At 38.5% G+C, this 72,089-nt stretch overlaps 3 protein-coding genes across 3 annotated transcripts; 1 reads left to right on the top strand and 2 right to left on the bottom strand.

Moving 5' to 3' along the window:
* The first annotated feature begins 39,430 nt into the window (after positions 1 to 39,430).
* On the top strand, positions 39,431 to 48,344 carry LOC138875913 (uncharacterized). Its single transcript, XM_070154792.1, has 4 exons — positions 39,431 to 40,052; positions 40,245 to 40,303; positions 47,889 to 47,957; positions 48,075 to 48,344. Exons 1-4 carry the CDS (start codon positions 39,431 to 39,433, stop codon positions 48,342 to 48,344), a joined length of 1,020 nt encoding a protein of 339 aa, XP_070010893.1.
* Positions 48,345 to 55,561: 7,217 nt separating this feature from the next.
* LOC104249666 (aquaporin TIP4-1) lies at positions 55,562 to 59,076 on the bottom strand. The gene is made up of 3 exons (XM_009806139.2): positions 58,798 to 59,076; positions 56,622 to 56,863; positions 55,562 to 56,095 (listed from the first exon to the last, which is right to left on the bottom strand). The coding sequence occupies exons 1-3, from the start codon at positions 58,922 to 58,924 to the stop codon at positions 55,721 to 55,723; spliced, it is 744 nt and encodes a 247-aa protein (XP_009804441.1). The 5' UTR covers positions 58,925 to 59,076; the 3' UTR covers positions 55,562 to 55,720.
* Positions 59,077 to 67,269: 8,193 nt separating this feature from the next.
* LOC104249665 (uncharacterized) lies at positions 67,270 to 70,185 on the bottom strand. Its single transcript, XM_070153331.1, has 6 exons — positions 69,382 to 70,185; positions 68,713 to 69,306; positions 68,507 to 68,631; positions 68,153 to 68,430; positions 67,945 to 68,064; positions 67,270 to 67,864 (listed from the first exon to the last, which is right to left on the bottom strand). The coding sequence occupies exons 4-6, from the start codon at positions 68,246 to 68,248 to the stop codon at positions 67,658 to 67,660; spliced, it is 423 nt and encodes a 140-aa protein (XP_070009432.1). The 5' UTR covers positions 68,249 to 68,430; positions 68,507 to 68,631; positions 68,713 to 69,306; positions 69,382 to 70,185; the 3' UTR covers positions 67,270 to 67,657.
* Between the last annotated feature and the right edge of the window lie 1,904 nt (positions 70,186 to 72,089).

Below are 72,089 nucleotides of genomic sequence, written 5' to 3'. Positions count from 1 at the left end.
ACACAGTTCCGACTATGGTCCAAATCTTAAGACTTAAGCCTCCGTTTAAGGACTAAGTGACCCAAAATACTCCAAAAACCAAAACGAAACCTCCCGACAAGTCACAATAGCAAAAATAGATACGGGGAAAACAATTAATAGGGAATCAGGACTATAACTCTCAAAACGACCTGCCGGGTCATTACAACCAAGACTCAAGCATGTGCGGATGCAAAGAGATTACCAAACAATTTTTTTCGTCTCCGTTAAAAATTTTGAACCCTGATCTCATATGATTTTCATTTGCTAATATAGGTTAATATCAATTCCTCGATGTGATCTTATTTGTAGCTGCCAGACCATGTGTACTATAAGGAGATTGGTTGTTATACTGATCCAATGCTAATAAATTAGACATACTCGCATTTGTGCATGTTGTACCCACTAGAAAACTACTCCACTAGGTCGACTTCCTTTTCAATATGTAATAAACAACTGTGCATATATAATGAAGTTAATTGTAAAGCTAGTACATTTCAGGAAGGTCCTCAAATTAATTCTCATTTATTCGCTCACCATATACAATAATATAAGTGGGTCCCTACTCCCCTGACTTTGGAAAAATTAGCTTTCTTTGTCCCACCAGTATTAAAGGAAAAAACTACTAGGAGACGCAAAAAGAGGTATAGCTAGAGTGTGCTTCTTATTAATTAATTAAGCATCAAGATCCTTAGTGGGAAAAAGATTTAATTTGAAGAGAAGAGCCAGGTCTTGTACCTTGCTTAGCTATGGACCAATATATACATTGCCTGGTCCAGGTGTTGAGAACAAATGTAGAGGAAAAATAATTAAGTCAACCTTCTTTTTCTACTCTCTATCAGTGGTGGTAAATGGATATAAAATTGAACATAAATTTATCACCCTGACACCCATCCGTGCACACGATATTGTACTATTACTGGTCCAAGACCATGACCACGTCTGCGATTTCATTATCATAATTTAAATGGGAGTTCCCATTTCACCATAATTTAGTGCTAAATCTGCACTGTTCATGGTTTGGAAGACTCGGAAATTTCAAGATCCTTCTTTTTAGATTCATTACAGGATTGAGCGACCATTTGGTAGATCAGTTGTCCTACATTGTTTGTTTATATGGTGAAATTAAAATTACTTGAAAAGGTTAGTTGAATGATCTTATTATGAAATAAATGAGCTAATAAAAATGTTTCTATATTTATATCCTGTATATAATAACCTATAGGATTCGATATATGCCTATCCTCTCTTAAGGATATGTTGTTTACTCTCTCTAGATGTACTTGCTTGGCAAATGTGTAATTCAGTGAAACACCATTTTCTGGGATGTGATGTTACGTTGCTCCCTTTTTTTTTGTGTGTTGATATGTTCCATGTTTTTAATAGTACATGTTTTCTTCCTTAATTGCTGAATAGATACAGAGAAACATAACGTAAATTCAGTCCTTAATACTAAGGACCACTCAATTCATAACTAAATGAGCCGGACAAGTTGTTGGCATAATTTTAGGTTCTAAACTACAAAAGATAAACTTTCCACAATTTGTACAACAAATTGATTGGGGAAGCTGATGGCAACTCCTAATGGTATTCTCTGTCAGCCACATCTCCTAAAGTTAGTTCTTCCAACCATTTGTAGGGGAAAAAACAAAGCAAATGCAGAAAAAAACTTACCAATATTGGGTTTTACATCAGTCCAATGAATGCATAACACGTGTCCTCAGGTACACTATTATCAGTAAACTATATGTTTTTATTTCAAGTTATCACACGTTGTGATATGCTTCCAACTCAGAGCACTCCAAAGGGTGAAGTAAACAGAGTACCAATATTCTAAGTAAGCTTTACAAAATGTTTTTGGAAAGGCAAAATGGATCGTAGAAATCCTAAACCAGTGTTGTAAAGGGCGAAGCTATGTTGGCCCAAGGATGGTCAGCTAACTACCCTTCGCTGAAAAATTATATTATGTATAAGGTAAAATATTGGAGAACTTGTTATTAATTAAAAATAGATTTTGAACACCCTTGCATAGCTCACTAACAAAGAGCGTTTAATATTTGAATACCCTTATTGAATTTTCTGGCTTCGCCACTGAGTGTTGTCTCCTTGTTCCCTCTGGTCCACAATTTTTTAGTGATGAAGCTTTTTTAGTCATGTATATACATTTATTGAATTAATAAGATGAAGTTGTTATAATCAAAGACATGGACCATTTCAATGCTCATTGAAATTTTCTCAATATTCTAAATATTTGTTTTAAACAGGTTACTAGTATTGATCTTAATTGATTAGATTTATGCGGTTTGCAAATATATATATTGGTCTCATGTAGCAGCTTTGTAATTGATTTTGGTCCTTATAGTAGGTAGGGCAGATGCAGCCCTTTGTAACTATTTCACCGAAAAATATAATCCTTGGTTCAAATAATTAAATTTATATGATAAGGAATTAAACCTAGTTAACAATAATATTTCTAGATGCGAGTTCGGAAAATGTGATTAACGTTGGACAAATTTGGTAGTTGTATGATAATGGTATGCAATAATCAATCCAAGTAATATCAACAATAATAGAGCATTTAATAGCAGTAAATAGCAATAAATGACATTTAAGTAAATAGAAGACGTGATTCACCCAATAAAGGATGAACTATGTGGTTATCCCTCCTGACAATGATGAGCGAAAGACAAATTCTTGAATGTTTGAATTATTCTCGGATCTGATGGACACTGGGGAATAATTTAGACAAGAGTCTTGATGAAAGTTCTTTGTATCTTAGTAAGAGAGAGAATCTTTAACCAAAAGTTTGTTCTTATAGATGAATCTCCCGTCCCCCACATTAATGGCCCCTCATTCTATATATATGAGACATATTTCTAACAAGCCCTAATAGTACAAACTGTAGAGAATGTTCGCTAGAATATTTTCTTTAATATCTTATTTCGAAAACTAGCCGTTACAACTTCATCAGTGATGCTAGACCTTGACCTTGTTGACATCTCGTCCACGACTCCTGTTGACTCTTCGGCTATGAGTATTTCTGCTTCCTGGCCTACCTTGGCTAATGATGGCTCGAGAATTCTTTCTTCTGGGTAATCTTATTTCGAATATTATCTGGCATATTTCGACACATACAGTTAGTCCATCCGCTTATTGAGGCCGGCCTTAGGCGGGTTTGATGAGAGGATTCTATTCATCGTGGTCGAGAAGATTGGACAAGTGGGTCGGGTCGTGATGTTTGAGGCGAGCTGGAAACGTGGCCTTTCATGAGCCGCAACTTTTAGGGTTATATTGTTCTTGGATCAAGGTGACATCATACGTCATTATGATGCATTTTCCCAATGTGTTGCATCGTTTCGCGTGTGTCTATTGGTTGGATTTGCTGCTTTGATAGTGGTGCCAAGTAATGATGACCTAATTTCTCGGTTCTGACGCCCAAGCTCTTTCAAATAAGGATGTGAACACACACTCAAGTTTTATAGATTTCCCATATCGAAACCTTGTGTCTTCTTCTTCTTATTCTATTGTTGTGCATCTTTTTTCCCTGCCCTAGCAATCCCAGTTGTTTTTAACTCCCCGTTGCTTTGAATACCCTCTCTTTCGTTGGAACTATGTCTAATGTATCTTTTGGTCCCAACGAGGAAAGTTATCCGGTTCCCTTAGCGATAGTTATCCCTCCTCACGCGGAGGGCATCTCCGTTTCCGTTGAGGACGAGAACTTTTCTACGGTGGAGGAGATAATTCCTCGTAGTGAGAATGTCAGGTCTGATTTTACAAAGGCACCAAAAGCTGAGCACGAAATCTCTGAGTCGGCGATGAAGGAGGCCAATTTATTAGAGTTTAGGGATAGTCATTCCCGCTCGTATCGAGGGTGTGCCTGTCGGGCGGGACGTGGTACAAGTTGATTGCCCTGGGTAATGTGCGCTCTACGCTTATCCCTTTCATGTCTGCTACACTCTTCCCCTTCTTCCACTGGTAGAGGAGTTTTGTCGTTTTATGGCGTTTGCGTGGCTCAACTCGCACCGTATATCTATAAGCTCATAAGGATGCTTACTAAGTTTGCGGAGTTAGCCGAGGTTGAGATCACACTTCGGCATTTCATGTATCTCTTCGCCCCTAGTTTCTATAGGGGACGATGTTAAACCTTCGCCACCAAGGGGGCAAGTTCCTAGTGGTGAAGATGGATGACAAGGCTAACCGCCAGTTCTGGCATAATTTTTTCTTCGTTAGAACTGAGGACGTAATGGCCAACTCAGACGGCTTCCCTAAACTTGGAAATATACTTGGAACTCAGACGACGTAATTAGTCATGGGTTCTGATCTCTTGCTCCTTTCTTATGCAGCCATGACTTCGCCCCCTCCTTTGGTCGGGGAAATTTTTGATTGGGTCGGCCGACTCTTTCCTCACATCACAGGAATTCGTGATGGCCGGGCTTTTTAAGAAGTTTGTGCCTGCTTCTTCTTTAACCGGTGAGTTTCTTTGTTTTGGTCTCTTAGTCGCTTTATTTTTGTAGTTTATTCTAGTTGACTTTTTTTCTTTTGAAATTCTCTTAACTCTAGCCCGAGGGTCTTCGAGGAGGCTGAAAGCTCCCCCACCTGCATTCCGTAAGAGGGAAGCTACTGCCTCTTTGGATTCTGCCCCTTCTGCGACCGCGGCTGATTCTGCTCACTCCTCGATCCCACCTACTGCTTCAGCATCAATTCCTCCTTTAACTGCAGATACTTAGGTAGTGGAACCTTCGTCTTCCCTTTTGTACCGTCTTATGGATGAAGAGGAGGAATCACTGCCAGGTGATGGAGACCTGATGCCCCGTAAGAAGAGATCAGTGGATGTTGGTGACAGGTTTGCCCGGGCCATGGACTTTGTGATGGATGATTGTGAACACGTGATTTTTTCCCGGATAATAATACTTCTATAAATTTGCAAAATAGATTTTTTCCAATTATTTTAATTTCTATAGCATTTTTAGGAATATCTTGTTAATTGTTGTTTGTATTTTTGCTGCATGACTAACATTTAAAATTATGAAAAATACCCTAAAAATGTTTAAAATTTCATACATTGCATTTTAGGTTGTTATTTGCATCTTTAAGGTTAAGTCGCTAATTAATTGCATTATTAAACAAAAATCACAAAAAAATATGGATTGTTCTACATTTTAGCTTTAGTTTTAGAATTAGTACCTTTCTTTCATTAGTTTTAAATTCAATTAATTATTTTAGTATTATAAATAGATAATTTATTTAATTCTACATTGCTAGGTTTTATTTAGGACTTAATTTAGGGTTTTAGTTAATTTTATAGGATTTAAAAAAAATTAATTATTATTAAGACTAGAAAGAAAAAAGCTTAGTTGAGTCCAAATTGGGCCTAAATCGTTGACCCAATTCCCTCTTCTCCAGCCAGCCCAAGTCCAACCCCCCAGTACCGGTCCAAACCTCTAACATCCCAAACGACGTCGTCTTGTCCTATTGAATCCCAACCGTTGATCTTCAATGATCCAACTACTGGGAACTAACCCCCATCTCCCTTATAATTGTGCAAAGGACCTCCCCCGCAAAACCCTAGACACTCTCACAGACCTTGTCTCTCACCCTTCTCTTGGCCACCACCGTTCGCCGCCGCCGGAAATCGCTCACGGCGGTGGCACGTCGACAAATATCCCTAAATTCACACACTACACTCCCCTAACACCCCTAAGCCTCAATTCCATATTAATTTCCCAAAAATCCCCACCCGTCTTCTCCAATTCTAGATCTAGAAATCAAAACCCTAGATCTTTTTTCTTCATTTTCAAATTTTCTGGCTAAGACAGAGGTACCGTGAATTTTACATTAATTGTTTGGCTCGTTCAAGACCTTTTTGTTTGATGCTAACCTATGCTGGCCGGAATCTTTTCACCGGAGTTCTTCCTATATGTCAAACCTGTTGAACCTCAGCGAGCTTTGCTCAATGAAATACTTATCGAATGTCAAGAGTTCAAATAAGTGTTCATCGGACAGAGGTTGCTGTCGTTCAATCTTGAAACTCCGGCATTGATTGGAATCTTGGGTTTTGTCACTAGTCATTTTGATTGGTAACTCGTATATCTAGCTCTTCATTTCTTTCTAGTTTAATTGCTGCTAGTCAGATTTTTAGTTAGTTTTCTTGTTAGTTAATAAATTGCATAATGACATTTGGTCAATTACATATTCTGATTTGTTGGATGATGTTCGTTGATGTCAGCGGAACATAAATTTCTTTTTCTTTCTTTCTTTTATCTGTGTGTTTAATTTGAAAAGGGATGCACTGTGTGAGAAAGAGGCCCATTGGATTTGAAATTGGGGGATGGATTTCCTTCTGCTTTGTTTGTGGGTTTAGCTTAGTTTAGGTATTCAAGTGCAAGGCCAGGTTTTTTTAGTCCTAAGTGATAAATACAAGGTCTTAGGGGTAATAAATATAGTTTAAATGGGGTCAATTGGGAAGTTAAAAAAAAGAGAAGCTTCTAGACTTGGACAGTTGTCGATTTCTAGTCTTCAAAAGATACTGAATTTGGATAGGAGGGGGAAGGGGGGACAACTGTAAAATTTGTTAGGAAAAGATTCCTTTTCCCCTGAAAATTAGGGAAGACACATGGGAGAGGGGCTGAGTTTTTCCCTTATAAAAGCATGCTTATCTCACAAAATAGCCACAAATATTTTACACAAGAAATCTTTAAACAATACATAGACTGATTCTCTTGAGTGCATTTTCTGATTTTCCTCTCTTTAAGTTCAAAGCTAGGGAAATAGAAATAAAAAACAAAAAGGCTTGTTCTGTTCATTTGTTGTATCCATGTACCTCTCTTGAATCTTTGGATTACATTTGGATATGAAATATGCTTGTATGGAAGAGATATGTGTATTATGGAGCTAGAGAAAGCAGTCATGTGCAATTGTTCATTCATATGCTCTTTCAAGTTGCTTTCGTTTCTTCTTTGTTTGGTATTCTGTTAGGATTAATGAAACTCGAGTTATCTATACATAAGTCCATTTGTATCTAAAAGTGATGTCCCTCTTACTGTTGTATTTAATTCTGTATGAGTTTTAATTTTAAGCACAAATGTTCAGCAGTTCCTTGTCTCATCTTACTAATCTAGTAAAAAACAATGTTATTGCTCTAAAAAAAAAATTCTAAAACCATTTGGGTAAATGTCCTGTTAACCTACTCATGCGTTTGTTAATCATTATTTATCCAGAATTTCCCCCCTATATTGTTTATGTCTAAATCTGTGTCTAAATATGTGTATATAAGAGATTAATTGTGAGCATTGATTCTAGAATGTTGTTTTAATTCTTTAATTACTTAGCTTGACCAATGTTTGGTCATCAGATATGAATGTTTGGATTTTGGAGATCCTCTTAGTACAAAAGGATTTTGGCTTTAGCTAATAAAAAGTAAGAGGGCTTTAGGCCTTAGTGTTTTGCTCTTTCAATATCTTTTGGGGTTATGAGTTTTGGTTGAAAGTCACTGAGTTGGCCCACTTTTACAAAATAGATGATTGTTTAAAATAACTCCAACGATTTTTCCTAAATTCACGATCCTCTCAGTAGGCATGAAACATATAAAAATGATTATGTATACGTTAGGATTCTTTAGGCGTGCTCTAATTAAATCATTGTGGTTGTGTACACATTCGCGTGACATAATTATAATCCTAAAAACCAAATCGGGGTATGCGTTCGCGCAACTTCGACCAAACTTTCTTAATAATAATAAAGCGTTATTAATTGTGGACACGTATGCATGACATGATTCTTGATGCGCCAAATGAAATGAGTACACGTACGCGTGACTCGTTTTATGATAATTCCAAATTTACGATTAATTGAGTAATTAAATGCGGTTAAGGGGGTAGATGCACATAGGTTTAAAAATAAGTAATTAGACAATTTAATAAGCCAGGTATGATTAAAGCGACCATGCTAAAACTACAGAACACGGGAATGCCTAACACCTTCTCCCGGGTTAACAAAATTCCTTACCCGAATTTCTGTGTTTTCGCAAACTGTAAAACAGAGTCAAACTTCCTTGATTCGGGATTTTAAACCAGTGACTTGGGACACCATAAATTATCTCAAGTGGCGACTCTAAATTTGATATAAATAATCTCGTTTCGATTATTGTCACTTTAATTGGAAAAACTCCCTATACCCTTCTGGGTAGAAAAAAGAGGTGTGACAGCTCTGGCGACTCTGCTGGGGACAAGAACCCAGAACTTCTTGTTCAGCGTAATGTAATACTGTAGGGTGAAACATTGTTGTAACTTAATATTGCGAAGCATAACATCATCGTAATGTAATTTTGCAGGGCGCAACATTGTCCTAATATAATACTGCAGGACGTAACATCATCGTAATGTTGCGGGGTGTAACATCATTCCCCCCTTTGGAACATTCGTCCTCGAATGTTGACTGATGCTCTTATCATTTTCATAACTTATAGATCTTGGGAATACCTTAATACTCTCCTTGCTACTTAAGCAGTTGCTCTGTGAATAAATCCAAAGTCTAGGGTATTTTCCCCTTTAGTCTTTTTCCTCATATCATGACTTGTGGTCGAAATCTTTCTAATCTTGCAACTGCTGCTACCTCCTGTCATGCAGCTTGTAAGACCTTAGCTTTATAAGTGCGTTTATGCGATTCATCTTTCTTTTTTCCTTTTAGCTTTTAGTCAATATTTAGGCCTTATTTTGTACACATATACAAGGCTTAATAGGATGCCTCTCTGGGAATCTATAGGTGTACTGAAGTTCTCTGCTCGATACTTTGTAGAATTTGCGAATATGGCCATATCTTATTTCATAGATCTGGTTATCCATTTGTATGACTTTACTGCATTTACATGGGTTATACCATAATTTTTTTACTTCAATTTATTGTTACTGAGGTATGCTTACCAAGCTCCCAGTTACTTTTGTTGCCTATCCTTTAGGTATAAATCTCAGTCCTTTAATGCTCCTTCATTATCGTTCGTCTTAAGAATCATGGCCTAATCTCATGTCATACTTTATAACTTGTATCTGTCCATTATTGATTCACCTCAATGTTGATCTACCACCCTCCACTTGAAGAATTGAAACTTCATACGTAATACATTGCCGCTAGGGCTTATGTTGCATTGAGGAATATTTGAAGTATTTTCCATAATTGTATTTCATAGTGTCTCAATGTGATTCACCTCGTGCTGTCAGTGAAATCTTTTCTCCTTCGCTTCTTCAAATCATTATTCAAACGAAGGCCCAACGTCATCCTTTATCTGTCACCATTACACCCTCATTTTATTACCAGGTAGCATTTCATTCTTTCTAAATGCTATTAATCTTAGACTCCTTTGAGTTCATTCAGGCTATACTGAACTTTCAATAACTTAGAGAAATCATTATCTCTCTTATTTTCTTGGACTTAAACCCGAGGACTTATCCATTCTCGTCACCTTTTCACTTCCTTTCCTCACCCTTACTCATGTTTTCTTAAAACTTTGTCGTTTTACCATACTTTAGCTTGCGACCTATACATATCCATTTATGCTACTCACAACTTTCCTTCAACTTGCTTGCACAATAGATTTCCTTATGTTATTCTAGAACATCAAGCGAGACATCACATCGTCTCCAACTCTTCTCTCTCTCTTAACTAGATCTCTCAATATTTAAAAACTATAGGCTGGAAGATACGCCGCTAATGATGCCGCTATCATTTCCAGTTATTGGATCCCCGTGCTTATAGCCTTTTATCCGAAATGGACTATTCATAACTTTCTGCATTTGAGTATCTCGTACGTTGTTCATCTTTACCTTACTTACTTAAAATCTCGTATCATATCTTCTATCTTTTTCATAATCGCCGTTCCACATAGGTATGATTCACACCACAACTTGAAGCTTTATTATCATACTTGCACCTCTGGTGTATACATAATCCGATGAGAGCTTCATACTGACTTTTTATGAGGCTGGTATTCTTCTGATGCCCTTATAGAATATGACTACTGTACTATCTCTCTTGTACCTCTGATATTAAGAGTGATTCTGCTACGTTCTCAATCATGATTCCTATAACTAATAATCGGATTCCTGATTTACTTCGTTGATGTAACTATTTAGTTTCCTCCTTCTTCTGATCGGCCTTTATGTTGGCTTAAGTTATCCTCCAATCTTCGGCTCATGGTATTAGTTATTACTTTAGCCTTCCATGGGCGCTATGGAATATCCATGATACAATCTTCTAACAATTCATTCCTTTGTCTATGACCTGGACTCAATTCTTTCTTTTAACTTATACCAGAATGTTTTACGGCCGTATAATTGTGAACATATATGCTGCATGGATAATACTCCGAACTCTTAAGTGCATTCATAACGTAACCAACTCTGGATCATTGATGGAATGATTCTTTCGTTCCTTCTCAGTTTTCTTTAAACATAAGCCATTATATTTCCTGGTCTTTCTTCCCCCTTGTTGCGTGCATACTTAGCTTATCTTATCTCTCACGTATGCCGGAAATTTCGTACAACTCATATGATCTTCGAATATTGCTTTTGATTTTACTTCCCATTCATTAGTCACGGTAGGTGCCACTTTCTTTTGGAGTGCTTATAATGTTGTGTGTGAGACTGTTGTTACATGACCATTTCCTCTTTAGGTCGTTGTGCTTAAGTTGAAGCTTTCTTCCTTATTTTCTTAGCTAGTTTTTCGTTGTAGTACTTAGGGAGAATCCTTGACCCTCGTAAAGCTGTGAGCCTATTACAGACCTTTTGACGTCCTTCCTTGCCTATAATTATCCGTAGTTGCTTACCACCATGCCCTTATGAATGTAGGGTTACTTTTGAATTGACATTTTGATTGCCTTCCCAGTGGCACTTCTTTTATCCCCATAACACTCATACGATACCTTTAACTACCATGACTCCTATTTGAATATATCTCAAGTATTATAGCGATATTACTGAATTCTCCATGTTAGGGTTTACTACATTCATCTTGCATGATCTGTTGATTTGTCTGCAACTTCTTGTCTAGTCATGACTAGGCTCTTCCTGAATCAACTACTAATTACTCGTTGGACCATTCTCATATCCATATTCTACGTAATCTTTCTTGGGTTGTTTCCTTGTCTTAACTTACCTTACGTATTGGCTCTTTATCTTCCAATAACATCCCGTGCAGGAGCCCTTACTTCCCTTTTCTTGGCGTTATGCTTTCATAATGTTCTGTAATCATAGCATATTTGTAACATTTGAACAAGTGCAATCTCATCCTTTTTTTTCGCATTCTTCCTCTATCATTCCATATTCCCCCCTTTAGGGGAGTACTAAGACTTGAAGCTATGATGACCTGGCTATAGATGTTTTTCCTCTTCATATTTGGCATCCTTTGACATTATTAAGGACCCTTACTCGCCTTGCAGTAATCCTTCTTTACCAAGGATAACAAAATCCCTCGCTCGCGATGGTGACACTTGGTGTAACTGGCACATACAGTCTCTTAAGCTTAACTTTGCTCACATTACTTGCTTTAGGGGAGCGACTCCCTGAATGGCCATTCTCTAAATTCATCATGGATCTTCTTCTGTTGTCTATTCTATTATTGCCGGAATGCAATATGAAATTCTCATGATGTTGACTATTATCAAATCACTCAGTTCCTTATTCATGTTTAGTTTATCTTATTCACCAGTCCATACTGATTTCTATTACTCTAGGGTCTAACTTTTCCTTCTGTTAATCACGTTAGAGTCGTGAACTTATTTCTTGAAATGAGGATGTGACCGTATGGCCTATACTCTTTTGTTTTCTTAAGGCCCATCACTTTTTGTCTCTTTCTTTATTTGACTATAGGTTCTGTAATACTCTACCGTTGTTATCCATGTATCACACCTTATTCATAATGCTTCCTTATCTCTCTCCTCGTTACTCAGCTAATATTTCTACATATCCCCTTTCTTGTGAAAACTTTAACACAACATTCTTTTACTTTTATATCTCCTTGCTTCATTCATCGGATCCCCGGGTTGCTCAACATCCTCGCTATACTAGGGACGAGAGTCACACTAAGGTAATATTTATCCTTTCTAGGCTTTCAGTGCCTATCATCTGAAATTTTTTTGGTCATGCTAGTATTCACATCTAATTGTGATATTCTAGAGTGCACCATCTGGGTGTATCACAATAAGGTCTATTAGCACATTTGCAATATCCTTCGAAAATGTCAACTAACGTAAGAAATTCATTTACCAATTTGGGTTACCCTAACCCCATCCGGATCTTGATATCCTGTCCTTCTGTTAACTATACCTGTTAGCTCCCACAGGGCATAGCTGAAATGGGTGTAACCAATTGTACATACCTCTGTTACTGGTGAATATAACTCAAAAGGCTTATGTTCCTCTGCCTGAAGTATAAACACGGTTAACCTTCATTAACTGGGCGTCTCGTACCCTTCTTCATCTTGCTTATTTTGCTTATTGAAACTTGTATTTATCTTCTAAATCTCTCATTGTCTTTTACCATAAAGGTGGATAGGCATTCTTGCCTTAAGGCTTCTTATCAAGAAGCTTACACCTTTCAGTACACCCATTATCTGCTAAAGATCTCACATTTACTTATCGTAGGCAAATTACAAAAATCCAATTCCTCTAACTCAGATCTTCCACAACTATCACTCTTTCCAACCTTCTTTCCGGATGTAGGTATTGTCTTATTACGAATAAAATAGAATTTCGCAATTTGGATTCTTATAAGTGAACTCTACCACACAATCTAGAGTAAGAAGAAAGAGTGACAATCCTAAATGCCCTGTAGCCTCCGCTTATAAGTGTGGTGCACGACACACCTATAAACAAGACTCTACTAGACACGGCTTGTAGGCTCCCTAGGATAGAACTGCTCTGATACTACTTTTTTCATGACCCAGACCGATGGGCCGCGACGGGCACCCGGTACCTTATTCAACTGAGTACCAAAACATCGTATCTTTTCATGTCATACTATCATAAATAACTAAGCTGGAGAGGCTGCCGTTAAATAGGTAGAATACAACAGGTAATGCCAACGTTTACATAAGACATATAAGCCTTTAAGACCAAAATAACCACTTGAACACTGAATATAGGCCGACAAGGCCATACAATCTTTTACGTACATGATATCTGTCTACAAACCTCTAAGAATACATAATGTTCATAAAGGTCGGGACAGAGTCCCGCCATACCAAATAATACGCATCTCAACCTAACAAGCAACTCCTAAGCAAATGGAGCATACCAACATCTTCCGCTGAGCTGATAGCCTACTTGGAGGGCTCTCGACCTGTCTATTTGGACCTGCGGGCATGAAACGCAGCATCCCTAGGCAATAAAGAACGTCAGTACGAATAATATACTGAGTATGTAAGGTACATAAGTAAGCACATAACAGACATGGGGGAAATATGAGTAAATGACTCTACCTGTAAGTCTAAAAACTTTGTAAATCATGAAATAATTATAGTATCATGCATATGCGTATGAATGTCATGTCGTGCATAAGTACATGTTTCATAACATCATCAGCCTCTGAGGGCATCCCATCATATCATCTATGCCACTATGGGCAAAATCATCAACGTATACCAGCTGATCAGGTGGTGGTGCGTATATAACGCCATAACCTTTCCCATATCCCATATACATATATATATACATACATACTATACATATATATATATATATATATATATATATATATATATATATATATATATATATATATATATATATATATAACGCCATCTGTTCATGGATCAATGTACATGAATGCAATGCATGAAAAGTACGTTAATAAAATCTTTCGGAATGTCATAAGAGCATTTTGCCTTTGAGTAATATCATAAAGTAAACTCTTTTCAACTTTCGTATTCTTCTGAGACCCATGAAAAAATGATAGAATATTATGACACATAGAAAGTCAAACATAGATATCTCTAATACTTCTATGAATAGAGTCATTTATGGAATTGTTGTATTTGTTCATTTCATTTGTGTCGTATAAATCATGCCAAAAAGAAAGGAGGGATAGCCTTAACATACCTGAGTCGTTTCTCTTGACAATCCTTCCAACGCACGTCAATTGCGACAAACATGTAATGGCGGATCAAAGTAGGGAAAAATCCATGTGATATTCTTGACAAAGATTGCACCGTACTCCTTTAGAATCGCAAAATCTCGTTACTAATATTCTAAGAATTCTTGTATGAACTGAAGTAACTTACGTTACTATCATGAATGACCTTGGAGGAAACTTTCTTGCTGAAGCTTTTCATTAATTTTGTAGAGACACAAAATGAATTGAAATGGTTTTTAAGTCTTTAGGTGTGGGCCCCACACTTTTGATGACTAATCCACAAATCTTTCTTCATTTGCCACCTTATAATATGGACTTTAAGAGTCATAAGTAGTCTTCCACATTAAGGATTATCCAAAGCCTTAATTAATCACTTACTAATTCTTAATTAACTTGTTAATCCCCCATTAATCAATAATTACCCAATTATCCACATAATTAGGAATTATCTCAAATTACTTAAAATACTACTCACTTTTTAACACACGTTGTACACCTTACTATTATGGTCATGTGGTACCTTAAATGGCACTAGTCCATAAATATCGGGTATTATAGCTCGGATCATATTTTATCCCAAAATGCCAAACTTCGGCGAAACTCATTTTTTCGATTTGCTTACCCTCTCACCTTCACGAATTTACTTATCCCTTATTTGAAATAGCATAATCCTTATAATCTCTAAATAATCTTTTTTCTTGGACTGATGTCAATTATCTTATGACAAATTCAACGTACAATTCTACAGGGTGCAACATCATCGTAACTTATTACTGCGAAGCATAATATCACCGTAATATAATACTGGAAGGTGCAACATTATCGTAACTTAATACTGCGAAGCATAACATCATCGTAATGTAATACTGCAGGGCAAAACATTGTCGTAATATAATACTGCAGGACGTAACATCATTGTAATATTGCGGGGTGTAACAAATGGGGAGCCCAAGAAGCTTTCAAAGTCTATTATGATGATCCGTTCCAGTGAAAGTAAGCCAGTCAAAACTCCAATTGTTACAAAGGCAACATCTTCGATAGCCGAAGGGCTGATAGACAAGCTGAGCACGCCCAATAATAAGCCGCCTGTGGTAGACGCGAAAGGGTTCTCAGATGATGTTAAAACAAAGCAAGCAAAACCGAAAGTGGTCGTGCCGGGGGTAGCAAGTAAGCCTGTCATTATCGTGGAAGGGGCTTGCATTGCCCCTGTTATTATTAAACATGTGACCCAGCTGCCGATACATGACACCAAGGCTGTTCCATGGAATTACAAGCGAGTGATAGTAACTTATACAGGGAAAGAAGTGGAAGAGGAAGTTAATGAAAACCAGGGGTTGACTTGTTCGAGCAGATGCTTTTCACCAAAGGAATTAATGAAAGCCAAGCCACTCAAAGATAATCCAATCCCGGTGAAGAAACTAGTCATCAAGGAGGAAGCGGAAGAATTCTTGAGAAAAATGAAGGTGCAGGATTACTCCATCGTGTAATAGTTGAGGAAGACAACCGCTCAGATTTCCCTCCTGTCATTGTTGATACACTTAGACGAGCACTGTCGGGCCCTCATGAAGATTTTGAATGAGGCTCATGTCCCTGATAAGATCACAGCGAACCATTTGGAGAAGATTGCCAATAATATATTCGAGGCGAACATGATCACCTTCTCGGATGATTAGTTGCCTTTGGAGGGTATAGAACACAATCGGGCTCTCTATCTCACAGTGAAATGCGAAGATTCTGTGGTCATGAGGGTGCTGGTTGACAATGGTTCCAGTGCAAACATTTGCCCTTTCTCCACTCTGCACAAGTTGAAAATTGATGTTGAGAGGATCCACAAGAAAAGTATATGTGTCCGAGGTTTTGACAGAGGGGAAAAAGATTCTGTTGGCGATATTATGCTCGAACTGACAATAGGACCAATTGAACTTACCATGGAGTTCCAGGTACTAGACGTGGCAATCTCTTACAATTTGCTATTGGGTAGGCCTTGGATACTTGTTGCCAAAGCAGTCTCGTCTTTTTTACACTAGATGGTAAAGTTCGAGTGGGACAGACAGGAAATCGTGGTGCATGGTGATGAGAACTTATGTGCTTAGAATGATACATCCGTCTTGTTTATTGAGGCCAAAGACGATAAGGGGCCTTGGATTTACCATATTTCCGAAGCAATGTCAGTTGAAAAGGTTACGGAAGGGGAATGTATTCCAGGTCCAAAGCTAGCTTCTGCAACCGTCATGGTAGCCAATAAAATGTTGAAGAATTGTTTTGTGCCGGGCAGGGGTCTGGGCGCATCTTTGCAAGGTATCATGCAACCAATGTCTTTACGTGAAAATCTGGGTACATTTGGTCTGGGGTTCGAACCCACAGGGGATGATGTGAAGAAGACTAAAAAGTTGAAAAAGAAGGCATGGTCGCTCTCTAAGCCTATCCCACGCTTCTCTAGGTCCTTCGTCAAGCCATGGGTCGTGAAACGCTCGGTGTCAGCAATCCCAAAGCCCGTGATTGATTTTGATGAAGAATTGATTAAAAGGTTCCAGAGTCTGTTTGATGAGGTGAACATGGTAGAAGTTGGGAAAGGTTCTAGCAAAACAAATGTGCAGTTTATCGGGCCAAAAGTGAAGCTTAACAATTGGGAGGCTACTCCTCTCCCTACTCAGAAGGAGTTTTGGTAGTTTTCCTTTTTTTTTTCCTTCATGTTATCTGGATTATTACCGGGTTGTAATCCAGATTTTTAATTTTTTTGCTTGTTTTGATGTACAAACCTTTCTATTCTTTATTTTCAATGAAATGCAATTTTCCTTTTCCATTACTCCTGATAGTGTCATTTTTGTCTTTCTTTGTACAATTATTTTTATGCTGGTTTCAATGACATGACATCCATGAGGAATCTTTGGCCAAGTCTTAAAAGCCAATCTTACTCTGAAATAATAATCCAAGAAATAGAGTGTGATGATGAAACAGAATATGATGAAGAGGAGGCATTCGACGAAATTAGTAAAGAACTAAATCATTTTGAAGAGAAACCCAGGCCTAATTTGAATGAAACTAAAGCAATCAATTTAGGAGATCCAGATAATATCAGGGAAACTAAGATAAGTGTACATTTGGAACCACAAATCAAAGAAGAAATAATCAAAGCACTGTTTGAATATAACATATTTTTGCATGGTCATATGATGACATGCTGGGTTTGAGTACTGACTTGGCAGTTCACAAATTGCCAACTGATCCGGCATGCCCTCCCGTCAAACAGAAGTTAAGGAAGTTCAAGACTGACATGAGTGTGAAGATCAAGGAAAAAATCATAAAACAATTGGATGCAAAGGTCATTCGAGTCACGCGATACCCCACTTGGTTAGCTAATGTTGTGCCAGTACCAAAGAAGGATGGTAAGACCAGGGTGTGCGTTGATTACCACGATCTCAACAAAGCAAGTCCAAAGGATAATTTTCAATTGCCAAATATCCACATTTTGATTGACAAATGTGCCAAGCATGAGATCGGATGTTTTTTGGATTACTATGTGGGGTACCACCAGATCTTGGTGGATGAGGAAGATGCAGAAAAGACAGCGTTCATCACGCCGTGGGGAACATATTGCTACCGGGTAATACCATTTGGTTTGAAAAATGCTGGGGCAACATACATGAGGGCAATGACTACCGTATTTCATGACATGATACACAAGAAAATTGAGGTTGATGTAGATGATGTGATCATAAAGTCAAATAAATAGTCCGACCACGTTGGGAACATGAGAAAGTTTTTCCCGAGGCTCCGCAGGTACAACCTAAAGCTCAACCCTGCAAAATATGCATTTGGTGTCCCGTTTGGAAAAATGTTGGGGTTTATAGTCAGTCAGCTGTTGATACCCAATTTTTCCCTATGTATTTCTATACAAAATACTTTCAAAATAGCATGTACATGTATATATAAGCATGCCCCAAGAGTTTTGGTATTTTTCCTAATTCTTAAAGATTTTTAAAATCAATTTATTGTCTATTTTAGCAGTACAAAATCTATAATTATTTCCAAAATCATCAATTTTGGTGAATAATTTATTTTATTCCCATATTTATACCAAAATATAATTAAGGTGATTTTTGCATATTTTTACAAATTTATTTGATATTTTTAAGCTAAATTGCATATAATTGCAATTTTAGCCTGCTTTATGATTTAATAGTATTTTATAATTATGAAACTGGTTCCAATATTTTTTAATTAATATTTATATACTATTAACGGATCCAGTGCTTTTAATTTGCTTTCAAAATCATTTTTTACTATTTTTATAAAATAAAAAGGGAAAACTGGCTATTTAAATTTTGGCCTCAGTTCGTTTCAATTGTAGCCCCATTACATTTCGATTTTAGCCTAAAATTGACCCAATTTCAAACTCAAATTTGGACCAGCCCAAATACCACTCTAACCCGACCCAACACCTATTCAACCGACCTGACCCATAACCCCTTTTAATCCCGACCGTTGATCATTTAGATCAACAGCCACCGTTGCTTCTTACCTTTTTTAATACAAATGACCTTAAACCCTACCTCATTCTTTCAGATACGCCGCCTTTGAATCCCTTCTTCCTCTCAACTCACCTCAAACCCTAACTGCCGCCTCTCACTGAAACCCTAATCCATGGCTTCCAATGCTCATCGTAGGCCTATACCAGCCTCTCATGGCTTCTACGTGCTCGTTTCTGAGGTCCTATGACCAGATCTTGAAAGGTTTTGACCAAGCCTTTGCTTGATGATTGTTCTTCGGTCGTCTTCAACCTTTGTCCGGCTAGCCATGGCTATTCGAGTTCGACCTTCGACTCTCCTGCTTAGATCGATGGTTTTCAAAGCCTTCCTCATCACCTGGGTTTCTTACAAAACCCTAATCTCTAAGGTTCCTCCGATTTTATTTCAGATCTTCTCCGGATCTATGTGTGTTTTGAACTTGCTAAGCATTTTTTCTCGAAGTTTCTTTAATTTTGCTTTCAAAACTCTTTATTCTTCAACTAGGGTTTCATGTTAAGTTATTTCGAATCTCTTCTCTGATTCTCAACATGTTTTGCTGTGTTTTGCTTGTGTTGTTTTTCTATTTGAGTTAGCATGTTGAAAACTCTAATTTTGGAATTTTGTTTGAGTTTCTTAGTCTGTTTGTTTGTATTAGTTTGATTTACCTTGTTTATACCTGATTAGCGTTGAAAACCCTAATTTTTGGGGTTTATTTGGGATTCTGAATTCGCTTGTTTGTTTCACTTGTTTATCGCCTCTAAACTCGACTAATTTTCGAAAACCCTAGTTCTTTGGGGCCTATTCGAGTCCCTTGAGTTTATTCGTGCAATTCGTCTGTCTGAAGCTGCTTAGCCTGATTCTTTTTGTTTCAGCATCTCTCTTCCTTATGTGATTCCTTTTTGTTCTGAGTTTCGACTATCTGTCAAATTCGACTGTGTTTTCAGAAAGGTTTTTTACTTGATTCTTCGCATGCTTCTGATCTTTCCTCTACTACTAAATCACTGAAACCTGACCTACGTGACTATCATGCTATGAATGCTTACTCTATGCTATTACTGTATGCTATTCCTTCTCGCCATAGCTTGGCCTCACATGCTTATTACTTGTGTACTTCATTTATATACTGAGTCCCTTCTGTGATTGATTTTCAAACTCGTGATTAATTTTCAAAACTTTTCCTTATGAAATTTTGATTTTTTACTCGCCCGTTAAGGGTTAATTGATTATCTCTTTGTTTGGCCTTACCAGATCCTTTCCAAAATAAGTACATTCCTGTATTTAGACTTAATACCTTACTATATGGTTTTACTGCTCCTTTAATGGTAACAATCATTCTGCTTACAAATTGATCTTCTTTCCTTATATTAATCCTGTTAGTGTCCGTTTGAGCAGTAATCCCTTGATTAAATGGGAATACCTGTGTTAATTGATTCCGACTGTGTTTATTTCCATGTTTGTGTTGAAACCTTATTTGTTACCTTATTCTCTACTCATTTTCAAAACTATAAATACCTGTACCTCTTCTCTTTCAAAAAACAAGTTCGAATACACAACATAAGTCACCCCTTCTTCTCTCAAATACACTTAGGTTTTCTATAAAAGCATTCGAGTTATCTCTGAACTCATAAGCTCTCTTCTCTGACTATGTTTTGGCTGCAAGTATCCTGCTTTTCTTTGTGCTTACTTTTCTGCAACTGGTATGTCTCTTCTTGTTTAGCTTCTGCCCCCTCTCTTATGTGTTTATGCTTCAGTCTTTTCTTTGTTTATTTTACTGCTTTCTGCAAGCTTGTTATTCCTGCTCCTATATGAATCCCCATCCTTGAACCCTTTGTCTGCTGAGTTATGGTTCAGAAAACATGACAACCCTTGACATTGTTGTTCATGTATATGGACTGGACTCCCTGAGTCCTAAACTCTTTCAATTCCCATTCCTTTTCCCCCTTATATATATTCTGAGCTTGAGACCTTGGTCTGGCAGTGTCCTAATCACTGCCCAGACCATATTCTCACCTTCAATAGGTCTGTGCTCTTATTTGTTGGCTGAACAGGCTTGGTCAGGGGTGTGCCAGCCTACCTTGTGGCTAGGCATGACCACCAGCCTGCCATGGCATTCCCCAACCCCCTCTCTTGCACTTACACTCATTCTTAGAACCTAAGTTCTGCCCCTCTCTTGTGATCCTTTCTTTGGGATCCATGAGCTCCCTCTGAACTTGGACACGTGAGGGCTCGGTCTTCCACACTACACTGTAACTCTTTCTAATTAACATCTTGGGTGTAAGCACTGCCTGGAGTTCCTGAAACTCTTTGGATCTCTGTAACACCCTAGATAAGAGAAGGCTTTGGAAATCTGGATCTCGGAAGTGGTTAAATCTCATATTGTTAGATACTAAGTCTGAATTAGGCTGCTCGGATGTAGCTATAATTTTTGATGTATTTTTATTTCTGTCTTATTTTTTACTGGTCTGTAATAATTTGTATAAACTCATGGGATTTTAGTAGAAAGGGGAGGGGGTTACTTTTCATGCACAAAAGGGTAGAAATCATGTCTATAGGTTTAATTTCTACACTGCGCAATTTCACACGTAGAGACCATTCCTATAGGATTTAACTTCTAAAACTTTCTACCACTATGCATATAGATATCGTGCTCATAGGGGTTTACATTTCTGCACATAATGATACCATTAGGCAAACTGTAGGCTTAATTATAAAGTTTCATATAGATACCATGTTTGTAAAACTCCTGTTAAAAAAGTGTTAAAATCAGTTAACGTATAGAAAGCATGCCTATAGGGACTTCGAGTCGGAACTGTCTCATTTGTTCAAAACAGCACCAACTGTTTAAATTAATATATACTTTGGTAAAACTGGCGTCTTCTGTGATTTTCCGAACCTCGTAAGTTAACAAACATTTTCTAAACCAAACTGCCATTTTCTGAAACTCACTTTTTTCTGATAAGGTTCGTGAAACTCTTTTTTCCAACTAGTCTACATGTCTTCTGAAGCTCCTTTCTTTTCTTTTAAATCTTTTTCAAAACAGTACATTCTTTTTCTGAAACTCGTTTCACTCTGATAAAAAACTGGTAACTCTTCATAACCAGTTCGCTTTTCGAAATCGTTAGTTCTATCCAACACATAGCTGAAAGTAGATTAGTCCTTAAGAACTGCATTCAAGCGAGCCTAATGCGGACTTCCTTTCTAAAAGTATGTGTTGAACCAGTCCACTTATCGCTTTAATTTTAAAGACCAAACCTGTATATGCAAGACATGCTAAACTCTATGGCTTGTCTGACTTAAGGAGGTTTACTTGAGCCTTACTTGCTTATCTGCTTCCCCTTTTACTTGAATTATGTATTTTGATTGACGCCTAGTGTTTTGTCCTTTGAAAGCTCTCAAGAGGCCCCAAATCCCTTTCCCTTTAGGATTAGTAGTCTTAAATGCCTCCGGGGCTGAGAGGATTGGGACGGGTACTAGCATGCAATAAGTAACGAAACTTTCCGCGCTTTAATACCTTAACAGGGTGGGATGGGTAGAATATGGATATGATGACCGGTGCACTAATATCATGTGCGACCCATCTTCTGAGGAGTGATTTCTGGATATTGCATTGATGTGATCCATATTATTTGTAAACCTAGGACCCCTCTCCCCTTTACTTGTTAATTTTTAAGTTTTCTTTTAAATTAATTTTCCAAACTCTCTACTCCTTCAACTCTTAAACTTGTTTGCAAAACTATGTGAAAAATCCTTTTCTTTTCTACTTGTCTGCTTAAAGTCACAATTGTAGCATGGCCGGGAACCACACCAGTAGATCTTGAGGGGTGCCTAGCACCTTCCCCTCGAGATAATTTCTAGCCCTTACCCAACCTCTGGTTCTTCATCTCAATTCTTTCTTAAAGTGTCCTAATGCACTATAATCATTAGGTGGCGACTCTTCAACTTATAAACCCAATTCTCGAAAGGGAATAGAGTTGTCCTCCCAAATGTCGTATACCCGATTTCGACTCTTAAAAAAAGGGGGCGTCGACAGCATGACGACTCTGCTGGGGATTCTTTAGGCTTTTACCACTGCATGCTGCTTGTGACTCTATTATCTCATTAATTGCTTTATTTACTGTCTTTTATTCTTTCACTACGAAACTGACTTGGCTCTTCATGTCTTTTCTTTCCATTAACTGCTTTCCTTTACTGCTATATTTCGATACTGTTGTAATTACTGCAATTATTGTAATCATTTATTTTATGAACGTGGAAATACATGTCAATTTGTTTCATTCTTGTAAACTGCATCTTCAACATCATATTCCACTCGTGCCAAACAAATACCATAGCGACGCTTATAATGAGTGGTTGCGCTCTTCCAATATTATCACCCTTTAAATTTGGCAAAGGCGTATTTGTAGTAAAACCAATTGATCATCGGTGCAGTCGACGGTTCCGTGCCTTTCCTTCTTGAGTTGTCCGCTCAAGGGTACCTGTCTAATACCCCAATAGAAACCTTACTCTGTTTAACTGTGCGTGCATCATGGTCAAACCTAGCCGAGTCAGTTATGTTGTCCACATAATGACTCATTAAGATAGCCTTGTCCGAAGTCCACTAGGTTTCCTTGAAACCCAAACGGACACCACCATATTCTGTACATTTATTTGGAGAACTAAATGCTTTTTATGCTGATTATTGGTATTAAATAGTCGAGTCCGGTGGGGGTAAGGTCTTAACCCTTTTGTTTTGCAGAAAATGAATGACAAAGTTCCTGACTTCAGTATGGTAAACATACCTTCACTCTTGCAGACTTGGTGGAGAAACCTCCCATCGAGCAACCAAACCAACGAATGGAAAGAGAGAGTCACCAAGGCTAGTGAGAAGCTAGAATACCTGGAGTACAACTTGCTGGAATTGGAAGGGAAAGTGAGGAAAAGAGTCATCGACTGTCAAAATGCTGAGGAAGGCAAAGGAGAACGTCTGGCGATAGCATTTTTACTGGAAAATCTGTGCGAGCTGGAGGACTTGATCAACGAGAACATTCAACCTGAAGAAGTTCCTTTTAGGACCAAGTAGTTAGGAGTCTTTCTTTTCGCTTTTAATGTAATAAGGCCAATGGCCATTAGTGACATTTTTACTTTCCGCTATTTTAGTGTCGTTTTGGAATTCGTCTTATTTTTGTCAATAAAATGAGGCATTTAGCATTATAAGTTCTCCAAATTAACTTGTCGCTAAGCCTACCTAGGGCACAACGAGGCACCCAAATTAGGACACAATTTATATTCTTGCACAATATGTTTAAATATTGCAACATTTTTTCCTCATAATCCGCACTAACTTGTTACCTTTTTTGTTTTTCTTTTATTATTCCCCTCCCCAAAGGTTAGTTCGTGCATTCTGGCACCATCATCATACAGTACGAGATACAAGGGCCCCTCCACCTCCTCCTCCTCCGAGTCCTATCCGGAATAAGAACAAAGGTTGAATGGGAGATTCAAGCGCCAGAAAGGAAATTTAAAGAATTGAGATTCCTCAGGGTACCCCGATTTCTAAGGAAACTGCTGCCCAACTTGAGCAGAAATTATTGAAGTTCCGAGAAGAACTGGATCAAGTTCGAAATTTGGCAAATTTATCATTCTCTCTCACCGCTCCTGATGCTAACTTTCCAAATGCTCAAAATCTCGCACCTCCATAAAACACCTCACAACCACAGATGCAACCCACTCATGCTCATCACCACAAACGACCACCTCCACAATACTCCCATCTACGTAGATACCGTACCCCACTACACTCAACCAATGTCAAGTGCACCTGAGTCTGATGACAAGGACTCTCTTATCAGAAACTTGGCAGCAAAACTCAAGAAGTTGACCAGCCGAGTCTAGGGCGTGGAAGGCAACAAAGGTATAGATGGGCTTAATTATGAGGACCTCTGCAGTTAGCCAGATGTTGAACTTCCAGAGGGGTACAAACCTCCCAAGTTCGAAATGTTCGATGGCACGAGAGATCCTAGAGTCCATTTGAGGATATATTGTGATAAGCTGGCCGGAGTCGGAAGGGATGAGAAAATCCGTATGAAACTCTTCATGAGAAGTCTGAAAGAGGATGCTTTATCCTGGTACATCAGCCAGCACCCTAAGAGATGGACAAGCTGGGTAGGTATGACATCAAATTTCATGGATATGTTCCGATTCAATACAGAGAATGCACCGGATGTATTCTACATCCAGAATTTGAATAAGAAGCCTACCGAGACATTCCGCGAGTATGCTACTCGTTGGAGATCAGAGGCTGCTAAGGTCAGGCCAGCCTTAGAAGAGGAACAGATTCTTCGTCCGGGCTCAGGATCCACAATATTATGAGCGGTTGATCGAGGGCCAGAAATTCTCCGATATCATCAAGCTGGGAGAAAGAATTGAGGAAGGCATTAAGAATGGTATGGTTACTAATCTTGAAGCATTGCAAGCCACCAACAAGGCTTTACAGTCTGGTGGCACCTCCAAGAAGAAGGATGTGAGTGCCGTGATAGTCGCACAGGGAGCCAAATCACCACTAAAATACCACACTTACATATCATCCTATCCCGAATTACCAAGCACCTGCACCCTCTTACTAAAATCCACCACCCGTTTACCAATCATCTCCACCTCCCACATATAAACCCACTTCACCAAGATACTCTCAACCTGCACCTGTTTACCAAGCTTATAATGCCCAACCCTCTCACTACCAATCACCTCCCACTCGCCAAAATTTCCCTAGACCCAGACCAAATTTTGACCGTACACCTCCCAAACAATATACGGACATCGCTGAGCCAATGGACCAGCTGTATGAGAGACTTAAAGGTGCTGGTTTCATTTCCCCTATCCCTGCCATAACTCCAGAAAATCTTTCCCAGTGGGTCAACCCTAATAAGACCTGTGCGTACCACTCCGGCATGAAGGGACATACCATTGACGAGTGCCGCTTGTTGAAGGACAAGATTAAAACTCTGATCGACAATAAGGTTATCGTAGCAAAGGAGCCTGCTCCTAATGTCCGTAACAACCCTCTGCCTGATCACAAAGGCGGAGATATTCACATGATCGAGATCGAAGATCACTGGGACCCTAAGGGGTCGATAGGATTGATTGCTGAGGGTGATAAGCCAAAGAAACTGTCGGTCACGCTTAACCCAATTGTTGTGCAGAATCAGCCCTCCCAGGGCAATGAAGTAAATATGTCTATACCTCTCAAATTTGAAGCACCTTCTTCTGCCAAGGCGCTGGACCAATTAAAGTTGAGTTTGGAGTACCGAAGGCACCGACACCTTTCGAAGTTGTTGTGTTACCACCAAGGGTACCCATTCCTGTAGCAATGTCAGACATAACACCGTTCTACTCAAATGCCATACCATAGGATTACATAGCTGAAGCTAGGAGGAAAGGGAAGACCAAGACGGGAGAAGCAATTGATGCACAGGATATGACCAGAACAGGCAGGGTTTACACTCCAGAGCACCTAGCCCAGTCCAGTAAGAAAGCCTCTGGATGGACTATTGAAACTGGGCCCTATGATCTTTGGAAGAAAATACAAGCTAAGGAGTATTCGGTCGTTGAGCAGTTTAACAAAACACCAGCGAAGATCTCCATCCTAGATCTTCTGCAGAGCTCTGACGCACACAAAAATGCCTTGATGAAGTTATTGAGCGAAGCTTATGTGCCCAGTAACATAACTGGAGGCGAAATGGCAAATATGGTAGGGAAAATACTAGAAAGCCACAAAATCACCTTCCACAAAGATGAGCTACCACCGGAAGGACTGAGTCACAACAAGGCCCTGTATATCACCGTGCAGTGCGAGGATTACTTCATCACTAGAGTCCTGATCGACGGAGGATCCAGCCTCAACATCTGTCCACTGATCACTCTCAAAACATTGGGAAAGAGTCTGCACAAGATCAAAGATGGAGCCATCAATGTCAAAGCCTTCGATGGGTCCCAAAGGTCTACTATTGGAGAGATTAGCCTATGCCTGCAAATGGGACCAACTTGGTTCGACGTTGACTTTCAAGTGATAGATGTCCCAGCATCCTACAACTTGCTATTGGGACGACCATGAATCCACGCCGCTGGAGCTGTAGCATCGACCCTGCATCAGGCAGTGAAGTTCGAATGGAATCACCAAGAGGTGATTATTCATGGCGATGGTAGCAACCCCATATATAGTCGCCAGACCATCCCGATGATTGGAGGCAGAAGGAGAATAGGCGGAGAAACATACCACCACATTGAAAGGGTCAACACTGTAGACGAGGATAAATGGTGGGATAACAAGATTGAAAGTATCTTGAATTGGTGTGGGTACGAACCTGGAAAGGGACTCGGCAAAAATCTCCAGGGAATCGCCAAATCCATCAAGCTGAAGAAACATGGTACTACATTTGGTTTGGGGTATGAGTACACTTTGGAGGAGTTCAATCACTGGTTGCTACCATGGTGCGGTCCCTACTACCCATTGGAGCATCCGATACCTCACCTGGAGCAGACTTTCCAGCCTGCATATACTATATATGGTTCGGAAGAAGATGAAGCATTAGCAGCCGTGAAGAATCTGTTCCTGGAGGATGATGATATGGACTGCTGTGTTATTTTCGAGGAGGAAGGGGAGGAAGGCCCTTCTATACAAGTTGTGAACTGAGGAGAGCACTTCAGCAATTGGTCAATCAGAACTACCAAGGCCCGGAAAGCTTCGGGGTAGCAAGGCTAAACAAAAGCACCATGTATCACATTTTTACCTTTTACTAGATGATTTTATTTCCGCATTGTCTTTTAATTTTGAAAAGAACTCTGATATTCAAAACAATTATGAATTCAATCGAAGCATTTCAGTTTATTATATATCTTTTTTTTTCTATCATTCACTTTATTTTACACAGCATTACTATTACTTGCCTTGACGATGAACCAACGATTGTGACTTGCAACGAGACAACGCAACAAACGGATACGGATTCAGAAGAGGATGATATACCAGAAGAGGTCGTCAGAGGGGTTGAGAATTTTGAAAATAGGCCTAAGTCTAACTTGGACAAAACTGAGGTCGTTAATCTGGGAGATACAGAGAATGTCAAAGAAACGCGCATCAGTATTCACCTGTCACCATCAGAAAAGAAAGAGTACACGGAGTTCCTAAAGGAATATGAAGACATATTCACTTGGTCATATGATGATATGACTGGTCTCAGCACATCCATTGTAGCTCACAAACTGCCAACAGATCCAACATATCCGCCGGTAAAGTAGAAGCTCAGGAAATTCAAACCCAACATGAGTTTGAAAATCAAAGAAGAGGTTACCAAGCAAGTCAAAGCCAAGGTTCTCAGGGTAGTAGAGTATCCGACATGGTTAGCCAACATCGTGACAGTGCCAAAAAGGATGGGAAAGTTAGAGTTTGTGTTGACTACCGGGATCTTAACCGGGCCAGTCCTAAAGATGACTTCCCCTTGCCGAACATACACATTCTAATTGACAACTACGCCAAGCATGAGTTACAGTCTTTCGTTGATTGTTTCGCAGGGTATCATCAGATATGGATGGACGAGGAAGATGCAGAGAAAATGGCCTTCATCATGCCATGGGGAATGTACTGTTATAAAATGATGCCATTCGGTTTGAAGAATGCTGGTGCCACCTACATGAGAGCCATGACTACCATCTTTCATGACATGATACACAAGGAGATCGAGGTATATGTGGATAACGTCGTCATCAAATCCAAGAAATCCAGGGATCACATGGAAGACCTAAGAAAGTTCTTCAACAGACTGAGGAGGTACAATCTGAAATTGAATCCCGTCAATTGTGCATTCGGGGTTCCTGCTGGTAAATTATTGGGTTTCATCGTGAGTCGTCGAGGAATAGAATTGGATCCGTCAAAGGTCAAAGCTATCAAAGAATTGCCACTGCCAAAGAACAAGAAAGACGTGATGAGTTTCCTGGGGAGACTCAACTATATCAGCCGGTTCATAGCTCAGTCCACGGTCATTTGTGAACCTATCTTTAAAATGTTGAAAAAGGACGTTGCCACCAAGTGGATCAATGATTGTCAGAAAGCTTTTGACAGAATTAAGGAATACCTGTCAACGCCGCCGGTCTTGGTTCCGCCTGAGCTAGGAAGACCCCTATTGCTTTACCTTGCGGTATTGGATGGAGCATTCAGTTGTGTTCTGGGACAACATGATGAAACAAGGATAAAGGAGCAAGCCATCTACTATCTCAGTAAGAAGTTCACATCGTACGAGGCCCGATATTCTCTTTTAGAACGCACTTGTTGTGCTCTGACTTGGGTCGCGCAGAAGTTGAGGCATTACTTCTATGATTACACTACTTATCTCATATCCAGAATGGACCCTTTGAAGTATATCTTCCAGAAACCCATGCCCACTGGCAAGGTCGCCAAGTGGAAAATCCTGCTAAGTGAATTCGACATTGTTTATGTGATTCAAGAAGAAATCAAAGGGCAAGCTTTGGCGGATCATCTCGCCGAGAATCCCGTGGACGGAGAATACGAGCCCCTAAAACGTATTTTCCCGATGAAGATGTATCTTTCATAGGAGAAAATATTGCAGAATCCTATGATGGTTGGAGATTGCTTTTTGACGGAGCTGCAAATTTCAAAGGAGTTGGCATAGGAGTAGTCCTAGTATCAGAAACCGGCCAGCACTACCCGGTATCTGCCAAGCTCAGGTTCCTTTGCACCAATAATATAGCCGAATATGAAGCCTGCATCTTGGGGCTCAAAATGGCCATTGACATGAACGTTTAGGAGTTGCTAGTGATCGGGGATTCAGACTTGCTCATACATCTGGTTCGAGAAGAGTGGGCAACCAAGAACTCTAAGATACTTCCCTACTTGCATCACATACAGGAGTTGAGGAAAAAGTTCACAAAGACAGAATTTCAGCACGTTCCCAGAGTCCAGAACGAGTTTGCTGATGCATTAGCTACTTTATCGTCCATGATCCAGCATCCAGATACAAATTTCATTGATCCCATCCCAGTAAAGATTCATGATCAGCCAGCTTATTGCACTCATGTTGAGGAAGAAGCGGATGGAAAACCATGGTTCCATGACATCAAGGAGTACCTGACAACAGGGGAATATCCAGAACTTGCCAACACTACTCAGAAACGCACACTTTGTAGGTTATCCAGCAACTTCTTTCACAGTGGAGGAATCCTGTACAGGAGGACTCCCGATTTGGGTTTACTAAGGTGTATCGAAGCAAAAGAAGCATCCAGGTTATTAGACGAAGTGCATGCAGGGACTTGCGGGTCGCACATGAATGGTTTTGTCTAGCAAAGAAGATACTCCGAGCAGGGTATTTTTGGATGACTATGGAAATAGACTATATCCAGTATGTTCGCAAATGCCATCGATGTCAGATACATGTAGATATGATAAAGGTGCCTCCAAACGAGCTTACTGCAACAAACTCACCATGGCCATTCGCCGCTTGGGGAATGCATGTTATCGGACCTATCGAGCCTGCCGCATCAAATGGGCATAGGTTCATCTTAGTGGCAATCGATTATTTTACCAAATGGGTTGAAGCAACATCATACAAGGCGGTCACTAAGAAGGTTGTGGCGGATTTCGTCCGCTACCGCATTGTTTGTCGGTTCGGAATTCCAGAATCAATCATCACCGATAATGGTTCCAATCTCAACAGCGACTTGATGAAAGCAATGTGTGAAACATTCAAGATCAAACACAAGAACTCTACAGCCTACAGGCCTCAGATGAATGGAGCTGTGGAGGCAGCCAACAAGAATATCAAGAAGATACTAAGGAAGATGGTCGAAAGGCACAAACAATGGCATGAGAAATTATCATTTGCCTTATTGGGATACCGCACCACAGTCCGCACATCGATCGGAGCAACTCCCTACATGCTGGTTTATGGTACAGAGGCGGTCATCCCTGCCGAGGTAGAAAATTCCCTCCTTAAGGATCATACAAGAAGCAGAGTTGGATGATGCGGAATGGTTAAAAGGTCGCTACGAGCAGTTAGCCCTTATAGATGGGAAAAAGATGAATGCAGTTTGCCACGGTCAGTTGTATTAGAACAGAATGTCCAGAGCCTTCAACAAAAGAGTTAAGCCAAGGAAGTTTACACCGGGGCAGCTGGTGTTGAAGAAAATATTCCCACATCAAGATGAAGCTAAGGGGAAGTTCTCTCCCAATTGGCAGGGTCCGTACATGGTTCACTGGGTTCTAACTGGAGGAGCCCTTATTCTTGCAGATATGGACGGAGAAGTCTTTCCAAAGCCGATCAATTCAGATGCAGTAAAACGATAACATGTGTAACCACTTATGATTCCCTCTATGATGTAATTTGAACTACGCCTGACCTGATTCCCGTTTAAGAGGGGATACGTAGGCAGCCCTATGGGTTCAGTCACAATTCAATAAAAAATTCCATTCCCCCCTCGTTATTAGAACTGGGGCAGAATTTTGAGGAGGACCCTCAACATTCCAAAGTTGATTTTAGTCCATGCATCGCCAGAAGCGCCAGCTCAGTAAACTGGGGCAGAATTTTGAGAAGGACCCTCAAAATTCCGAAGATGATTTTTTTAGTCATTCAGCACAGCCGTCAGAAATGTCTGCTCAACAAACTGGGGCAGAATTTTGAGAAGGACCCTCAAAATTCTGGAGCGAAAGAGGTTGCAATGTTTGGAACCACGTCGCAGTCATTGGTTCATCTAATGAAAACTATTTTCGATTATATACTTACGTTATATTTACTAAATCATGCATAACTATTATCCGTATTGCTGTTGTTTAGCGACGCTACCCCAATGACACACAACGTCAAGAGCCCGGGGAAGACGAACTAACCTTTTCCCCTTACAGAACTCACAATTTTTCTTTGGATGCTGGCACTCAATTCGCAATATCTTTAGATATATTTATGCACTCACACTTTCCCAAGAATGCAACTCTTCAAAACCATCACGTGCCCGCAATTGCTATCCGTGCACAATCTCCCCAGCAGTCATATTGTCATAATCGACTATCAGCTAAGATATCTTACTACTAATCATCCTTTTACATTCTTGCACTGCATAAGGCTACTTTTCTACCTTCCGAGGTTAAGCTCTACCTCCATCTGCATATCTTTGCATTTCATAAGGCTACTTTTCTGCCTTCCGAGGTTAAGCTCTACCTCCATCATCATTTGCATAAGGCTACCTTTCTGCCTTCCGAGACTAAGCATTGTCTCCATCCTGCATTTCTCTGCATTGCATAAGGCTACATTTCTGCCTTCCGAGACTAAGCATTGTCTCCATCCTGCATTTCTCATCATTTGTATAAGGCTACCTTTCTGCCTTCCGAGACTAAGCATTGTCTCCATCCTGCATTTCTCTGCATTGCATAAGGCTACCTTTCTGCCTTCCGAGACTAAGCATTGTCTCCATCTTGCATTTCTCTGCATTGCATAAGGCTACCTTTCTGCCTTCCGAGACTAAGCATTGTCTCCATCTTGCATTTCCTTGCATTGCATAAGGCTACCTTATCTGCCTTTCGAGACTAAGCCCTGTCTCCATCTACATTTTGCATAAGGCTACTATTCTACCTTCCGAGGTTAAGCTCTACCTCCATCATCATCTGCATAAGGCTACTTTTTGCCTTTCGAGACTAAGCTCTGTCTCCATCTGCATTTTTCATAAGGCTACCTTTATGCCTTCCGAGGTTAAGCTCTACTTCCACTTGCATTTCGTGCATTGCATAAGGCTACTTTTCTGCCTTCCGAGACTAAGCTCTGTCTCCATCCTGCATGGCTAAAATATCGCCACTTTATTTTCTTGCATCGGCTGAAAGATCGCCACCTTATCTCTCTCGCATGGCTGAAATATCGCCACCTTTTATTTATGTCTTGCATTGGCTGAAATATTGCCAAATCATACATTTCATGGGCTGAAAGATCGCCACCTTCTGCATTTCATGGGCTGAAAGATCGCCAAATTTTCCAAAGGCATCATTGTTTGGAGGCACGATTTGCATAGCTCGAGAACGCCATACCATGGCCTGAGGACCCCATTTTATCTTTTGCATATCGTTATTCAAAGGCATCATAGTTCGGAGGCATCTTTTACATGGCCCGAGAACATCATTTCATGGCGTGTGAATTTTTATTTACGCTCTTCATAGCCCGGGACGTCATCCTAACCGTCCAAAGACAACATTCATGGTCCAATGGGAATTTGCATCACGTTTAAATTTATGCACAATATATGTTCGTATAGATCATTTGCAGGTAAACCGGCTAGCAACGGCTGTCTCATCAGGAGCGATCTCGCTCCTGTTCCCGTAGCCTATCGATTTTCAGAAACCTCTCTCAATCTAAACACCGCGTTCGTCCGTTTCAAATCTCCATCGGTATATTTCGTCAATGGTTCCTGAACTACATATGGCCTGATTCCTGTAAGACCATGGATATGTAGGCGGCTCAGAGACCAGAGCTCGGTCAAAACTCCTTTCAAATCGCCACTTCCGGTCAAAATTGGTCATCATATCTTTACCCGACAACTCTTTCATCCTCCTCGGGTAAAGAGGGGCAGCTGTTGATACCCAATTTTTTCCTATGTATTTCTATACAAAATACTTTCAAAATAGCAAGTACATGCATATATAAACATGCCCCAAGAGTTTTGGTATTTTTCCTAATTCTTAAAGAATTTTAAAATCAATTTATTGTCTATTTTAGCAGTACAAAATCCATAATTATTTTCAAAATCATCAATTTTGATGAATAATTTATTTTATTCCCATATTTATACCAACATATAATTAAGGTAATATTTGCATATTTTTACAAATTTATTTGGTATTTTTAAGCTAAATTGCATATAATTGCAATTTTAGCCTGCTTTAAGATTTAATAGCATTTTATAATTATGAAACCAGTTCCAATATTTTTTAATTAATATTTATATACTATTAACGAATCCAGTGCTTTTAATTTGCTTTCAAAATAATTTTTTTACTATTTTTATAAAATAAAAAGGGAAAACTGGCTATTTAAATTTTGGCCTCAGTTCGTTTCAATTGTAGCCCCATTACATTTCGATTTTAGCCTAAAATTGACCCAATTTCAAACTCAAATTCGGACCAGCCCAATTACCACTCTAACCCGACCCAGCACATATTCAACCGACCCGGCCCATAACCCCTTTTAATCCCGGCCGTTGATCTATCTTACCTTTTTTAATCCAAACGACCCTAAACCCTACCTCATTCTTTCAGAGACGCCGCCTTTGAATCCCTTCTTTTTCTCAACTCTCTCTCAACTCACCTCAAACCCTAGCCGCCGCCTCTCACTAAAACCCTAATCCATGGCTTCCCAGGCTCATCGTAGGCCTATACCAGCCTCTCATAGCTTCTACGTGCTCGTTTCTGAGGTCCTATGACCAGATCTTGAAAGGTTTCGACCAAGCCTTTGCTTGATGACTGTTCTCCGGTCATCTTCAACCTTTGTCCGGCCAGCCATGGCTATCCGAGTTCGACCTTCGACTCTCCTGCATAGATCGATAGTTTTTAAAGCCTTCCTCATCACCTGGGTTTCTTACGAAACCCTAATCTCTAAGGTTCCTCTGATTTTATTTCATATCTGCTCCGAATCTATGTGTGTTTTGAACTTGCTAAGCATTTTTTCTCGAAGTTTCTTTAATTTTGCTTTCAAAACTCTTTATTCTTCAACTAGGGTTTCATGTTAAGTTATTTCGAATCTCTTCTCTGATTCTCGACATGTTTTGCTGTGTTTTGCTTGTGTTGTTTTTCTATTTGAGTTAGCATGTTGAAAACCCTAATTTTTGGAATTTTGTTTGAGTTTCTTAGTCTGTTTGTTTGTATTAGTTTGATTTACCTTGTTTACACCTGATTAGCATTGAAAACCCCAATTTTTGGGGTTTATTTGGGATTCTGAATTCGCTTGTTTGTTTCACTTGGTTATCGCCTCTAATCTCAACTAATTTTCAAAAACCCTAGTTCTTTGGGGCCTATTCGAGTCCCTTGAGTTTATTCGTGCAATTCGTCTGTCTGAAGCTGCTCAGCCTGATTCTTTTTGTTTCAGCATCTCTCTTCCTTATGTGATTCCTTTTTGTTCTGAGTTCCGACTATCTGTCAAACTCGACTGTGTTTTCAGAAAGGTTTTTTACTTGATTCTTCGCATGCTTCTGATCTTTTCCTCTACTACTAAATCACTGAAACTTGACCCTACATGACTATCATACTATGAATGCTTGCTTTATGCTATTACTGTATGCTGTTCCTTCTCGCCATAGCTTGGCCTCACATGATTATTACTTGTGCACTTCATTTATATACTGATTCCCTTCTATGATTGATTTTCAAACTCGTGATTGATTTTCAAAACTTTTCCTTATGAAATTCTGATTTTTTACTCGCCCGTTAAGGGTTAATTGATTCTCTCTCTTTGTTTGGCCTTACCAGATCCTTTCCAAAATAAGTACATTCCTGTATTTAGAATTAATCCAACTATATGGTTTTACTGCTCCTTTTATGGTAACAATCATTCTGCTTACAAATTGATCTTCTTTCCTTATATTAATCCTGTTAGTGTCCGTTTGAGCAGTAATCCCTTGATTAAAAGGGGAATACATATGTTAATTGATTCTGACTGTGTTTATTTCCATGTTTGTGTTGAAACCTTATTTGTTACCTTATTCTCTACTCGTTTTCAAAACTATAAATACTTGTACATCTTCTCTTTCAAAAAACAAGTTCGAACACACAACATAAGTCACCACTTCTTCTCTCAAATACACTTAGGTTTTCTAAAAAAAAGCATTCGAGTTTTCTCTGAACTCATAAGCTCTCTTCTCTGACTGTGTTTTGGATGCAAGTATCCTACTTTTCTTTGTGCTTACTTTTCTGCAACTGGTATGTCTCTTCTTGTTTAAATTCTGCCCCCTTTCTTATGTGTTTATGCTTCAGTCTTTTCTTTGTTTATTTTACTACTTTCTGCAAGCTTGTTATTCCTGCTCCTATATGAATCCCCATCCCTGAACCCTTTGTCTGCCGAGTTATGGTTCAGAAAATATGACAACCCTTGACATTGTTGTTCATGTATATGGACTGGACTCCCTGAGTCCTAAACTCTTTCAATTCCCATTCCTTTTCCCCCTTATATATATTCTGAGCTTGAGACCTTGGTCTGGCAGTGTCCTAATCACTGCCCAGACCATAGTCTGACCTTCAATAGGTCTGTGCTCTTATTTGTTGGCTGAACAGGCTTGGTCAGAGGTGTGCCAGCCTACCTTGTGGCTAGGCATGATCACCAGCCTGCCACGACATTCCCCAACCCCCTCTCTTGCACTTACACTCATTCTTAGAACCTAATTTCTGCCCCTCTCTTGTGAGCCTTGCTTTGGGATCCATGAGCTCCCTCTGAACTTGGACACATGAGGGCTAGCTCTTCCACACTGCACTGTAACTCTTTCTAATTAACATATTGGGTGTAAGCACTGCTCGGAGTTCCTGAAATTCCTTGGATCTCTGAAACACCCTAGATAAGAGAAGGCTTTGGAAATCTGGATCTTGGAAGTTTTTCAATCTCATATTGTTAGATACTAAGTCTAAATTAGGCTGCTCGGATATAGCTGTAATTTCTGATGTATTTTTTATTTATGTCTTATTTTTTACTGGTCTGTAATAATTTGTATAAACTCATGGGATTTTAGTGAAAAGGGGAGGGGGTTACTTTTCTGCACAAAAGGGTAGAAATCATGTCTATAGGTTTAATTTCTACACTGCGCAATTTCACACGTAGAGGCCATGCCTATAGAATTTAACTTCTAAAACTTTCTGCAACTATGCATATAGATACCGTGCTCATAGGGGTTTACATTTCTGCACATAATGATACCATTAGGCAAACTGTAGGCTTAATTATAAAGTTGCATATAGATACCATGTTTGTAAAACTCCTGTTAAAAAAGTGTTAAAATCAGTTAACGTATAGAAAGCATGCCTATAGGGACTTTGAGTCGGAACTGTCTCATTTGTTCAAAACAGCACCAACTGTTTAAATTAATATATACTTTGGTAAAACTGGCAGTCTTCTTTGATTTTCTGAACCTCGTAAGTTAACAAACATTTTCTAAACCAAACTGGCATTTTCTGAAACTCACTTTTTTCTGATAAGGCTCATGAAACTCTTTTTTTCCAACTAGTCTGCATGTCTTCTGAAGCTCCTTTCTTTTCTTTTAAATCTTTTTCAAAACAATACATTCTTTTTCTAAAACTCGTTTCACTCTGATAAAAAACTAGTAAAACTTCATAACCAGTTCGCTTTTCGAAATCGTTAGTTCTATCCAACACATAGCTGAAAGTAGACTAGTCCTTAAGAACTGCATTCGAGCGAGCCTAATGCAGACTTCCTGTTTAAAAGTATGTGTTGAACCAGTCCGTTTATCGCTTTAATTTTAAAGACCAAACCAGTACATGCAAGACATGCTAAACTCCATGGCTTGTCTGACTTAAGGAGGTTTACTTGAGCCTTACTTGCTTATCTGCGTCCCCTTTTACTTGCATTGTGTGTTTTGATTGACGGCTAGTGTTTTGTCCTTTGAAAGCTCTCAAAAGGCCCCAAATACCTTTCCCTTTAGGATTAGTAGTCCTAAATGCCTCCGGGACTGATAGGATTGGGACGGGTACTAGCATGCAATAAGTAACAAAACTTTCTGTGCTTTAATACCTTAACAGGGTGGGATGGGTAGAATATGGATATGATGACCAGTGCACTAATATCACGTGCGACCCATCTTCTGAGGAGTGATTGCTGGATATTGCATTGATGTGATCCATATTATTTGTAAACCTAGGACCCCGCTCCCCTTTACTTGTTAATTTTTAAGTTTTCTTTTAAATTAATTTTCCAAACTCTCTACTCCTTCAACTCTTAAACTTGTTTGCAAAACTATGTGAAAAATCCTTTTCTTTTCTACTTGTCTGCTTAAAGTCACAATTGTAGCATGGCCGGGAACCACACCAGTGGATCTTGAGGGGTGCCTAGCACCTTCCCCTCGAGATAAATTCTAGCCCTTACCCAACCTCTGGTTCTTCATCTCAATTTTTTCTTAAAGTGTCCTAATGCACTATAATCATTAGGTGGCGACTCTTCAACTTCTAAACCCAATTTTCGGAAGGGAATAGAGTTGTCCTCCCAAATGTCGTATACCCGATTTCGACTCTTAGAAAAAGGGGGCATCGACAACAGTGAGGTATTGAGTTAGATCTGTCAAAGATACAAGCTATCCAAGAATTGCTACCGCCATGGAATAGGACCGAGGTGATGAGTTTGCTCGGACATTTAAACTACATCAGCAGGTTTATTGCTCAATCACGATAACTTGTGAGCCCATCTTTAAGTTGTTAAAGAAGGATACCACGATCAAATGGACTGATGAGTTCTAGGAGGCATTTGATAAGATCAAGGGGTACCTGTCAAACCCACTTGTGTTGGTACCACCGAAGCCTGGGAGACCATTAATTCTCTATTTGACAGTCCTAGATAATTCATTCAGTTGTGTGTTTGGTCAACACGACATCACTGGCAGGAAGGAGCAAGCCATCTATAATCTCAGCAAGAAGTTCACATCCTATGAGGTTAAGTATACTCCCCTTGAAAGGACATGTTGCGCCTTGACTTAGGTGGCACAAAAGTTGAAGCATTATCTATCGTCCTACACTACTTACCTCATTTCTCACCTGGATCCTCTAAAGTATGTCTTTCAGAAGCCTATGCCCACATGAAGACTTGCAAAGTGGTAGATTTTGCTCACATAGTTTAACATTATCCATGTGACTCGAACTGCGATGAAAGCCCAAGCATTGGCCGATCACTTGGCTGAGAAACCGGTGGATAAAGAGTATGAGCCATTGAGGACTTATTTTCCTAATGAAGAGGTGATGCATATTGACAATGTGGAGTAGGATGAAAATCCAAGTTAGAAACTTTTCTTAGATGGAGCCGCTAACATGAAAGGTGTCGGAATATGGGTTGTGCTCATTTCTGAAATAGGGAATCACTACCCTATTACGGCTCAACTTCGTTTCTATTGTACCAACAACATGGCTAAGTATGAGGCATGAATTCTAGGTTTGAGGCTAGCTGTGGACATGGGAGTCTAGGAAGTCTTGGTTTTGGCAGATTCGTATCTGTTGGTGCACCATATTCAGGGAGAATGGGAGACTCGAGATTTGAAGCTCATACAATACTAACAATATTTGCATGATCTTTGTCAACTATTTAGATTAGTAGAGTTCAGGCATATTCCTAGGATCCATAATGAGGTTGCAGACGCCTTGGCTACCTTGGCATCAATGTTACACTATCTGGATAAGGCTTATGTTGACCCTCTGCATATTCAAGTTTGTGATCAGCATTCTTACTGTAATATGGTTGAGGAGGAACTTTATGGTGAACCGTGGTTCCATGATATCCGGGAATACATCAAGATGGGGTGTATTCGGTGCAGGCTACAGGTGATCAAAAGAGAACAATTCGATGTTTGGCTAGTGGATTTTTCTTGAGCGGGGAAATTTTGTACAAGAGAACTCCAGATCTTGGACCGCATATGAATGGGTAAGTTTTGGAAAAGAAAATTCTTCGAGCAAGGTATTATTGGCTCACCATGGAATGAGATTGCATTAGCTTTGTGCGCAAGTGTCATCAATGCCTGGTACACGGTGATTTGATTCATTCTCCGCCATCTGAGTTGCATACAATGTCCGCACCTTGGCCCTTTGTTGCTTGGGGCATGTATGTCATCGGACCAATTGAGCCAGTGGCATCAAATAAGCACAGGTTTATCCTGATTGCCATTGACTATTTAACTAAGTGGGTTGAAGCTATGACTTTCAAATCTGTGACCAAGAAGGTAGTGGTCTATTTTGTTCATTCAAACCTCATTTGCCGGTTCAGGATCCTCAAGGTAATCATCACGGACAATGGTGCTAATCTTAATAGCCATTTGATGAAAGAAGTATGCAAACAGTTCAAGATTATGCATCGAAATTCCACTCCGTATCGCCCCAAGGCAAATGGAGCTATTGAGGCGTCTAACAAGAACATAAAGAAGATACTTCGAAAGATGGTGCAAGGTTCTAGGCAATGGCATGAAAAGTTGCCTTTTACTTTGCTGGGTTACCGCACTACTGTTCGCACTTCAGTAGGTGCAACTCCTTATTTGTTGGTATATGATACTGAAGTAGTTATACCCGCAGAAGTTGAAATTCCATCCCTTCGGATTGTTGCTGAAGCTGAAATTGATGACGATGAATGTGTCAAAACCCGTTTGGAGCAGTTAAGTTTGATCGATGAGAAAAGACTGGCGGTAGTATGTCATGGTAAATTGTATCAAAAGAGAATGGCAAGAGCATACAATAAAAAGGTGCATCCCCGGAAATTTGAAGTGGGTCAGCAAGTATTAAAACGTATCCTTCCACATCAGGCTGAAGCTAAAGGCAAGTTTGCCCCAAATTGGCAGGGGTCGTTCATTGTAACAAGAGTGTTGTCCAATGGTGCTTTGTATTTAACAGATATAAAAGGCAAATATGTAGATATGGCTATTAATTCTGATGCAGTCAAAAGATATTATGTATGATTTCTTTGGTTTGTCTAATTATATTGTTTGTACTTGGCACGTTTTGAAGATTGGAATGACGAAGGTATTTTATTTTGCCATCTAAACACTTTATCCTTTGTTACCCCTTTTGAGCCTTATTTTCTTTTTCATACCCCTCTTTTGGAATCAGAAGCAGAGTTTAGAAATACATATACAGAAAATATAAATAAAAAAAGAGAAAAGAGGAAAAAGAGAAGAGAAAAAGAGAAAGAGAAAAAAGAAAAAAAAGTAAAGCAAAAGAAAGAAAAGAAAAAGAAAAAGAAAAAAGTAACAAAAACAAAGCAATTCCTATGTCTTGAACTACGTTTGACATGATTCCTTTTAAGGATACGTAGGCAGGCTCTCGGTTTGGTCCCATCAAAACAAAGTCCAAATTCCCCAGACTCGAAGAAACTGGGGAAGCAGTTGTGGTTTTGCAAAAAGATCTGATTCCAAAAGTTGTAATTTTGAACCCTGTTATTTTAAATTGTTTTTAAGCCGGCATGCTGCCTTTTCTTTCTAACCCCATCCAAAAGCTCGCACCCTATTCCAAAGAAAGACCTTCCAATCAATCTTTAAAATATGCTAAGTCAAGCAAGCTAGAGGTATGATTCATATGATGGGTGACACTTTTGTTCAGGAGCACAAGGAAAAATGAATAAATGAGAGAGTCTTATTGGTGAAAACCCTCACGGGCACCGTAAGGCGATGTAAAGCTGAGAGAAAACTAAAATGAGAAAGTCTTATTGGTGAAAACCCTCGCGAACACCATAAGGCGATAGTGAGTCGAGAGATGAACAAATGAGAGAGGTTTGTTGGTAAAAACCCGTCAGGGCACTACAAGCCGAATGAGGCTCGTGACTTTGCAGAGATTAGATTATGGAAAATCCCGGTTTCGAAGTATGAATACGGGGTACAAAATGAAATATGATTAGGTGAACAGTCTGGGAGGATTAATCCGAAATTCATGTCATGATCATTGGAGCTAGCTGCTTCACTCAGATAAGTCTCTTTTCCACTCTTCCTCAAATAGTCATCTCTGTCTAAAATTTCCTCTTTGTGTTTGTTTCTCGAAGTCACTTTGCTTCGGTTTTTTCTTTTGGGTCTACTTTTATAAGTCTTTTTTCAATGTTAGCATTGTTAAGCAAGCAAGAAAGGATTTCAAAACTTATTACCAACTTTCAATTGCACAAAGCAAAGTGCGGCCAGAGCATACCAGCAATAGCATGATTCAAAATGAAAAATAAGCTGTTAGTGGGAGTTCAAGTGGTCAAGTGGTTTTGTGAACTTTGAGAAAACATAGAGGTTCAAATTGGAAGGACAAAAATGTAAAACAACAGGATGAGTGTGAGGCACTCGGGTCATTCTGGGTTCTGTGGTTGAGGTTCGATCAGAAGGTCAAATAATTCTTTTCTAGCCCAAGGCAGCTAATATGAAAAAAGCATGGCAGTGGAAAGGCCACCTTCAGCAAGAATACTGCAAACTAACCACCACATTTTCAAACTGATAAGATTTTCTGTGATTGAAACAGGGGCAGAAAATTTCGTGTTTTGGAGGAACCCTCCATGAGGAAAGCGTACGCCAGATAGGCTCAACCGTAAGTTCTCAGGACCCTCCTGGATAATGGGATTTAATTTAAAATTTTCAGGACCCTCCTGGATAATGGGATTTAATTTCAAGTTCTCAGGACCCTCCTAGATAATGGGATTTAGTTTCAAGTCCGTCAGGACCCCCCTGGATAATGGGATTTAGTTTTAAGATTTTAAGACCTTCATAGATAATGAGATTCAGCGTAAGTTTTACCTTTAGGAAGTAGAATTTAGATTTGAAGTTCTCACTAGATGACATTCAATTTTAAATTTTCAGGGTCGTCCTAGATAATGGGATTCAACTTTAAAATTCTTATAGCTCTTTTGGATAACAGGATTCGATTAACACTCACAGATGTTCCCGGTACCAAACTGGGGCAGAAAAGTTTCTTTTGTTTTGTTTGTTTTGTCACAATGTAAGCGCCCACCTGGAGAACAAGAGAATTCATTTCAAGTTTAAGTTGCAGGTGCCCACCGGGAGAACAAGGGAATTCATTTCAAGTTTTAGCATTAGGCGCCCACCTGGAGAACAAGGGAATTTATTTCAAGTTTAAATTGCAGGCGCCCACCTGGAGAACAAGGGAATTCGTTTCAAGTCAAGTTGCAGGCACCCACCTGGAAACTAAGGGAATTTATTTCAAGTTTAAGCTGTAGGCACTCACCTGGAGAACAAGGGAATTCATTTCAAGTCTAAGTCGCAGGCGCCCACCTGGAAAACAAGGGAGTTTATTTCGAATTTTAAGTCAGCTTTAGGCGCCCACCTGGAGAACGAGGGAATTCATTTCAAGTCTAAGTTGCAGGCGCCCACCTGGAAAACAAGGGAATTCATTTCAAGTTTTAAGTCAACATCAGGCGCCCACCAAGAGAACAAGGGAATTCATTTCAAGTTTAAGCTGCAGGTGCCCACCTGGAAAACAAAGGAATTTATTCCAAATTTTAAGTTGGCATCAGGCGCCCACCTGGAGAACAAGAGAATTTATTTCAAGTCTAAGTTGCAGGCACCCACTTGGAAAACAAGGGAATTTATTTCGAACTTTAAGTCAGCATCAGACACCCACCTGGAGAACAAGGGAATTTACTTCAAGTCTAAGTTGCAGGCGCCCACCTGGAAAATAAGGGAATTCATTTCAAGTTTAAGCATCAGGCGCCCACCTGGAGAACACGGGAATTCATTTCAAGTTTAAGCTGCAGGCGACCACCTGGAAAACAAGAGAATTTATTTCGAATTTTAAGTCAGCATCAGGCGCCCACCTGGAGAACAAGGGAATTCATTTCAAGTCTAAGTTGCAGGCGCCCACCTGGAAAACTAGGGAATTTATTTCAAATTTTAAGTCAGCATCAGGCGCCCACCTGGAGAACAAGGGAATTCATTTTAAGTTTAAGTTGCAGGCGCCCACCTGGAGAACAAGGGAACTTATTTCAAATTTTAAGTGAGGATCAATTGCAGGCGACCACTTGGAGAACAAGGGAGCCCATTTAAGTATTAGGTCAAGTAGCAGGCACCCACCTGGAGAACAAGGGAATTCACTTCAAGTATCAAGTCAAGTAGCAGGAACCCACCTGGGGAATGAGGGAATACATATCAGAGTTAAGCCCAAGACAACAGCAGGAACTCGCCTGAAGAATAGGGTTAATTCAAGTTAGGAATAGCAGAAGCTCGCCTTGAGAGTGCGAGTCAACAGTTCAAGATGCACGACAGAACTCCAGAAGTTTCAAGATCAAGTTTGAAGACATATAGATAGGAATCTTGTAATTCATAGCTGATAAACTTGCTTAGCTTCTTTTCATTTTTGATTTCAGTGTAATAAGGAGTTCAGCAAGCGGTACAATAACAACAGTGAAATCACAGCTTCTCGGTAGTCCGAACTACCAAAACTTCCAGAACTACACTGACCTGATTCCTTTATAACCAAGGATATGTAGGCAACCTCAGAAGCAAGGTTCGGTCAAACTTTTTCAAGATGTTTCCCATAGAGTATCCAAAAGGGCAAAAATTGCTCGGGATTGCTTACTTTATCTTTGCCCGAAAACTCTTCGTGTTTCCGAGCAAAGAGGGGCAACTGTGAACACGTGATTTTTTTCAGATAATAGTAATCCTATAAATTCGCAAAATAAATTTTTTACAATTATTGTAATTTCTATAGCATTTTTAGGAATGTCTTGTTAATTATTGTTTGTATTTAGCTGCATGACTAGCATTTTAAAATCATGAAATAATACCCTAAAAATGTTCAAAATTTTATACATTGCATTTTAGGTTGTTATTTACATCTTTAAGGTTAAGTCGTTAATTAATTGTATTATTAAACGAAAATCACCAAAAAAAATATGGATTGTTCTACATTTTAGCCTTAGTTTTAGAATTAGTACCTTTTTTCATTAGTTTTAAAGTAAATTAATTATTTTAATATTATAAATAGATAATTTATTTAATTAATCTACATTTCTAGGTTTATCTAGGACTTAATTTACGGTTTTAGTTAATTTTATAGGATTTTTTAAAAAAATAAAAATTAATTATTATTAAGACTAGAAAGAAAAGAGCTTAGTTGAGACCAAATTTGGCCTAAATTGTTGACCCAATTCCCTCTTCTCCAGCCAGCCCAAGTCCAAACCCCCCAATACCGGTCCAATCCTCTAACACCCCAAACGACGTCGTTTTGACCTATTGAATCCCAGCCGTTTATCTTCAATGATCCAACGACTGGGAACGAACCCCATATCCCTTATAATTTTCCAAAGGACCTCCCCCCCCAACCCTAGACACTCTCGTAGACCTTGTCTCTCACCCTTCTCCTAGCCACCACCGTCTGTCGCTGCCGAAAATTGTCCACGGAGGTGACACGTCGCCAAATAGCCCTAAATTCACACCCTACACTCCCCTAACACCCCTAAGCCTTAATTCCATAACAGTTTTTCAAAAATCCCCACCCACCATCTCCAATTCTTGATCTAGAAATCAAAACCCTAGATTTTTTTTCTTCCTTTTCCAATTTTCTAGCTAAGGTAGAGGTACCATGAATTTTACACTAATTGTTTGGCCCGTTCAAGACCTTTTTGTTTGATGCTAACCTACTCTGTCCGGAATCTTTTCACCGGAGTTCTTCTTCTGTGTCAAACCTGTTGAACCTCAGCGAGCTTTGCCCAATGAAATACTTATCGAATGTCATGAGTTCAAATAAGTGTTCATCGGACAGAGGTTGCTGTCGTTCAACCTTGAAACTCCGGCATTGATTGGAATCTTGGGTTTTCTCGTGAGTCATTTTGATTGGTAACTCATATATCTAGCTCTTCATTTCTTTCTAGTTTAATTGTTGCTAGTCAGATTTTTAGTTAGTTTTTTTTGTTAGTTAATAAATTGTATAATGACATTTGGTCAATTACATATTATTATTTGTTGGATTATGTTCGTTGATGTCAGCGGAACATGAATTTCTTTTTCTTTCTTTCTTTTATCAGTGTGTTTAATTTGAAAAGGGATGCACTGTGTGAGAAACATGCCCATTGGATTTGAAATTCGGGGATGAGTTTCCTTCTGCTTTGTTTGTCGGTTTATCTTAGTTTAGGTATTCAAGTGCAAGGCCCAGGCATTTTTAGTCCTAAGTGGTAAATACGAGGGCTTAGGGGTGAAAGGGGTAATAAACAGAGTTTAAATGGGGTCAATTGGGAAGTAAAAAAAGAAGAAGAAGAAGCTTCTAGACTTGGACAACTGTCCATTTCTAGTCTTCAAAAGATGTTGAATTTAGAGGGGGGGGAGAAGTTGCAAAATTGGTTAGGAAAATATTCTTTTTCCCCTGAAAATTAGGGAAGGCACATAGGAGAGCGGTTGCGTTTTTTTCTTATAAAAGCATGCTTATCTCATAGAATAGCCACAGATGTTTTACACAAGAAATCTTAAAACAATACATAGACTGATTCTCTTGAGTGCATTTTTTGATTTTCCTCTCTTTAAGTTCAAAGCTAGGGAAATATAAATAAAAAAACAAAATGAGATGTTCAAGCCGATTTTCCTTCACATTGTCTAATGGTTTATTTCCATATTACCGGTTTTGCTGATTTGAGTTGAAAGCTGTAGTATTGTTGGTTTCCTGCTATTTTCTTGTTGTTGCTTGTGCTATTTTCTGCTGTCATTTGCTGATTTCAGAGCTCTATTTTCTTATTCTGTTCATTTGTTATATCCAGGTACCTCTCTTGAATCTCTGGATTATATTTGGATATGAAATATGCTTGTATAGAAGAGATATGTGTATTATGGAGGTAGAGAAAGCAGTCATGTGCAATTGTTCATGCATATGCTCTTTCAAGTTGCTTTCGTTTCTTTTTTTGTTTGGTATTCTGTTAGGATTAATGAAACTTGAGTTATCTATACATAAGTCCATTTGTATCTAAAAGTGATGTCCTTCTTATTGTTGTATTTAATTCTGTATGAGTTTTAATTTTAAGCACAAATGTTCAGCAGTTCCTTGTCTCATCCTTTGCCTATTTATAGGCTTACTAATCTGGTAAAAAATAGTGTTATGGCTCAAAAAAACCGTTTGGGTAAATGTCTTGTTAACCTACTCATGCGTTTGTTAATCACTGTTTATACAAAATTTCCTCCCTATATTGTTTATGCCTAAATCTGTGTCTAAATATGTGTATATAAGAGATTAATTATGAGCATTGATTCTAGAATGTTGTTTTAATTTTTTAATTACTTAGCTTGACCAATGTTTGGTCATCAGATATGGATGTTTGGATTTTGGAGATCCTCTTAGTATAAAAGGATTTTGGCTTTAGCTAATAAGAAGTAAGCGGGCTTTGGGCCTTAGTGTTTTTCTCTTTCAATATCTTTTGGGGTTATGAGCTTTAGTTGAAAGTCACTGAGTTAGCCCAGTTTACAAAATAGATTATTGTTTAAAATAGCTCCAACAATTTTCCCTAAATTCATGATCCTCTCAGTAGGCATGAAACTTAGAAAAATGATTACGAATACGTTAGGATTCTTTAGGCGCGCTCTAATTAAATCATTGTGGTTGTGTACACGTTCGTGTGACATAATTACGATCCTAAAAATCAAATTGGAGTATGCGTTCACGCAACTTCGATCAAACTTTCTTAATAATAATAAAGCGTGATTAATTGTGGACACATACGCGTGACATGATTCTTGAAGCGCCAAACGAAATGAGTACACGTACGCGTGACTCGTTTTAAGATAATTTCAAATTTACGATTAATTGAGCAATTAAAAATGGTTAAGGGGGTAGATGAACATAGGTTTAAAAATAAGCAATTAGACAATTTAATAAGACATGTATGATCATATCGATCGTGCTAAAACTACGGAACCCAGAAATGCCTAACACCTTCTTCCAGGTTAACAGAATTCCTTACCCGAATTTTTGTGTTTTGCGGACTGTAAAACAAAGTCAAACTTCCGCGATTCGGAATTTTAAACTGGTGACTTGGGACACCATAAATTATCCCAAGTGGCGACTTTGAATTTGATATAAATAATTCCGTTTCGGTTATTGCCACTTTAATTATCTCCCTATACCCTTCTGGGTAGAAAAAGGAGATTTGACAATGAATTTACCCTTCGAGAGACGGTAACCATTGTCCTTGAAGATGATATTTGACTTGCATTTGAGGTTCCGAGATCGGCGGAGGTCGATGAAGGTATTCTCTCCCTTCTGTGATGACGGAGGTCGAAGGGCCGACCGCCGGGGTTTCTAATTATTTATAGTAAGAGGAGCCGTCGACTTCGCAGCAAGTCGATAAAATTTGTTTTTTGGCTGATGGGAGAGGCAAAGGAGTTGCCAAAGATAGTTATGATATGGGTTCAGACATTGATTTCGTTGACCTGAGGATGATGAAATAAAGGTTTATCCCACTCGAGGTGAGGTTCGAAGGGTCGACGAGGACAATTGCGATCCCCATGGATCGTGATCTGTTGAAGAATACGGAGAACGCAGTCCCTTCCCTCTGCCCTCTTTGCTCTGACATAGAAGGTGAAACCCTCAAGAGAACTGGACAATGTTACTCTGTCGAGGAGCATAGCCGGACTTGCCCTTAGGGTTAGTATTTTACGTTTTTGTCTTTCTAACTGTAGTGTTTCTTTGTTTAGAGTTTTGCATTTATTATAGGAGACATTCTTATTTTTGCTTCCTTTCTTTTTCTTCTTATGATTGCAGACCATGATCTTGGAGATTGAGAGCGCTCGAAGGGAGGAGAAGCATAACAAAATACTTGAGAAGTTGGAGCACAAGTATTTTGAGTACCGCAGCAAGTATAGGGATATTCGCAGATGTTTTGGCGAGGGAGGCAACTTGCGGGCCCTACGCGATGAGTTGAAGGAGAAGGATGATGAGCTTATGAGGGCCATCGATAAGTGTAGCATCCTTGAAGGGACGTTGAGAGGTAAGGAGGAAGAGCTCAAAATCAGCAAAGGGATCGAAGCCTAATGAAACGATTTCCAAGCTGAGGTGGTTTTGCTGCATGCCAGCTTGATGAGTGTCAATTCAGAACAGATGCTCTAAGTGGCGAGGTCGCCTAGAAGGTAGAGGATCTTGAGAAGGCGGAGTTTGCTAGGTCAGAGGCTTTGAGGTAGGTGGAGGATCTTGAGGTAGTGATCCAGACTCTCCATTTTGCGCAAGAAAATGACTTGGAAATGGCAAGGCTTAAAGAAGAGAAACTTGATGAGAGGGTTGGAGAGTTGGAGAAAGAGACTTCTGGACTCTACGATCGAGTTGCTGCTCTTGAGGTCAAGAAGGCCCGATTACTGGAGCAACCGTCCTCTTCCCATACTTCAGATTTTCCTAATGTTCCTCGAGAGTTGTATGAGGAGCAGATTTATGTCGAGGTCCAATTAGATTTGTTTCGAGATTTGTATGCAGCAGGATCTGTTTCTGAGGTTGCCTTTGAAGATACTTCTGTTAAGGCCCGGAAGCTTAAGTTGCTTGCAGGTATGACCCTGCTACGCCAGAGGCCGGTGAGGAGGAGGGGGACGAAGGTATAGATCAGCTCGAGGAGAATTCCTGGTATGATGCTGCATATCCTGAGGGTGAAGGCGACGATGGTTAGGGTGCTGATGGTCAAGGGGGCGACACTGTTGAGGGGCAAGACGGCAGGGATGTCGAAGCCCGTGTTGGTGGTGGCCAGTAGTTTTCTCTTTTGTTTTTTTGTATATTTTTATGTGTAGTTGGTGGCGTCTTCATGAGCCTTTGTAAAAATATTTCAATTATGAAATGCAAACTTCATTTTTTACATCTAATTCTCTTTATGTGGTTCATTTTTGCATTTGTATGTTTTTTAATTATGTCGCTTGTTTGCCTTGATTTTCTAACCGTGATCACTTACTAGCGAATGTCGGCCAGAGGTTGGTGGGAGTTTGTTCAAACAAGGCTTTAATTATGGCCAAGGGCCGGCAGGTGTTAGTTCGAGCAAGGTCGAATATAACCTGAACTTAATTATGGTCGAGGGCCAGTAGGTGTTAGTTCGAACGAGGTCGAACATAACCTAAATTTAATTATGGATGAGGGCTAGTAGGTGTTAGTGTGAATAAGGTCGAACATATCCTGAGTTTAATTATGGCTGAGGGCCAGTAGGTGTTAGTTCGAACGAAGTTGAACAAAACCTGAATTTAATTATTGCCGAGGGCCAATAGTTGTTAATTCGAACAGGGTCGAACATAACCTGAATTTAATTATGGTTGAGGGCCAGTAGGTGTTAGTTCGAACGAAGTCGAACATAACTTGAATTTAATTATGGTCGAGGGCCAGTAATTCGAACGAGGTCAAACATAACCTGAATTTAATTATGGCTGAGGGCCGCTAGGTGTTATTTCGTACAAGGTCGAACATAACCTAAATTTAATTATGGCCGAGGGACGGTAGGTGTTAGTTCGGACAAGGTCGAACATAACCTAAATTTAGTTATGGTCGAGGGTCGGTAGGTGTTAGTCCAAACAAGGTCGAACATAACCTAAATTAAATTATGGTCAAGGGTCGGTAGGTTTTAGTTCGAACAAGGTCGAACATAACTTAAATTTAATTATGGCCGAGGTCCGCTAGGTGTTAGTTTGAACAAGGTCGAACATAACCTAAATTTAGAAAGATGTGCCGATAAGTGCGAAGTTTGTCGAAACCATAAACTTTAAGAATTGTTGCTTTGGTCATACACTTGGAGAGAAAACAATAAACTTCAAACATTGTTGCTTTGGTCATACATTTAGAGAAATTTACAAATTTTCGGGCGTTCGCTGGCGTTCAAGTCCCAGTCCCAGTCTATCTAGTCCCTTTATTAGTTGACCTGGAGAGTGCTTAAGAGGTCGAGCAATCAACTAGACGTCCCGTTCCCATCTTTGAGTACTTCAACTTGAAGTTTTCCCTTCGTCGCCTCGTTAAAAACCTCCTTGAGAAAATCCAATTGGGAAAAAACTCAAGTGAGGAAAAAAAGAGTACGACTTGGGGGATGCTTTCTCTTAAAAGTTGAAGTACTTAAGGTGGGTAATATTCTAGTTGTTTGGTAGTATCTTTCCTTCCATTGTTTCTAGTTTGATTGACCCTTTGTTCGCTCTTGCCGTGATTTTGTATGGACCATCCTAATTTATTCCCAGCCTGCCTTCCCGTGGATCTTTACCTACTTGTGTTTTAGCTTTAAGCATGTAGTCCCCGACATTGAGCGGCCTGAATCTTGCTTTCTTGTTATAACAGCGTTCTGCGTGCTATTTTTGGAAGATGATTCTTACATTGTCTATGTCTCTTCGTTCTTCGACTTCGTCGAGATCGTGCCTTCTGCTTTCTTATTGCTTGTACTGCTCTCATGGAAGTACCTTAGGCTGGGAACTCCGACCTCGACTGGTATTACTACGTCGATCCCATAGACCAAAGAGTAGGGTGCCTCTCCTATGCTCGTTTTCGGCGTTGTTCGATAGGCTCACAGTACTTCTGGTAATATTTCTGCCACAATCCCTTGGCGTCTTCAAGTTTTATCTTCACGGTGTTCAGTATCGACTTGTTGGAGGACTCTGCTTGTCCATTGCCCGCGGGATGGTATGGCATCGAGAGTATTCTTTTGATACGCCAATTCTCAAAAAACCGAGTGGAGGTATTCTCCTACTTGGTGAATCATCAGAGCATATTTTTGGCTTCCCTCGTATTTTTTCAAGAAGTCTGCGGCCTCCTTTTTCATAGTGGGCCAGTAATATCCTGCCCGTATGAGGCATTTGACCCCAGCCCGATTGCCGGAGTGAGCTCCATAATGGCCCTCGCGGACCTCTTCCGCGTCTGGTTTGGGCCCAAGCATTTTGCTAGAGGGCCGCCATAAGTTATCTTATACAGGTTGTTGTGGATGATATTGTACCTGGCCGCTTGTATTTTCAGTTTCTTGGCTTCATTTTTATTATCTAGGATTGTGTCGTCATGCAAATATGTAATAATTTGCATGAGGTGAGGAGGTAGATTACGTTTTTGTCTCCGGTTGCGATGCTTTTGTTGGTTGCGGCTAGTTTAGCAAGGCCGTCCGTATCAACGTTCTGTGCTTGGGGAATTCGGTCGAGCTGACATTCATCGAACTCGGGCAGCAGCTTGTAGATTTCAGTCTGATAGTTTGTAATCTTTGTTCTTTGATTTTGTAAGTCCAGATGACTTGGTTGACTACGAGTTGGGAATCACAACATAGTTTTAACTGTTTTTCCCCGTACTTGAGGCTAGTCTCAAACCTGCAATTATGGCCTCATACTCAGCCTCGTTGTTAGTCATATCTGGGCACCTTATGGATTGGCGGATTACTTCGTATGCTGGGACTTAGAGTACGAGTCCCATTCCGGACCTTGAAATGTTGAATGCGCCATCGGTTTATAGAACCTAGAGGCCTTGTGCTTGGGGGGAAGTTTGAGCGGCTTCTCTTTCGACTTCGGGCATTACTTTTGCGTTGAAGTCGGCGACGAAGTCAGCGAGCACTTACAACTTATTGTTGTTCGCGGTTGGTACGTGATATCGTGCTCGCTTAGCTCGATGAGCCGTTTGGCCAGCCTTCCCAATAGCTCGGGTTTATACAAAATGCTTCTCAGGGGAAAAGTCATGACAACCGAGATGGGATGGCATTGGAAATACGATCTAAGCTTACATGAAGCTACGACTAAGGCCAGCGCCAGTTTCTCGAGGTGAGGATACCTCTTCTCAGTGTCAAGTGATGTTTTGATGGGGGATTGCTAATATAATAGATGGGGGATTGCGTTTTTTTTCTCGAATCAAGACTGCACTTATAGCTACTTCGGATAAAGTAAGGTAAATGAGGAGACGTTCCCCGGCTCTGGTTTTGAAAGCAATGGTGGCGATGACAAGTGTCATGACCCGAATTTTTCCACCCTCGGGAGTCGTGATGGCACCTACCCATAGAAGCTAGGCAAGCCGTGAAATTTAGAAAATTCTTTACTTCTTTGTTTTAATCCCTTTAACAACTTGCTTTAACATGTGACAAACATTTAACTAATAGCGGAATATGAGATTAAGCGGAAGACTTAAACAAAATAAACCAAAATAATTCAGAAATCAACATATGCCTCTACCCAGAAACTGGTGTCACAACTTTTACGGACTATCTATAATTACTACATACAAACGTTTGAAAGAAGGAAAACTGTCTATCTCGGATACAATGATAATAGAACAAAATAACCGATAGAAGAGACGTCGGGCCTGTTGATAAATTTTTCCCAGCTTTGATTATATATTGACCTGCTAACATGATAAATATGGCAATCTATGAGCCACTGTTGTTATTTTTGTTTTATATTTTTTGGGAGCAGGAAGGCAAATAAGATTGATGGATCTGATCCTCTACTATCCTCTACTCACTGCTGTGACAGCTGAAAGAACCTGAAGTCACTCTATGAGATTTGGTATCTTCTTCTCCTATGTATATAAGAAAGTCTCCATTTAAGATATCATAATATACTGTCTTTCATGAAGTGGAAGTTGAAATCAGTCCCGCAAGTATGGTTTTACATTTGAATGAAAACTTGAACATGAGGTCCAACTCTTCTGTTTCTGGTATTCATCTGATGTTGTGGGAATCTACTCTAAGGAAAAAAAGAAGAAAAAAAATCAATTTTAGCAGAACACTTGAGAATTAACTTTTGTTCACATAGAAGACGCTGGTGACATCTTACTTTCTCGATATTTTGGCCAATTAGATATCCATGTAGCTGTAATGCATTTTAATTGCATTTTGAGATCGTTTTATTTTTTTTTCCATGTCGTCTGGCAGATTTTTCTGTGGACTGTGCCTTCAGTTCACCATGGACTGGTTGGCATGTGTATTTGCTCGAACAAGGTATTTCCATGTTTGGATTTGTGGCATCTTATGATTCACATTTTCATGCTTCTAGATTGCATAATTGAAGTAAAATTCATACTTGATACAATCATATGGAAGTTCAATATGTGCAAAAGAAGTGAGGGAAGTACTTGAGGTGATAAAATGTCATGTGGAGATAGAGCAGCAGCAGATGCAGAGTTGAAGGCTTCTTTGCCACAAGATGTCATATAGAAGTAAATTATGCCTTGCCTTTGTGCTTCATAAAGGAATGTGTCCATAATCTTAAGAGTAACCATGGCAGTGTGTAGAGGAACTTCTTATTTGAAATTATGTCATCCTTGACAAGATTTCAGTTTTTATCTACTTATTCTATTTCTTTCCCCTGGGTTTCTCTTTTCCTTCGAGTATACAACAGTATACTTTTCAGTTTCCAGCTACAATCGATTTTGTGGTTATATGAGGAAGATAATACTTGTGTGATACAGTTTATATGCATTAATTGTATAACATTTTTTGGTTTAGGTGTATATTGTTATACACTAGATCTTATCCTTGCAAGGGTGATTGGACTTCTGATCCAACCGATCGAAAAAAGCATGGCAGTTGAGCCACGGACTTTCAGGGCTGAAGGTTTGATAATTCATAAATGAAGTGCATTTCATGCAGATTTTCAGTATCAAATTTGTGGATTTCATTTTGATAAGTCCATTTTTATTAAAGATTTATTATTCTATCATACGATCTTTTGAATAGTCTCACAATACAAACACACGTAATAGTTACTGGGAAAATTCTTTTTTTTTTTTTTTTGAGTTATATTTATTTTAGATGAATTTTTATCTGGAGTCCTTTGTATAAACAAAAATGTGTCTCTTAATGAACCATACACCTATAGCTTGTGATGATTTTTTTTTGTCATTTTGGCATTGCCACTATGCATATACCCTTTTTTGAGGGTTTACATTGCTATTTATATGAAAGGTTGGTTCTGTCTTTATTTATATTGCTAGTCATTTATTTTCTTTAACAATTTCTCATTCTGTAAAATCTTAAATACACAGGTCACAAAGCTACTACATTGAGTTATGGGAACACTAATGAGCCCAACGGTTACTCTACTCCCAAAGCCATACAAAAAAATGTGCACTTCATTGAGCCACAAGATTGGACCATGAGTTTTGTTTTGGCAATGGGTTAGTGCAAGCTGTTTCTAGGCCATCATATTAGGCCTTCTTTTCTGGCTTTGAACTTATGGAGCTTAGAGTTTTGGACCTCCCCCACTCTAGAAGAGTTAACTATTTTGAGACATATTGACCAAAATAACTTAATGAAACTGAAAAAATTGTGTCATTAAAAATTGGGGTAAAATGCTAGGTCGTAATTATAAAGCAAAGACCCAACTCTTTACTGCTTGCACAAAATGCTTACGTCTTTTTCGTTCTCTGCATTAAATAGTTCCTGATAACTCTTAGAGCATGATTGGCAAATTAAATTGTCAATAAGTCAAAAATGAGAAAGTGTCCATACGTAAAATCAGAATTATTGATACATACAGGCTTTTTTCATAGAAAAAGGGTATTTCAATAGAAGCAGAAGTGATGCTCTGCTACCGAAAGTTCATTAAGCCTTTGTACAATAATGGATTTTAACTTCATTGTCCGCCTATTATCCCCAAGGAAAAGTAGCATGTTACCATCTTAAATCATTTAGCTCCATGCTCGCCTATCATCCCAAGGAAGAGTGGCCTGTTACCATCTTAGATTCTTCGCTCATGTTCACCTTACTAGTATATATATATATATATATATATATATATATATATATATATATATATATATATGTATGGAAAATCTTCAGAGAATGTCTTTAGCCCATACAGTTCGTCCGACAAAAACATATACGTAGTAAATTGCAAGGGTCGCGTCATAGGGATCGTATAAGAGTTTTTTTTTTATTTTTATTTTTAGGTATAAGAGTTGACCAGTTGAAAGATAAAATCAAGTGGAGGACATGATTCTGTCCTGATGTTAAAAATAAATTAAGAGAGGAACTCTTGTCCCGTTTGAGCAATACATAAAGAGAAAAAGAAAAAGGAAGAGATATCACGATTGGTTATAGATGTAGGCCTCATGCAAATTTGGGTCACGCTTAATACTTTCCCAAGATTTGAGAATCTAATTATAGACCTTATATGAGTTTCTAATTTGACGTTCTAAATTTGAATAAACAAGTTTGATTTCTCATTAATTTGGTACATTTGACACCTAAAATAAAACCATATCACCTAACCCGGGTGATATGTTATTCAAAAAACAAAATTGTTACCTTAGCTTAATGTTGGAACGAACAATTAAAAATATGGGAATAATCGAAGGAGTTAGATACACAATTGCATAGATAGTGTTATTACATATAAACTTACAAAAAGGAAACATAGAAAATAGTACATGCATAGCAAGAAATACTAGCAAAACCACATCAATACTGCACAATAGGAAGAGGGCATTTGATACAAAACCTAGAAAGATTCATCACTAGGAAGAGGAACATGAGTTCTAACAATGAAAAAGTTTTCACAGATAAAGCCAGCAAGCCCACCACCAATCAAAGGCCCAACCCAGTAAACCCAGTGGTCAGTCCAGATTCCACTCACAAAAGCCGGCCCAAATGATCTTGCTGGGTTCATTGAAGCTCCTGAAAAAGGCCCTCCAGCCATGATGTTGGCCCCAACCACAAGCCCAGTTAGAAGTGGGCCCATCCCTTCAAGAACTCCCTTCTTGGGGTCCACAATGGTTGTATAGACAGTGAACAATAGAGAAAATGTCAAAATCACCTCCATAATTATCCCTTGACTATAGCTCACTCCATTTGCTAGTGTGTGAACTGGTGTTTCCTGCAAAAATACATCATTAAAGATCAAAATACAAAAAGATGAGATAAGGACCTTATGCCACCGGTAACCGGTGTGACTATGTAGTATCTAGTACTAGAACTAGTAAAAAAGATGCTCAAGCCCTGACACATTCGAGTAAGTATATCAATTTATTTCTTTAATTTATGTAAAAAAGGTGACAGTAAAACGAGGAATCTCTTTGCTCTTGCATTTCTATAGGATATGATATATAGGCAATTTCATTATTTCAACTAAAACCGGGCACCAATCGGCAGGCACTCTGTTTACAGGTTGATGGAAGAATAAACAAGAGTTAATTAGTAAAAATCAATGATTTATTGACACATTCAAGATTTCAAGAGAGTTAAAGTCTGATTTCTTAAAACCTAATCCATGTATAATATGTAATGAAACACGTTCTCTCAGAAGCATATATAGATGGACACCAAATGAATATGTTGAATGGAATTGTTTAGATGGACAAAAAGTTTGCTACTAGTTGTAGTAGTAGTAGCTAATTACTAACCAACCCAGCAGTGACGTAATTGAGCAAAGCACAAGCAGCAACAGAAGCCAATAATTGGTCAATCCAGTAAAGGATTGATCTGAAGACAGTGATATGACCACCCATACAAAGGCCAAGCGTGACAGCGGGGTTGAGGTGCCCACCAGAGATTCGGAAGCCAGCAGAGATTGTCACAGCCACCACCAATGCATGTGCCATTGCCACAAAAAATAAGCTCACTAGTGGATCTCCATTTAGCTTATCTGTTTTCAATATTCAACACTTTATCAAACCCATTGCTTCACTTTCAAATTTCAATACATCATTAGCTATTTAATTTGTATTTAAATCATTCATTTCATAGTTCATACCTTGGTTAGCGGATTTATGACTGGATTTTACATGATCAGCCAAAAAAGGATTTTACACAAATGATCGGTATCCCTTCAATATAGGTTATCAAAAGAATCTACTAAACCAATTAAAGTACTAAATTCATGTCAACCGCAAATAACACATGCTCCCTCCGTTTCAATTTATGTGAACTTATTTCCTTTTTGGTCCGTGCCAAAAAGAATGATCCTTTTCCTTATTTGGAAACAATTTACCTTTATGCAATAATTTATAGCCACACAAAATATATGTGCCTCATTTTACACCACAAGTTCAAAAGTCTTCTCTCTTTTCTTAAACTCCGTGCTCAGTCAAATGGGTTCACATAAATTGAAACGGAAGGAGTAGTATATAAAAGGCAAAATACATAAGTTACCCCTCAACCTATGGATCAAATCTCTGTTACACACTTTCTGACCCCGAAAATCATTCTACACACTCAACCTTTTCAAAGTGTGTCTAATACACACCTTTTTTGATACGTGTCTCGCGCGTGCTTTAACAAAAATAATGAGCGCGTGTATTTCTTTTATTTTCCATTTTTATCAAATAAAAAAAGTTTCCAAACTAATAATCTCTGTCTCCTGTCTTAACCAAACTACTAGGACCCGCCTCCTTCCTCTCCGGCCTTCCCCAAACACCCATTCTGTTTCGTCTCTTTCTCTGAAATTTCAAAAATTCGCAAAACTCATGGTAAATAATTTAAAGGAAGTGCTATAAATTTTGTTTAAAATTGTCTTTCAAACTTCTGTCGCTTCTTTTTCTGTCATTAAAACCCACAAACTATTTAATCTGTACATAAATAAAAAAAGAATTTTTTTAATATTTCATGAGAATGACTAAAATTATAAAATCCCAACTCAGTTTCCTTCCTATAAGGGTAGGTTTGAGATCTATTCATAATAAAGTTGTTTAATCCATGGAAACGAAAAATTGACTTTGATTTACTTTGTTTGGGTGTAGTATGAGATCCGAAAATAGAAGAGGAAAATGAAAAACATAGGAGTTGTAATTTCAGTTTTCATCTCTTCTATTCTCGGTCTTGGGTTTGCTATGGAGGAATCAATGCAAAATTGAATATGGGTGAAGCTAATAAGCAGTGGTTATGGCTTTTTTCTTGTGGTGCCATCGACGGCGCACGGCAGTAGAAGATGGAGAAGTTAAAAGGATTTTCAAATTGGGGGTATAAGAGTAATTTTAAATATTTTTCTTTTTAAAAAATAATAATGACACATGTCATGACTTTATTGGTGCGTGACATTACACATCTTTTGGTAAACTGATCAAGAAAAAAGAGGTGTGTATTAGACATATTCTGAAAAGGTTAAGTGTGTAAGATAATTTTTATAGTCAGAAAGTGTGTAACAGGGATTTGGTCAATAGTTTAAGGGGCAAGTTATGTATTTTGTCTATATAAAAAAAAGTTTAAAATGTATACATAAATAAGATTACACTCGTTCTTAATTCTAGATCATAGATTATTCTCACTGCTCAATACTACTATACTTTTTTATTTCTTTAAAGAAGCTGGCATCTTAAAAGTACATGGAAACCCAAATGACCAAAAAATAAAACATAAACCAAAATAATCAATCAAATGTTATCTAACCATTTATGCCAATTCTAAAAAGGCAATAGTATAAACTCAAAAAAAAAAAACAGAGAAATGCACAACCCAAAAAAATGGACAATAATATCAATTTGATCTCCAATTCAAGTAACCAAGTTCAATCTCCCTCAAACTCTCTTTATCACTTGTGATAATGGAAGGGGAAAAAAAAGACATATAATTGATGCAACTTACTGGCAGCCATGGCAGATCCAACACCAGCAAAAACAAAGAGAAAAGTGACAATAAACTCAACAATAAGTGCTTGGATGCAGTCTGGCTGAATAGCCTCACGGCTATTTCCAACAGCAATCTTCGCCATTGGCCCTTTTCTGATCAAACACTGATAAATTTGCAGACAAATGAAAGGCTAATTAAAAACTAAGAAGAAAAGAAATGAGGAATGGCTATGGTTTGCTTTGGTTCTGAAATGGAGGACCGGACCACGTACAGGTATTTATATACAATTGTGACATCCAATGCCATGCTCGTAAGGTAGACTTATGGTTTGGCAAGTAGTGGTGAAAACGATATTCTAATAACGAAATGACAAATTAATTAGGCTCTTAATTTAAAAAGAAAAAAGAATAAAAGACAAAAAACAAAAATAATTGTAGAGTTGACCTGTTTTGTAATTTGTAAAGTGCAACAAAGAAATAAATTGGAGCAAATTTTTGCATGATTTCTTTTTGATTGCTGAACGATCATAAAGATTTGAAAAAAACTTATACTGTAGCATCCATGAACATAAAAAGGGTAAACATTTAATTTGATCTTAGTATTAAATGAAAAAGGAAAACTATAAGTTGAAGCTACTTTCATTACTAATTCTCATAAAAAGTACACTAAATAAGCAAAAACTACACGCCATTCTCAAATTTACTTGTTTTTTGTTTTGATTCCTGTCAAGCTTATAGAATGGAAATATCAGATTTCTGGGGAAAAAATTAACATACTTTAGACTTTATAAACATAAAAAAAAATTGTACATATTATGTTGTATACGGTAATCGAAGAGTCCAATTTTCTACTGCTACGACGCCTTGTAAGCACGTCTCGAAGGCTCGAGACTACGGCCGAGTTTCATCCCTCGAGGGCCATCGACGCTCGACCTCGGGGCAGTACAGACCGATGGTTACGGAGAGAAAGCGGGGAGTTCCCAAGGCACATAAATAGGGCTGACAAAGTCTAGTGGACTAGTCCAAAAAACAAATCAAGGCATTAACTAGTTGTACCATCGTCATATCTTTGTAATTAATGCATTTGTACTATGTTAGGATTCACCCTCGTATATAAAGAGGATCCTTGTTATTTTGTAGATATTTGTTGTTCAATACTAAATACACAAGAACATTCTTTTTGCTCCCTAACATATTCTCTCGCTCCCATTACTCTCATTTATTGCTTACATTTGTTGTGTTCTATCCGTTGTTCTTCATTTATTGCTTATCATTGATCATGCGGAGCTATCATTTTAATCCTCATATCTGCTAGTCCCTCCTCGATTGCCATAAGCCGGCCTCCAGACTCGACCTCGAGGCCTCATATACGGCTGCTCGACGCCCCGACCTCCAGCCTCTCGGTTCGATTATCACATCGTCTCTAAGCTTTAATCTTGCTTTCTAGTCTCTTACTTTAGCATCTCTTGCCTTACAACTAGCATAAAAATAAATCACGTATTTTTAGAATCATAAAATCAAATTTAATTGTTATTACCATTTTCACGGTAAACATATGTTTAAATTTTGTAACTTCTCTCACTAAACTAACTTTTATTTCTCAATAAAAGATGTAAATTAAAGACGTGCGTCACATTGCTTGATTAGAAAGTATGAGGTCCATTAATTGGGGCACATTCATTTTCTCCTCCACTAAAGACTTTTTCAATTTATCACATTAACAAGAGACAAGCTAGTCAACAATTATGGGAATCTCTATCATAATACAAAAGATAATTGAAATCGTAATCCAACGATGAACCTTTCAAGAAAAGTGCATTATATTCTTGTGGTCAATGATAGTAAAATGGCCATATATAACAGCGATAAGCGCCAAAAATTAATCCAACAAATATGTGCAAACCGGTAATTTGTTATACACTAAAGTTATTAAAATATTTTTTGTAACAAAAAATCACTCAACATTTTCTAAATATTACAGAAAGTTACTAAACTCTTTTTTGTGACAAAAAAATCATCCAGCTTTGCCTAAAGTATCACAGAAAGCCAAAAATAATTTTTTGTAACCGAAATGTGATTCAATTTTGCCTAGGTATCATAGAAAATGTGAAACTTAGGAAAAATTAAATTACTTTTTGGTTACAAAAGATAGATTAATAATTTTTCATGATACTTATATAAAATTAAATACGTAATTTTTTTGGTTACAAAAATAGTTTAATTACTTGCCCATTATCAATGACAAGTTTCCAACCAATAATCAGACTACATAGTTGGATTTGAATTCTTTATGAAGCTCGAGTTCAATCATAGATGCCCGTTGCTCCTTTTATCCCCTTAGCAAAAGCTGATCACCAAAATTGGCATACACCAATAAGTATGTTTGGTTAGTGTGTCATTTGGTGTCGTCTTCTTCATTTCTTTTTTTTCTCTATCACTTTTCTTGTTTTTATTCAATTTTGTCATTTAAATAGGCCTGCCTAAGTTATCAATTGAAAGCATATGCTTCCATTGACTTTGCAAGGCCAATAGCAACCTCTCCTTTTTAATAAAGTTGATTCCATGAATCTGCAAGTGAGACACATTTACTAGAATCCAATAGCTGTATAGTTTAGTGCAAACTAAACATCATCCCTAGTTTTTATTTTTATTTTTGAGACAATAATAAAAAACTAAACAAATTAGGAGGCCAAGTTTGGGTAAATGTTTTCACGAGGGACGGGTCTACCTTAGCCCAAGCGATGTCACTTGACACCGTTTCGTCGAAAATCTTTACGAATTATTTGTATATAATTCAAATGAAGAAATAAGAAAAAGATAAAAACAAATAAAGTGACACCACTTGTCACGAAGAGCTTTATAGCTTGGGTCAGAGGTTGAAGAATTCTATGTGAGGCTGTGAGTTCGAACTTCCATAGGCTCATTTTATGTTTTAAAATAACTTTTATGCCCCATCTAAAAAGTATCCTAAGTCCTAACTAAAGAGACCAGCACAATACAATTTTTAAATCGGAGGGACGCTGCTGCTTTCTTCGTTAGTTGTAATTATTTTTTATTGGTTGTTTTGTAAAATATGATATTATATTTATTTATTTATTTATTCACGTCTAATGGTGACACCGCTTTGCAAAAATTTCTGCATACGCCATTGTCGTCATAATAGCATCTTCTTTTGTTTGACAAATTCCTGATCTGTATTCTTCTTACTGCGTCCACTGATCTGTAAACAATAATATATCCTAAACATTGGACTATTGTATCATCATATCCAGTTAAAGATTTGAGGAAAATTATTCCATAGCATATTCCGTTTTAATTTCTTTCATATTCTCCTATTCATCTACAGTTGGACTCCGAAATAGGTAATGATTTCCACTTCTTACTTTTCTGGTAGTATCTTTCTCTTTGCCTTTTCTTGAGTGAATAAAGACCATAAATGAAGAAAAGATTGGTGTGCCATAACTTACAGCTATAAACACTGATTGCTTATTTATACAAACATGAGAACTCTAGGAAATATACATGGTATAGAACCTTTTGTAAGTGACAAACATAGAACTATTCCAAAGGATAAAAGACAGAGGGGCGCTTGTTAACAAAGATGGTGCGAGAATTTGAAGTTTATTGTGATGACCCAAGAGGTCATCACTTGTTTTAAAATGAAATTATACGTTCCGAGGTCTTAAAAAACTTTTCTAGCATCACCTCGATTTGCGTGCGCAGTCCGGGCGCGTAGCCGGAAAGCCTATATGCAAAAATCTGTGAAAAATGATAACTTTTGACTATAAAATGAATTAAGTTGACTTCGGTCAACGCTTTGGGTAAACGGACCCGGACCTGAGATTTGACGGTCCCAGAGGGTCCGCAGGAAAATATGGGACTTGGGCGTATGCCCGGAATCGAATTCCGAGGTCCCAAGCCCGAGAAATGAATTTTTAAAGAAAATTATTTTCTGAAATGGTTTAAAGGTTTTGGAAATGAATTTTGATTATAACATGTTGGTATCGGACCCGTATTTTAGTTCTGGCGCCCGGTACAGGTCTTATATATGATTTAAGATAATTCTGTGAAAATTGGTAAGAAACGGAATCTGTTTGACGTGATTCAGACCTTAAATGCAAAATTTGATATTTAAGAAGTTTTGAGAAATTACATTGATCTTGAGGTTTAATTCGACGTTCATGATGTTATTTTGGTGATTTTATTACGCGAATAAGTCCGTATGATATTTTTGAGGTTGTGTGTATATTTGGTTTGGAGCCCCGAGGGCTCGGGTGAGTTTTGGATAGGCTAGGAGGTGGATTTTTAGACTTAGAAAGTTGCAGATTTTAGCTGGTGTGCCCAGATGCGAAGCCTGGCTCGCAAATGCGAAGGCTGGATCGCAAATGCGAAACCAGCCCAGGCATGTCTTGCTCGCAAATGCGAGGCTTCGATCGCAAATGCGAAATTCCCCTGCTCAGCCTTGGATCGCAAATGCGACTCTTTCTTCGCAATTCCCAAGTCGCAAATGCGAAAGTCCAGTTTTCCCGGAAGGGTTCGCAAATGCGAGCCCTATTTCGCAATTCCCAAGTTAGCAGAGGTCGGGGTTCGCAATTGCGAACCCCTGTTCGCATTTCCCATAACTGCGACATGCAACTTTTTACTTAGACGATTTTAAACTCATTTTTCACATCTTGTCAAAACACAAACTCCCTAGGGCGATTTTTCAAGAACAACTCTTCTTCTAAATCGATTGTAAGTTAATTTTAACTCATTTCCTTCAATCAATAACATCTTTTAACATGATTTCAACTTAAAATCAATGATTTTCATGGGGGAAATTGGGTGTTTTGGGTAGAACCTAGGTTTTTCAAAAATTGGGGATTTGGACTTCGATTTGAGGTCCAATTTCAAAACAAATTATATATTTGGGTTCGTGGGGGAATGGGTAATCGGGTTTTGGTTCGAACCTCGGGTTTTGACCATGTGGGCTCGGGGGTGATTTTTAACTTTTTGGGTAAAACTTTGGGAAATTCATTTTCATGCATTCGAATTGATTCTCTTAGCATTTATTGATGTAATTAAGTAACTTGTGACTAGATACGAGCGAATTGGCGGTGGAATCGAGGGGTAAAGCTATAATTGAAACTTGAGTTGTGTTCGTGGTATCGAGGTAAGTGTTTGGTCTAACCTTAGCTTGAGGGATTAGGAGTTGTGCCCTATTTTCTATTTGCTTCTGGTTGAGTACGATGTATAGACATGGTGACGAGTATCTATACGTTGCTGTCGAGCATGACCGTGAGTCTTAAATTGCAACTTGTTGTGTTCTTAAATGATATTACGGACGCTTTAATTGATGGCTCTCGATAGTGAGCAAGGAATAAGTTTGTTTTTGTGGGAATTACGAAGTTTGAGTATTGGTGATAGCTGAAATGGTTAGATGTTGGATTAAGATTGGTTATAGTTATTTCTCTCTGGCCGAGACATATTTATTTATGTTGTCGATTCCCTTGCCGGGATAGTGTAACTCGTTATTGATCCCTTGCCGGGACTATGGTTATGATTATTGTTGACTATATATTTGGAACGGGTTGTGCACCGCAATATTATTATATATGGATCGGGTTGCACGCCGCAACAAATATTATATTGGATCGGGTTGCACGCCACGACATTATTATATATGGATCAGGTTGCACGCCGCAACAAATATTATATTGGATCAGGTTTCACGCCGCAACAGTGATATAAATGGATCGGGTTGCACGCTGCAACAGTGTTAAATGATAAGGGATCGGGTTGCGCGCCGCAACAGTATTATTAATGTCTTGTTGTAGATCTTGAATCGTTTTCTCATATTTCTCTTAAGTTTCTCCTGGATTTGATATTTTCCCCATAGCATGTACCCCCTCCCATTCAAATTGTTTATTCCTGTTTATTTCCCGCTGTATATTATATAACTGCACAAGTTTATCTAGAGTCTGGTCGTAGCCTCGTCACTACCTCACCGGGGTTAGGCCAGACACTTACCAGCACATGAGGTCGGTTGTGCTGATGCTATACTCTGCACTATGTGCAGATACCAGAGCAGCATTTGGGCAGTAGCACTTGGGGAGCCAGCCTTCAGTCCACTCAGAGATCCCGAGATAGTCCTGCAGGCGTCCGCAGGCCCGGCGTTCTCTTCTATCTATTTATATGTTCTGTTTTCACTTGTTTCCGAGACAGACGGTATTTCCTTGTTCAGACGTTTGTATGTAGTATTCATAGACAGCCCGTGGATATTGTGACACCGACTTTTGGGTAGAGACGCATGTTGGCATTTTCGTACTGATTTTGGTATTATATTAGTCTAAGTCTTCCGCTTAATTTCATCGTTCCATATTATTTAAATGTTGATCACCTATTAATTCAACTCGTTAAAAGGATGGGGAAAAAATGAAAGAGTTAGAATTTCTATATTTCGTGGCTAGCCTAGCTTCTACGAGTAGGCGCCATCACGACCCCCGAGGGTGGGAAATCCGGGTCGTGACATTTATAGTTTCAAACTTATTAATTTTTTTCTAGGAAAACTCGCAACCGCTACTCTTCGGGTCCGCACTGGGTAACCTGCTCATTATGCAATAGCTCGCAAACCACACAGGAAATATAAACCGCATTAGGTAAGCCCGGTGCGACGGGCTCTGACTGAGGAGGCTGCTGGAGAAGGGAATCGATCTCAGGTTTTTCATGTGGGAAACCACTCACCCAACTAACTCAATCAACTCTTGTGGGCAATTTGAACTTCTATTAAACTCGTAGTTCGTCAGTAAAAGCTATACCAGTACCTAACACTCTAGCTCTGCCCTGCTTGTTAATTATAATTATAATTTTTGATGTACACCACCTCACCAATAAAACTATTGTCCTACAATATTACTTTAAAGACTCGTCAATGCTTACTCATTCATGTGATGTTTGACATAGGGCTTTTCTTTTTTCTTTTTTTGGTTCAATAGGGCTTTTCTTTTAATTTCTATAGTTTTCACATATAGTGCCGTAGAATAGAACTAATGAATTTGCATCCATGTGGGAAGTAGCTGGACTTTCTTAATTTCTCTATTTCTATCTTATTTATATTTCTGTCAGAGGAATAGATACTTAATCATTCGATGTATAATCCTTGAGAAGGAAACAGAGAATCTTTAACTTATAATTAAATAATGTACATTATTTAAACAAAAATGATAAAAAATATCTAAAAAATTTACAGAAATAGAATGAAGGCATGTAACAGTAAAGTTTTAAGAAATATTTTGAAGACGCATGTTGTGCCTCGCATGAACGACAAACTATTTTATGAATTTTCTTCTTACAAAGCTGACTAATTCGATAAAATGTATATCAGTAAAACTATTAGAAGTACGGGTGTATTTGGTACGAAGAAAAATATTTTTCTTGGAAAATATTTTTCTAGAAAATGAATAGTGTTATCACTTATTTTCCTATGTTTGGTTAGTGAATGAAAAACTTTTTTCGGAAAACATATTTTAGTATTTGGTTAAAGAGAAGAAAATCTTTTTTAGCAAAATAATGTTCTATGCTACTCTCCCCACCCCCACCTCCCCCCAATTCCCATGTTTCATGTGTTCCCCCCACTCCAAACAAACAAACAATTACTCAACGTTGCTACAACTCTATTTTCCTTCAAGAATTTAATTATTCTTCTAAAAAATTCACATAAACCTAAAGGAATTAACCACCACCAGAAAACTGCCAAAAATCGTCCAAGAAAACCGACCGAGATCGGTCAAAAATATAGGACAACGACCGATTTTAATTCGTCGAAAAAATAGTGGTCGCTAAGGTGTGGCAACCGAAGAAGGTCGCAATTTTCGACCGAAGTCGGTCGGTTAATTCAACCAAAATTTGACCACTTTATCTGATAATTTTTGTTGAACAAATAAGTATACCGACCAAAATTGGTCGGTAATATGTAAATTATTTTTTATTTATTTTTCAAAAGAGTGATCGATTTCGGACAGAAATATAATTATTTGATAATTTTGCTTTTCTTTTTAAATTTTAATAGACCGACCGAAATCGGTCGGAATCATTAAAAATAAATTAATAAATAAATAAGGTTATTTTCGACCGAATTCGGTCGGTAATTTTAAATTTCTGCAGATTGCACGTTGAAATTACCGACCGATGTCGGTTGGAAATTATGAATTTGTGGGTTTTAATATGAGAATTCCGACCGAAATCAGTCAGAAGTCGGTTAGTTTTCAGGGTAAAAACCTGACAGAATATGACTGCTTTTAAGCTACACCACCTGCCAATTACAACCAATAACCATCATATAATGGCAGCATTACATTGCTGCCATTGAACCATAATTAACCAACAACAACAACAATTAACCAACGTCTACCACAACAACAACACTAATAACAACCACAACAACAACGCAACCCACAATTACAACAATAAAAGTGTTCAATAACAAAATAATATCAACAATACAATCATCATTCAAAATTATCCCAACAAAATATTCACAAGTTCAGGACTTTGTTTAGCAATACACATCATTCAGGGAGTGTTTTGTATTACATCATCTTCATCTTCACTACTAGAAGTTTCATCGTCGGCATAGTTCGGAGGATCACGACAAGAAAGATTAGATTTGGGGAAGGCTCACGAGACCGAGGAATCGGGAAAGCACCACTAGCAAGAAGATTGGCCAGCTGACCTTGAAGGACATTAAATTGTTGGTCCCTCTTTTCTAGCTGAACTTGAATAGTATCAAATTGTTTATCTCTCTTTTGTTTTCTAGCCTTTGTCTCTTCAAGTTCTGCTGTCAACTTTGCGATCTTCTTCTTCATAGATGAGAGAGTCGACCTATCAATTGTCTCGCTCTATATGAAAGTCCCTATACCTTGCAATCCATCCCTGTAGCGCCGAAATGATCTCTCTAATAGGCCGTATGCTATCCCTTTTTTAGGACCACTGATAACATCCAACCATATCTTCTGCGCTTCTTCGTCTGAAATGGGTGGTCGCTCACCTTGCCCATTCGGTGGCAAGCTCGGAGTGTACTCCTTCACATTAGTCTTGTAGAGATCCTTTATTTAGAAGATAAACAATTATTAACTATATAATATTATAAACATTAATTTCAAGTTATAGTAGTTATGAAACTTACATACATAGTCTCTGCCCGATCCTCGACCCATCTACTTGGATATGTCGGTGCCTTCTTCTTCCAGATGTGAGTCTCCGTGAAGAACTCATCATGAGTCATCTTTCTTACATATTTTTTTTCCTACAAATATAATAAAACATGTTAACTAAATTAAAATATATATAAATATAGTTCAATAAAAATAGATTTAAATATTTTAAGGAATTACCAGTAGTCTCCTCGCAGTCCCCATGCTCCTTGCACCCACACAGTGCAAGGAGCCACTATTCTCAGATGCTCGGACCTTCTTTCCATGTTCACTCATCTTCTCAAATTTTCAATGGTCCACTGCCTCAATAGATCCTCCCATAAATGTGGTAAAACCCATGAAGGCTTCTTGCTCTTCTTCCGAGCAGAATAGAAGGAATCAGATAGTCTCTTACGGCATTTAAACACAAAATTTGTAAGAATGACACTGTTATGCCGGTCCTCCCAGGACCACTTAATCTGCAAATGAAGTGTGTAACATTAGATAAAAATATTGTTAATATAATACCTAAATAGATAAGAATTGTATTAAAACCTTAAATTGGTTGAAAATTTGCTCCACGAGCTCCGGTGGAAATTTACTCAAGTCGCATAGGTTGCATCATACAACTAATTGCAAATTAAGTGATTATCTTTGTAGTTTGATGATTAGGTATGAACCTGCAACATAGAAATTACATTAAATAAACAAGTCTAGCTATTATATTCAGCAAAAATAAAGAAGTAATAAATAAATCTTACCCATTGCCTTCAGGCCTGATGATCATCCTAGATAACGATCATATTGCACTTCCTCTGGATCATCATCATCCGATGAATCTAAAGCGTGCGTAGAAGGGGAGGCATTTGGCTCACCGCTACTATCCCGAAGATGAAGTCTAGAAATGCTAGGAGACAAACTCTGTGGAGAGGGAGATGGGGTCGCTGATGAAGATGGATGCAATCTAGACCCTTGCTACGATCCGGGTGGTTGAATCTAGATGTATGCTATCCAGCTGGTGTTGAAGCAAATGGAGCAGATGACGAGCACATCACCACATGGCCCTATGACTGCTAACTCGATGGACCCATGTAACTACTTGCAGGATCATGTGGAGGAAGCGGGGTATAGCCCTATAGTGGATAATGACAAGAATACTGCTGGGAGGGCGAATGGTAGGTAGTTTGATGAGTAAATGGATGTGGTAGAAAAGATGTGTGCCTAGAAGATCGTTGCCGGCCATCAGAAATGGAGGGATGCAAGTGTGGAGCGGAAGGAAGCGAGGGTGTAGCATTATCCTCATGATCAATAGGACTTTTATCCTTCCTAGACCTACCTCGACCCTTATCTGTCATCTGCATAAATTAAATAAAATGTTAGAATTGAGAATATAAATCTATATTAGTTGAGAGCGCTTGAAAAAAACATACTAGTCGTCTTCGAAGTATCCTTTCTCGTCCGAAAATTCTTCCTCTTCACTTACTTCATTTTCATCAGGTGATTCTTCGTCCTTATTTTTTATGATTGTTATTTCCTCCATATCAACTTCTTCTAATATGCGTTGAGGATGCTCCAAGTCATTTTCTAACTGGTCATCCACCATTTGGTTAACACTTGAGGTGTTGTTTTGGTAAGCAACATCTAGAGCATTCTCAATTTCCACCCTACCAACAGACTTAGTTTTGATTACAACCAACCAATCAGCCTTATCTCTCCGCAATAGATATGGACCATAATATACTTGCCTAACTTTTTTTGCAATTATAAAAGGATCATAGCGATCATACCCCCTCTTTTTATTAACCTCAATTATGTTGTACTGTGAATGTACATTTGTACTTCTTCTAGGTGTTGGGTAAAACCGCTTGCATCGGAAAAGTATGATCTTTCTTATTTGGCCAACCTGAATATGATAATTCTAGAATCTCTTTGATCACACCATAATAATCATTTTCCTCATCCTGGTTGCCTTCACCACCTTTGACACACATCCAATTGTTATTGCTTTTTTTTTTTTAATACTTGGAGTATTCCTCGGTGTGAAATTTGTAATCGTTCACAAACTACTTAGACATAGTAGTAACCGTAGGTGCAGGTCCCCAAGATATATCTTTCAAAATTTGATTAACACCGTTGTTTGGATTATTGACCTACATGTAGTGTTAAATAAATCACAAACGAACAAGTATATTCACAAATGACCAAGTGTCACACCTCCTTTTTCTACCCCGGAAGGGTATAAAGGAGTTTTTCCAATTAAATTAATAATAATTGAAACGAGATTATTTACATTTATTTAGAGTCGCCACTTGGAAAAAATTATGGTGTCCCAAGTCACCAATTTAAAATCCCGAATAGAGGAAGTTTGACTCTGTTTTACAGTCCGCAAAACACAGAAATCCGGGTAAAGAATTCTGTTAACTCGAAAGGAGGTGTTAGGCATTCCCGGGTTCCGTGATTTTAGCACGATCGTTCAACTATTACTATTGGCCTAATTATCTGATTAATTACACATTTTAAACCTACGCGCATTTTTAACTTTCATATTGCTTTTAATAATTTTTTAGGAAAATTCATGTAAACCACGCTACATGAAATGCACCCGCGGTTCATGACATATTTATTTATTAAACATTATTGGAAATTACAGTCGGGTCATATGAAATGTACACCCGGATTTGGAAATTAAGCATCACAATCACATCACAGAAACCATACCCATAGCTATAATGATTTATTATAGCGCCTAAAAATTTGCCTAACCACGTGTGATCGACCTAAAACATGCTACTAGCGATCAAAGTAAAATAGAATAGTGAACATGTAATACTCAAATTTCAGTTATGTTTCCTTCAAATTCCCCGACCCTATGGCCAAACCACTACATCAGACAAAATCTAAATATTAAAAATAAGGGCTAATGAAACCAAAACAATAACTATAATAAAGTGAATAAAAGTGTATAACACACCCAACACAAAAGGCATCCGAACATTTAGGAAAGATACGAACCAAGAAAATCCAATGATGACACTACTAAAGTAAGAAAGGAATTAAAGCTACCAGGAATTACCATTTGAAGATCCAGTTATTACCCCAATTGTCCTAGAAAGTTCATCAATTAATTATGTGAGCTAATTGATTTACTATTTTTACTTCAGTATTTATCAAATTATCTAGAGGATTACTAAGGCGATATACTCACTCGACATCACGTCACAACAACTAAGCGAGGCTTAAGTCCTTAGGAGCATTAGGCGAAACGATTTGGTGCAGAATGATGTTACAAAAAAACTTTAACGCAATTTTCCTTTTAATCTGAAACCCACGAAACATGCCTGCTCATGAACTCCAATACTCCAATCCTCTAACTCTGAATAACTGAAAAGCTAACCAAACCTTTTTATCTTACTTTAATAAAGCATAATGTCTTATAGACTGAAGAATCCCTTTAGCTATGACTTGAATCAAAGAAATATCTTCAACATCTAGGCACAACGTCAAAGAAACTAAGATATAAAGAATCATCCTGTGGAGTCTAAATTTTAAAAAAATAAACAATTTGCCCTTTTTCATGAAGGAAAATACCATTTTTAGATTTAAGGAGAAACAGAAGGGCTCAAAAGAATTAAAAACACTCTTCACAGCATTTATTAATTAATCACGGATCCAATTAATCTCAAATAAAAATTTCTGTTCACTTTTCTTTTGTAATCTCATAGAAATCAAACTTCTTCATACATATTCTATATTCAAAGTGAGAGGATTAAGACAAGTACGAACATTTAATCTACAACAAAAAGAGAAACAGGGATCCAAGCAAGTTGAATACTAATTCGTTCTTTAGAGGAACTATTGCAAGAAACTAAGAAAATAAAATCAGAAGAAGTATAAATATAACCACAGTCAATACTATCAAGCCTCAATTATGATTAAAGAAAATTACAGAGTAAAGAAGAAAACCTGTAAAAACTAGAATCTCTTGAATAATGAAATAAGAAATCAGCGAGTACACACTTTTTGCGCCAAAATCCCAAGCGAGGAAGTAGGGGTATAACCAAACTGGGACCTCGAAACCAAACTCGGCTCAATCAAACGAGATCCATTTCAAACACAAATCCAGAAGAAGAAACGAGAC

The sequence above is a fragment of the Nicotiana sylvestris genome, chromosome 8 (genome assembly GCF_000393655.2).
Source record: "Nicotiana sylvestris chromosome 8, ASM39365v2, whole genome shotgun sequence".
Classification (NCBI taxonomy): Eukaryota; Viridiplantae; Streptophyta; class Magnoliopsida; order Solanales; family Solanaceae; genus Nicotiana; species Nicotiana sylvestris.
The sequence above is the reverse complement of the archived record's forward strand: the minus strand, read 5'-3'. Positions and strand labels throughout refer to the sequence as shown.

Bases quoted from the DNA above. Each gene is read 5' to 3' on its own strand.
- LOC138875913 (XM_070154792.1), top strand. From the start codon at position 39,431: ATGTCCGCACCTTGGCCCTTTGTTGCTTGGGGCATGTATGTCATCGGA. The intron at 40,053-40,244 runs GTAAATTGTATC...TGTATTTAACAG, and splicing joins ACTGGCGGTAGTATGTCATG to ATATAAAAGGCAAATATGTA. The intron at 40,304-47,888 runs GTATGATTTCTT...GCTCTGACATAG, and splicing joins ATGCAGTCAAAAGATATTAT to AAGGTGAAACCCTCAAGAGA.
- LOC104249666 (XM_009806139.2), bottom strand. From the start codon at position 58,924: ATGGCGAAGATTGCTGTTGGAAATAGCCGTGAGGCTATTCAGCCAGAC. The intron at 56,864-58,797 runs GTAAGTTGCATC...TATTGAAAACAG, and splicing joins TGGATCTGCCATGGCTGCCA to ATAAGCTAAATGGAGATCCA. The intron at 56,096-56,621 runs GTTAGTAATTAG...GTATTTTTGCAG, and splicing joins ATTACGTCACTGCTGGGTTG to GAAACACCAGTTCACACACT.
- LOC104249665 (XM_070153331.1), bottom strand. From the start codon at position 68,248: ATGAGTGAACATGGAAAGAAGGTCCGAGCATCTGAGAATAGTGGCTCC. The intron at 68,065-68,152 runs GTAATTCCTTAA...TTATATTTGTAG, and splicing joins GGACTGCGAGGAGACTACTG to GAAAAAAAATATGTAAGAAA. The intron at 67,865-67,944 runs GTAAGTTTCATA...TTCTAAATAAAG, and splicing joins ATCGGGCAGAGACTATGTAT to GATCTCTACAAGACTAATGT.